The sequence below is a fragment of the Conger conger genome, chromosome 16, assembly GCF_963514075.1.
Source record: "Conger conger chromosome 16, fConCon1.1, whole genome shotgun sequence".
Taxonomy (NCBI): domain Eukaryota; kingdom Metazoa; phylum Chordata; class Actinopteri; order Anguilliformes; family Congridae; genus Conger; species Conger conger.
This window is the reverse complement of record NC_083775.1, coordinates 7685198-7754811: the sequence shown is the minus strand read 5'-3', so window position 1 is coordinate 7754811 and position 69614 is coordinate 7685198. Positions and strand designations below refer to the sequence as shown.

Genomic DNA, 69614 nt, shown 5'->3' with positions numbered 1-69614 from the left:
GGGAGCTGCTCGTTCAGAGAGCTGCTCGTTCAGGGAGCTGCTCGTTCAGAGAGCTGCTCATTCAAAAACATGCTCTTTCAAAAACCTGCTCGTTTGACAACCTGCTCGTTCAGAGAGCTGCTAATTCAGGGAGCTGCTCGTTCAGGGAGCTGCTCGCTCAAAAAGCTGCTCATTCAGAGAGCTGCTCGTTCAATAACCTGCTCGTTCAGAACCACCGCTTCCTCCTCACCACTCCAGCCGTTACACTGCAGGACGAACACAGTGTGTATAACTGGACTCTCACGATCTGTACACCACCGCCCAAAGTGTCGGCATTACACGGTGAGCAAAGCTTCACTTCAACATTGATTTGGGCTCGTAGACACTTATGAACCATCGTATGAATGAGGGAAATAATTTATATACTGTAGCGCCTTTTGTGTCATCTGCGCACAAGGATGCACGCATCAGCAGAAGTGGGCGGGTGGTTTATTTGGCCGGCCAATCCTGGGGTCGAGTGTGGGGCCAGGTTGAGAGAGCCGATTTTAACGTGTTCCCTCTGCTTGATATCCGCCATCCGCCGTTCTGGCTTTCGCGGCCAGTCAGTCAGGACCCCGGTTTAATGTTACCGCCCCTCCTCCTGCACAGTGCCCCTGTTCTGAGGTGGAGAGTTTTGTGGAGTTTTGTGGAGTTTTGTGGAGTTTTGTGGAGTTTTGTGTTTTGTGTAAACGCGGCGTTGCTCTGCGGGAGGGGGCGGAGCTTGTGAATCTCATGCCCCGCCTCCTCTGTTTCCGGCAGCAACTGCGCTTGCACCACCAGGCGATGACCGCGGACGGGACGGCCAATCAGATGAGCCTCTACACCTCCCCCTCGCTCCCCAACATCAGCCTGGGCCTGCCCGCCAACGCACACGTCTCTGTGAGTCCCGCACCGCGTCATACACACACACACACACACCGCATCATACTCACACACACCGCGTCATGCACACACACACCGCGTCATACACACACACACCGCGTCATACACACACACACCGCGTCATACACACACACACCGCATCATACACACACACACACCGCGTCATACACACACACACCGCGTCATACACACACACACCGCCTCATACACCTGTCACACACAGCTGTAACACACACACACACCGCCTCACACACCTGTAACACACACACACACCTGTCCCATACACACACACCGCCTCACAGACCGCCTCACACACCGCTTCACACACCTGTCACACACACACACACCGCCTCACACACCTGTCACACACAGCTCTAACACACACACACCGCCTCACACACACACACACCGCCTCAAACACCGGTCACACACCGCTTCACACACCTGTCACACCTGTAACACACACACACACCGCCTCACACACCTGTAACACACACACACCACCTCACACACCTGTAACACCTGTAACACACACACACCGCCTCACACAAACACACCTGTCCCATACACACCACACACACACACAGCTGTAACACACACACACCGCCTCACACACACACACACACAGACACACAGCTGTAACACACACACACCGCGTCATACACCTGTCACACTCAACTGTAACACACACACATTCCTGCCCCACACACACTCCTGTCCCACACACCTGCAACACACACACCCTGCCTCACACACCTGTAACACACACACTCCTGTCTCACACACACGCTTCTGTCCCACACACCTGTAACACACACATCTGTCCCACACACCTGTGACAAACACACACACATCGTTGTGTATCTGTGTGTGTGTGCGTGTTTGTGCACATATCCATGTGTGCGCATATTATATCTAACCCAGCATGAGTGCTGTGTAGACGCACCCCTGATAGTGTCCCCGTTGGTGCCCCCCCTCGCCCCCCCCGCCCCCCCAGGCTCCTCAGAAGCTGTCTGCGCAGCAGGAGGCGGAGCTCCAGGCCATCCAGACGATGCGGCAGGGCGGGGCCCTGACGGGGAAGTTCGTGAGCACCTCCTCCCTGCCCGCCTGCCTCCCCCCGGGCCTGGGCCTGGACGCCGAGGCCCCGCCCACCGCCAACAGCCACAGCCCCTCCTCCCTGCTGCAGCACGTCCTGCTCCTGGAGCAGGCCCGGCAACAGAGCGCGCTGCTCGCAGGTACCCAAAACCTCACACCGCCCGCACCCCAACACCTAACGCCCAACACCCCCAACACACCCCAACACCTAACGCCCGGCAACAGAGCGCGCTGCTCGCAGGTACCCAACACCCCCAACACCCCAACACCCCCAACACACCAACACACCCCAACACCTAACGCCCGGCAACATAGCGCGCTGCTCGCAGGTACCCAACACCCCCAACACCCCAACACCTAACGCCCAACACACCCCAACACCTAACTCCCGGCAACAGAGCCCGCTGCTCGCAGGTACCCAACACCCCCAACACCTAACACCCAACACCCCAACACTTAACGCCCGGCAACAGAGCGCGCTGCTCGCAGGTACCCAACACCCCCAACACCTAACGCCCAACACCCCCCAACACCTAACGCCCAACACCCCCCAACACCTAACGCCCAACACCCCCAACACCTAACGCCCAACACCCCCAACACCTAACACCCAACACACCCCAACACCTAACGCCCAACACACCCCAACACACCCCAACACCTAACGCCCAACACCCCAAACACACCCCAACACCTAACGCCCAACACCCCCAAAACACCCAAACACCTAACGCCCAACACCCCCAACACACCCCAACACCTAACGCCCAACACCCCCAACACACCCCAACACCTAACGCCCAACACCCCCAACACACGCCAACACCTAACGCCCAACACACCGACACACCCCAACACCTAACGCCCAACACACCGACACACCCCAACACCTAACGCCCAACACACCCCAACACCTAACGCCCGGCAACAGAGCACAATGCTCGCAGGTGCCCAACACACCCCAACACCTAACCCCCAACACACCCCAACACCTAACGCCCAACACCCCAACACCTAACGCCCCCAACAGAGCACAATGCTCGCAGGTGCCCAACACACCCCACTACCTAACCCCCAACACACCCCAACAGACCCAACACCTAACGCCCCCAACAGAGCACGCTGCTCGCAGGTACCCAGCACCTCACGCCCCCCGCACCCCAACTGCTAACGGCAGCGTTGACATCGTCCGTGCGGGCCTGTGTCCTAACCCGCGCCCTGTCTCCTCCGCCCACAGTGCCCATATACGGGCAGTCGCCCCTGGTGACGGGCGAGCGGGGCTCCTCCTCCATGCGGGCGGTGAATAAGCTGCCCCGGCACCGCCCCCTCAGCCGCACGCAGTCCGCCCCCCTGCCCCAGACGCCCCAGGCCCTGCAGCACCTCGTCATGCAGCAGCAGCACCAGCACTTCCTGGAGAAGCAGAAGCACTACCAGCAGCACATGCAGCTCAACAAGGTAGGGGGCGCCGCTGAGACACCGTGCTACACTCCACTGTTACACTGTGTTACACTACACTACACTACACTACACTGTATTACACTGTGTTACACTGTGTTACACTACACTACACTACACTGTATTACACTACACTACACTGTGTTACACTGTATTGCACTGTGTTACACTACACTACACTACACTGTATTACACTGTGTTACACTACACTACACTGCACTGTGTTACACTGTGTTACACTACACTACACTACACTGCAGTACACTACACTACATTACACTACATTACCCAACATTACACTATTACACTACATTACATTCCATTACCCTACATTACCCTACATTACACTGTATTACACTATATTTCACTACACTACATTACACTGTATTACACTACACTAACATTATATATGCCATTATACTACATTGCACTACATTACATGACACTCAATTACAATACACGGCATTGCGCTACGCTACAGTGTTACATTGCATTATATTACACAACGTTACGTGATATGACATTACGGCCGGCTCGGTGCGTCAGCGTTGCACAGAAGCGGCAGTCACCCCTGCACTTCAGCCTTTTACGGCGCTGGAGTCGCGGCGGAGCTTTTCCGTCCTGTCCAAGAGCCCCTCGTCAAAGCGGTCTCAACCGCCTTTCAGCAGCAGCCGATTAACGCCCCATAAACGTCGACCGAGTCGGGTTTCCGCCAAAACATTCAGCTTTCCGCCAGAACAGTGCGTCACGGAGGCCGGCGCTGGAATGCGGAGCAGAACCCGGAGGAGTCGTCGGGTTTATTTAATCGGCGGACACGTTTACAACGTCTTATAAACACAGACGCTCAGATACATCACGCGCTGACACACAAACGTGTGTGAATGAGCCAGTTTTACTGTACTTATGGGGACCGCGCTGTCTGCACTGCCCCCACTGGTACCTGCACCTCCAACTTATCATCTGCGTCACGCAAAAAAAAATACCTCGTCTACTTCTCGTCGTTTCATAATTCATTTCTTTTTTGTTTTTTGTTTTTTGCATTGAAAGTTCTCTTCCAGCAGTCTGTGCTGTATCTATGTCACAACTCAGCAAATAATAGAGCTGGTTCAAACCCCCATGTGACTAAACTATAACGTCGCGTTAGCAAATTGAAAGTTTTTAAGTTTTTCGTTTTTTTTTTTTTATGTCAACATAACGGCGATCTTACATCCCGCCCCGCCCCGCCCCCGTCCCGTTCCCCCCCCGCCCCCGTCCCGTTCCCCCCCCTCCCTCCCAGATGCTGTCGATGGGGAGCGAGCTGCCCCGCCCGCCCCCCACCCACCCGGAGGAGACGGAGGAGGAGCTGACGGAGACGGCCGAGATGCAGGAGGAGCGGGGGGAGGCGCCGGAGCGCAAGGGGGAGGGGCTTCTCATCGAGCGCCTGCAGGAGGGCTTCCGGGAGGCCGCGCCCCCCCCGGAGCGGCCCGTCCCGCCCAAGGGCGGCAGCACCGAGAGCGAGGTGGAGGAGGAGGAGGAGGAGGACGAGGCCATCGAGCTGAGGGAGTGCGATGAAGACGCCGGGCTCTACGGGCAGGTGAGTGTTTCAGACGAACCTTTACTTACACAAGGTAGGCTGTGTAACCTTTACTTACACAGGGTAGGCTGTGTAACCTTTACTTACACAAGGTAGGCTGTGTAACCTTTACTTACACAGGGTAGGCTGTGTAACCTTTACTTACACAAGGTAGGCTGTGTAACCTTTACTTACACAGGGTAGACTGTGTAACCTTTACTTACACAGGGTAGACTGTGTAATCTTTACTTACACAGGGTAGCCTGTGTTATCTTTACTTACACAGGGTAGACTGTGTTATCTTTACTTACACAGGGTAGACTGTGTAACCTTTACTTACACAGGGTAGACTGTGTAACCTTTACTTACACAGGGTAGACTGTGTAATCTTTACTTACACAGGGTAGACTGTGTAACCTTTACTTACACAGGGTAGACTGTGTTATCTTTACTTACACTGGGTAGACTGTGTAGCCTTTACTTACACAGGGTAGACTGTGTAACCTTTACTTACACAGGGTAGACTGTGTTATCTTTACTTACACAGGGTAGACTGTGTAACCTTTACTTATACAGGGTAGACTGTGTAACCTTTACTTACACTGGGTAGACTGTGTAGCCTTTACTTACACAGGGTAGACTGTGTAACCTTTACTTACACAGGGTAGGCTGTAACCTTTACTTATACAGGGTAGACTGTGTAACCTTTACTTACACAGGGTAGACTGTGTAACCTTTACTTACACAGGGTAGACTGTGTAACCTTTACTTACACAGGGTAGGCTGTGGAATCTTTACTTACACAGGGTAGACTGTGTAATCTTTACTTACACAGGGTAGACTGTGTTATCTTTACTTACACAGGGTAGACTGTAACCTTTATTTACACAGGGTAGGCTGTGTAACCTTTACTTACACAGGGTAGACTGTGGAATCTTTACTTAAGTTTGGTGGTTAAGGTGCATGACTGGGACCCGCAAGGTCGGTGGTTCAATCCCCGGTGTAGCCACAATAAGATCCACACAGCCGTTGGGCCCTTGAGCAAGGCCTTTAACCCTGCATTGCTCCAGGGGAGGATTGTCTCCTGCTTAGTCTAATCAACTGTACGTCACTCTGGATGGACCCATAATGCCCATTTAAAGCCATGCCCTGCAAAAACTCATACCTCAGGGCGATCTAGAGTCTCAGATTAACCTGCTGCATGCATGACTGTTTTTTGGACTGTGGGAGGGAACTGGAGTTACCCGGAGGAAGTGATCGTGCTGTCCACTGCCCCGCTACGCCGCCAGTGTGCACCTTGTTTACCCTCAGTGGGTATTCCCAAAACTCGGTTACTATGGAAACGGTCTCCTGACAGAAATGTAATGCAAATACTGTATATTGCTGTTAAATATATTCTCGTTGTATTGCAAGACTTGACTATATTGTACACGCACACAGACAAATTATTACCGTGTTCAGTGCAGTTCATAATACATACACTGAAATATGAAATGATTTTTTGTCCTCCGATTGACAGTATACGCAGGGTTTTCAGATTTTGGATAGGGATGGTGCCGTCCTGTCTGTGAGAGGGTCTGCCGCCAAACTGCTGAGGAGGGTGGCGGGGACCCTCGCAGTGGAGCGGTCACGGAGGCTGGCGGGGGGTGACGGTATCGAGGCGGCCCAAGGAAAGCAGCCGTGTCAGTTGTCGTAGCTTGATTCATATGCAGGGACAAAATGAATTCTTTAAAAATGCTTTCCTTCGGTGAGTCATCATGTTAGTCAGTAAGACATGTTGGCGTTATATGCCATTTTTTAAATTTAGGTATTATTATTTTGTATGATTGTTTTTCTGCTTGGAGAGCTAGCTGAGGAAAATGGCAGCCTTGCTTTCATTTCACTGACCCCTAAAATGGCCGCCGTCCTAATGACCACCACTGGAGGCTGGAGCCTATCCCAGCATGCAGTGGGCAAAAGGAGTATAGTCTGGGCAGGTTGGAAATCTATCACTGGGCCCGAACAGCATTCACTCACACACTCACACCTCAGGGCGATCTGGAGTCTTTGATTAACCTGTTGCATGCATGAAGAAACCAGAGTACCTGGAGGAAACCCACACAGACACGGGGAGAACATGCAGAGGCCCTCGGTCAGTGTCAGATGCCCCTGAACATTTTACTAATGAAACTAGTTTAATTGCCCCTCTGTCTGCTCCTGCTGTTGCTCTTGACTAAGGCACTGGCCTCAGTACTGGAGCTGGTCCCGGGGCCCTGCCCTGGGGGCCTCAGTACTGGAGCTGGTCCCGGGGCCCTGCCCTGGGGGCCTCAGTACTGGAGCTGGTCCCAGGGCCCTGCCCTGCCCTGGGGGCCTCAGTACTGGAGCTGGTCCCGGGGCCCTGCCCTGGGGGCCTCAGTACTGGAGCTGGTCCCAGGGCCCTGCCCTGCCCTGGGGGCCTCAGTACTGGAGCTGGTCCCAGGGCCCTGCCCTGGGGGCCTCAGTAGTGGAGCTGGTCCCGGGGCCCTGCGTGTGCTGGAATGGACCCACGGTGCTGCTGGGTGTTGTGCGTGATGACCTCATGGGCAGCTTGGCTGCAGTGCGGGGACTGAGGAGTTTCAGAGGCGGGCTGGGTGACACCGCTCAGGCACAGTGGCCCAAACCCAGGTCCCACACGCTCCCGGTCCGGGCCGGCGCCGCCGCTGAGGGTGAACGGCCTGGTGCAGTGAGCGCTCCTCTGCTGAGAGTCTCTGCTGCGCTTTCATCAATGAGAGAGAGGGAGAGAGGGAGCGGGAGAGAGGGAGAGGGAGAGAGAGGGAGCGGGAGAGAGGGAGCGCCCCTCCCACACCCGAGAATCATTCAGAAAAAGCCGCCTGAAGACGCGTCTGATTAAATTCAGACCACGTCTCCCTCTATCTCTCTCTCAGCCTCATTTCTCATTCCCCGCCGCCTCTCACTCTGCCTCACACACACAGAGAAACACGCGCGCACACACACACACACACACACACACACACACACACTCTCTCTCGCACACACTCTCTCACACACACACACACACACACACACACACGCACCCTCACACACTCACGCACACACACACACACACTCACACACACGCAAAAGCACACACTCTCTCACACACACTCACACAGACACCCACAGAGGAGCACGCACACACACACACACACACACACACACGCACCCTCACACACTCACGCACACACACACCCTCCCTCCCTCCTCCCAGCCTGTTCGCAGTGTGTAGCTGTGAATGGACTCATCTCTGAATCATCCCAGTGATGAGTCACACTCGCCCACTCCCCCCTCCCCCCCCCTCTCTTCCACTGCTCATTCAGGCTCAGCCCACCGGGGTAAAAAGGTCTGTGATGTTTGTGATAATGGCGGCTGGTTCGAGGGGGGGGGGGAGGGGGGCATCATTGAGCATTCCAGTCAGGAGCGGAAGTGCCCCCCCTGCCCCCCCCCGGCTTGGTTGTGCTCGTCTGCCACGCTGCAGGAATACAGATGGGCTGTTTCTCCGCCGTGAATGGAGCCGCTCCTGATAGGCTGAGAGCCATGCGCAGGGAACGCACTCGCCCCCCCCCCCCCCCCCCCCCCCAAACGCCCCCCCGTCTCCAAACACGCACACCTCCCTCTCCCTCTCTCCTCCTCTCGAACACGATCTCCTCCCTTCCCCCCCCTCCCCTCCAACCCCCCCCTGTCTCCAAACACGCACACCTCCCTCTCCCCTCCTCCCAAACACAAGCTCCTCTCCCCCCTCCCCCTTCCCTCCTCCCAAACACAATCTCCTCTCCCAAACCCCCCCTCCCCTCCTCCCAAACACAATCTCCTCTCCCAAACCCCCCCTCCCCTCCTCCCAAACACAATCTCCTCTCCCAAACCCCCCCTCCCCTCCTCCCAAACACAATCTCCTCTCTCATCCTCTCCTCTCCCCGGCCCTTTCCCGTCGCTAAACACGCTCGCCTGTCTCACCCTCTCCCCCGGGCCAGGGTGCCAAGCAACCGTCGCCCAGCGAGAAGGCGCAGGGAGGCACACGCCGTCGTGTTGACCCCCGCGGCTGAAAAAGATTCTGCCGCATGTTTTTGTTCCACTCCTCTCCCCCCCCCCTCCTCCTGCCCCCCCCCCTCGCCACTCACTGTCTAGCCCCCCTGACCCAGCCCCCCTGATCCAGCCCCCCCCAACCCAACCCCCCCGATCCAGCCCCCCTGATCCAGCCCCCCCCAACCCAACCCCCCTGATCCAGCCCCCCTGACCCAGCCCCCCTGACCCAGCCCCCCTGACCCAACCCCCCTGATCCGCCCCCCTCTCCCCAGCCCCCCTGACCCAGCCCCCCTGACCCAGCCCCCCTGACCCAGCCCCCCTGGTCCAGCCCCCCCTGACCCAGCCCCCCTGATCCAGCCCCCCTGACCCAGCCCCCCTGATCCAGCCCCCCTGACCCAGCCCCCCTGACCCAGCCCCCCTGGTCCAGCCCCCCCTGACCCAGCCCCCCTGACCCAGCCCCCCTGACCCAGCCCCCCTGACCCAGCCCCCCTGACCCAGCCCCCCTGACCCAGCCCCCCTGACCCAGCCCCCCTGACCCAGCCCCCCCTGACCCAGCCCCCCTGACCCAGCCCCCCTGACCCAGCCCCCCTGATCCAGCCCCCCTGACCCAGCCCCCCTGACCCAGCCCCCCTGGTCCAGCCCCCCCTGACCCAGCCCCCCTGACCCAGCCCCCCTGACCCAGCCCCCCTGACCCAGCCCCCCTGACCCAGCCCCCCTGACCCAGCCCCCCTGACCCAGCCCCCCTGACCCAACCCCCCTGACCCAACCCCCCTGACCCAGCCCCCCTGACCCAGCCCCCCTGACCCAGCCCCCCTGGTCCAGCCCCCCTCTCCCCAGCTCCGCGCGTAGAGCGCCCGTTCTGTGAGCCGTCGGTCCGTTACCCAGAATGCCGCTGTTCCCGGGTGTGAGGGAGGCCTGTGTTTAGTCTGTCACGTCTCGCCCACACTTCTTCATCCCACCGTTGCCTTTTTTTTTTTTTTTAAAAACATCTTTTCCACAAACATTTACTCTTATTCCATATAATCTGAACACGGCCGTTTGTTTTCTGAGAACTTCCAGCCACAAGTGATCGATGATTATTAGCACTGTAGCAATGGTGCAGCTCACAGTCTCGTACTTTTCTTTTTATTGTTTCATTAATGAAGGACTGACCACGGATGGTTTCTCAAACTTTTGTGTGGTTTAATAAAATAGTTTGTTCAAGATACAGTGTGGGGGAGCGTAGCTTTTCCATGTGCTTTTCACACCGACTGGTGCGGTTTACGCTGACCCTGTAGCACTGCTGCTGTGCCCTGGACTGGGAGACCAGCGGGTCGTTCTCAGTCTCAGGACCTCTGTCAGTCCACAGCCAGTCTCCGTAGAGAGTGAACCGCGCTGAGGGGTGTTCCCCGGTCTTCTCTCCCCACAGTTCTCCGACCAGCCTCACCTGCAGCAGCTCAACGTGTTCCAGGCCTCCCTGTCCATCACCGGCATGCCCCACAGACCCCTGGGAAGGGCTCAGTCCTCCCCCGCCACGGCCAGCCTCAAGGGCGCCCCCGCTGTCGAACTACCCGTCAAGCACCTCTTCACAACAGGTCAGGCACTAACCGCGTGAATGAAGTTTCGCAAAACAATATTCATTATAGACGATAACCGTTATCGTAGCGGTTGAAATATGGCCCTTATTTGATTAATTCTGTGTGTGATTGAGGGGTCAATTAATGGTAATTTCCTTTCATTGCTGGACATGGTGATTACTTCTGATCATTGGAGACGTGGAATGTGATCAATAAAAGCAGTAGGGGAAGGGGTACTGCGTCCGGAGTGTATCTCCTTCCAGAACCTTCTTTCATTTCGTTTTGTTTTCCTGTCTACGTTTACGTCTACATTTCCGGTGCTTTAATGACCGCAGCGTGCGGTTGAAATGACGGTGATTTGGGGTGTCTCGGTGGCGCAGCCTGCAGAGCACTGACCGCATGCTCAACCGCCGCGACGTCAACGGTTCGAATCCGACCGTCTGACAATTTGTCCCGTGTCTTTCCCTCTCTCTCGCCCCCATTCTCCCTGTCTCTATTTACTGTCCAATAAAGCTGAAAAAGGCCTAGAAAATATCTTTAAAAAAATTAATGACGGTGACTTGAGAATAGCAGCGGGACGTTGTTTGTGGAACGGGCGTAATTGGGCCGATAAGGAGCCGCTCGTTTTGGTAATCATCCGCCGTGACGCTCTCGGTCGAGCTGCGAGATCCCTGGGAGGTAAACGGGGATCGGAAGGGTTTTTTTTGGAGCAGGCCGATCACGGGGTGGGGGTGGTGTACACCTTCAGGAGATGCCCAGGGTCATTTTGGGTTTTTTAAGTACAAGCAGGATGTGGTTAGAGGACATTTTCTGTCAAACGTTTATCAGAAAGACTTTCAGACATTATCTGATCGTGTTGAAGTTTTGTGGTCTGTACCGTATTTCTTAGCTTACAGTCTATGTGCGTTGCTGGAATTTCTGATTAATGTGACATTTTATGGGGGGAAAAAACTGTATGTAATAAGCTGTATGTTTGAAATAGAGCACCAGGTTCAGTTGTGGGCATACCCGCCGTTCAATAAGTCCGCGAGCTTTGAGTGGATGGCTCCTTTTTAACTGAATTCATGTGGTGGCCCAGATTAGTTCAACAGGTGTTCTTTTCTATGGCCTGGATTCAATCAATATTTCTCTTTTATTTGGATTCATGCTTAGATTCTTTTCTTCACCGCTGCCATTGGGTAAATTTGATGGCAGCCTACATTAAGGATGTAACGTTGACTGAGCCCAGTGTAATTTTCTCCCAGAATGCTTCTGTGGGTTTTGCAGGGCTTTGTGGGTAGGCTCATTTGGGCTGGAGCATTCTCTTGATTGGCCAATGAGCAGGGAGGGGCATTCTCCTCATTGACCAATCAGCAGGCAGGGTCCTGCTCTCGATTGTCCTATGAGCAGGCAGGGCCGTTCTCTCGATTGGCCAATGAGCAGGCAGGGGCAGTCTCTCGATTGGCCAATGAGCAAGCAGGGGCAGTCTCTCGATTGGCCAATGAGCAGGCAGGGTCGTTCTCTCGATTGGCCAATGAGCAGGCAGGGTCGTTCTCTCGACTGGCCAATGATCAGTCTCTGTTGCGCCGTCCTGAACCCCGCTGACGGGCGTGTGTGCTCCCCGCAGGGCTGGTGTACGACACCTTCATGCTGAAGCACCAGTGCATGTGTGGAAACACACACATCCACCCCGAGCACGCCGGCCGCATCCAGAGTGTGTGGTCCCGCCTGCAGGAGACCGGGCTGCTGGGCCGCTGCGAGGTAGGGCTCCCCCTGCTGGCCTGGAGGACCGCTGGCAATCACACTTTACATTACACTACACTACATTACACTACATTACACTACACTACACTACATTACACTACACTACACTACACTACAATACAATGCATTACACTACGTCACATTTATTTAGCAGATGCTTTTATTCAAAGTGACAGACAATGACTGCGTACCGAAGGTCATTAGAACAGCTGCCGCACGCAGGTTCGATAAGAGTGTGTGTCAGTTATCCATAGCCATGGACATCGTCTAGTCCACACAGTAAGCGTAGGATGAGTCAGTCCAAGTCATAACTCGTCATGAGGTATGATTATGAGAGATAAGTTAGAGCTACAACGTCAAGATAACGATAAGAAGTGCAACAGGAATGTGCTAGAAGATCAGATAGCAGTGGCACAGGAAGGCTGAAGGCACTGACGCCCTCTGACCCCCGCGTGTGTTTGTGTGCAGAGGATTCGGGGCAGGAAGGCGACACTAGATGAGATCCAGACGGTCCACTCAGAACATCACACCCTCCTGTACGGAACCAGCCCCCTCAACCGGCAGAAACTCGACAGCAAGAAGCTCTTAGGTACCGAGAGTGTGTGTGAGTGTGTGTGCAAGTGTGTGTGTGTGCGCGCTTGTGTGTGAGCATGTGTGTGTGTGAGTGTGTTTGTGCATGCGTGCATGTGGCCTTTTGTGTCTGTGTGTATGTGTGTGTGTGTGCGCACTTTTATGTGCGTGTGTGTGTGTGTGTGTCTGTGTGAGAGTGTGTGTGTGTGTATGTGTGAGAGTGTGTTTGTGTGTATGTGAGAGAGTGTGTGTGTCTGTGTGAGAGTGTATGTTTGTGTGTGTGTGTGAGAGTGTGTGTTTGTGTGTGTATATGTGTGTGTGTGTGTGTGTGTATGTGTGAGAGTGTGTGTTTGTGTGTGTGTGTATGTGTGAGAGTGTGTGTTTGTGTGTGTGTGTGAGAGTGTGTGTACGTGTGAGAGTGTGTGTTTGTGTGTGTGTGAGAGTATGTGTTTGGGTGTGTATGTGTGAGAGTGTGTGTTTGTGTGTGTGTATGTGTGAGAGTGTATGTTTGTGTGTGTGTGTGTGTGAGAGTGTGTGTTTGTGTGTGTGTGTATGTGTGAGAGTGTATGTTTGTGTGTGTGTGTGTGTGTGTGTGTGTGTGTGTGTGTGTGTATGTGTGAGAGTGTGTGTTTGTGTGTGTGTGTATGTGTGAGAGTGTGTGTTTGTGTGTGTGTATGTGTGAGAGTGTGTTTGTGTGTGTGTATATGTGAGAGTGTGTGTTTGTGTGTGTATATGTGAGAGAGTGTGTGTTTGTGTGTATGTGTGAGTGTGTGTGTGTGTGTATGTGTGAGTGTGTGTGTGTGTGTATGTGTGAGAGTGTGTGTTTGTGTGTGTGTATGTGTGAGAGTGTGTGTTTGTGTGTGTATATGTGAGAGAGTGTGTGTTTGTGTGTATGTGTGAGAGTGTGTGTGTGTACGTGTGTTTGTGTGTGTGTGTATGTGTGAGAGTGTGTGTGTGTGCCTCTCTGTCTCTGTGTGTAAGTCTGTCTATGCCTGTGCTGGTGCAGCAGGTCTGTGCTTGGCTTGAGCGCAGTCCCAGAGAGGATCAGAGCTCTGTGTTTAAGACGCGGGGCCCGGGGCCCGGGTACAGGCAGTGGCTCCTGCAGCATCACCTGCTCTGACAGCCAGGTGTATTTTTAGTCCCGCGGAGGCGAGGCCCCTGACGCAGTCCTCCTCCGCTTCTGAATCATCGCGGGGTTCCTCTCCGCAAGGAGGACGCAGGGCGATGCTCAGCCAATCAGCTCTCCTGAAGGAGAACTCACAGCCCTTTTCAGCCAATCAACTCTCCTGAAGGAGAACTCACAGCCCTTTTCAGCCAATCAACTCTCCTGAAGGAGAACTCACAGCCCTTTTCAGCCAATCAACTCTCCTGAAGGAGAACTCACAGCCCTTTTCAGCCAATCAACTCTCCTGAAGGAGAACTCACAGCCGTTTCCGCCAATCAACTCTCCTGAAGGAGTACTCACAGCCCTTTTCAGCCAATCAGCTCTCCTGAAGGAGAACTCAGGGCGCTGCTCAGCCAATCAAGTCTCCTGAAGGAGAACTCACTTCACTGTTCAGCCAACCAACTCTCCTGAAGGAGAACTCACAGCCCTTTTCAGCCAATCAACTCTCCTGAAGGAGAACTCACGGCACTGCTCAGCCAATCAACTCTCCTGAAGGAGAACTCACGGCACTGCTCAGCCAATCCGAAATGTCCTTCCTCCCCCCCCCGCACCCAAGGACGGTCAGCGACCGGTCCCATCCTCCTCAGTGCATCTTAACACTCAGTGCTGCCTGAAGATGGCCGCCTGCTACTTACAGGACTTCACTTAAGCGTTTTATCGAACGCGTAATTAACATCGTCCCCGGGGAGGCCGGCGGTGGATCAGAAACCTTCAAATGTCCGCCGCGGTGAACGTATAGAAGGATCCAGCGCTGGTCACAAGGGTGGGCATAAACAACACAACAGTTGAGAGAACACTTCTGCTCTGAAATGATGTTGATTTATTGGGTGTAGAAAGCACAAGGCGGAAAGGAGGCTACTGCACTCCTGTCTGTGTGCTAGCGGTGTGTTTCAATACTGCATTCCTGTCTGTGTGCTAGCGGTGTGTTTCAATACTGCATTCCTGTCTGTGTGCTAGCGGTGTGTTTCAATACTGCATTTCTGTCTCTGTGCTAGCGGTGTGTTTCAATACTGCATTCCTGTCTGTGTGCTAGCGGTGTGTGTCAATACTGCATTCCTGTCTGTGTCCTAGTGGTGTGTGTCAATACTGCATTCCTGTCTGTGTGCTAGCGGTGTGTTTCAATACTGCATTCCTGTCTGTGTGTGAGCAGTGTGTGTCAATACTGCATTCCTGTCTGTGTGCTAGCAGTGTGTTTCAATACTGCATTCCTGTCTGTGTCCTAGTGGTGTGTGTCAATACTGCATTCCTGTCTGTGTGCTAGCGGTGTGTGTCAATACTGCATTCCTGTCTGTGTGGGAGCAGTGTGTGTCAAGAACACACTCTTCCTGACGCAGAACTGGTGTTTTAAGGAAACTGGCCGTGTTTACATAATTCACACCGGAGGCACCATCACACACGTCAGTAGTAATGCGCAGTGGCTGAGCTGGTTTTAGGAGTGTTGTGAAGTGACGTTTTTTCGTTCGTAACTTCTCTCAGCCGTTTGTCATCATTCACGGCCGTTGCAGGTCGAGGTGTGTTGCGTGCATACGATAGCCTGCTTCCTCGTGCATTAGCCAGGTTTTGACTTTGTGTGAGAAAATCCTTGAGGTCTGTCGCAACACCCCCTGCTGACGCTGAGAAACTTCCTCAAATCATTATTCTGTCTCCCCCCCACCCGGCCGAAACATTACTGCTCTTATCCAGAGCAATGTAGAACAAAGCGCCTCACCATAACCTGGGATAAGTGCGCTGAGAGACCGGAGAGGGAAGAGCAGTTGCAAGTGCTAGGAATGACCACAGAGACAAGAACTTGGGCCTTGTGGATTAATCTGATGACAAAAAAAAAAAAAAAAAATTCAAATCATTCTAATGATCCCCCCCCCCCCCACCCCTCAGTGTTTTAAAATGGTGTTATTGTTTGTGTGGGGAATTACTGGGTCAGCATGAAGAGGGGGGGGAGAGGCGAATGCCAGGAGACAGGTGGCGAGGGAGAGGGGGGGGTGTCGGGGGGGGGGGGGGGGAGGTCGTCAGAGCACAGCAGCCGGTGGCAGATTACTCCCGACCCCTGACCTCACGGCCTCTCCTCCGTGTGATTGGTCTCTTTCAGGTCCAATCAGCCAGAAGATGTACGCGCTGCTCCCCTGTGGTGGGATCGGGGTGAGTGACTCATCCGTCTGACCCGTACTTAGCGCTCCGCTGCTAACCGTTAATCCCGCCTGCCCGCTCAGTCGCCTCCAGAACATCCAAACAACGGATGTAGGAGTGCCCCGCGCTCCACCACCGCAACTTCACTCGGTTTTAATCGGGATACTGTTATTCATACTGCCATTATTAGCATCGCCATTGTTGTCTTTATGACATTAGCGAAGCTAATGCTCGCGGAACTGTTTTTGTTCCCTCAGCATTATAACGACAATGCCTTCAATGTATTTTCCCAACCGTGTTACAGCTCGATTTCCAACGACAGGGCTGAAAAGAGTGGGTAGAAATGAAGCAATGTGCCAGGTTAGCTTAACACGTCAGTGGGGGCGGGGAAACTGGGATGTGGCTCGAGAACGCTGCGGCTGAAGGTGCTCGCCGTCGCCCCCTGCAGGTGGACAGCGACACGGTGTGGAACGAGATGCACTCCTCCGGTGCCGTGCGAATGGCGGTGGGCTGCGTCATCGAGCTGGCCTTCAAGGTCGCGGCCGGGGAGCTCAAGGTGAGGAACCCCCCCACCCCCCCGCCACGTCTGAGTGTCCATTTCCCCTTTCAGTCTCAACCTCATACCTTTTCAACCAATCAAAACACTACTATGCCAGGGTTTTAAGCCCCTGTTAAAACCCTACTACATTTTTCGAAAACCCCCTTCGGGGTGGAGCCACTTCATATTCGGTTTGGGACTGAGCGGGTTAAGGGGTCGCGCTGTCCGCTCTCTCCAGAGCCAAGGTGATGTGCACAGTCCGTGGAAGTGGGTTCCATTTTGGGGTCGCGTTAGTTTCTGTGTTTCTGTCCGCTTCCGTAACGCTGCTCTCCTTGAGGAGTTAAGAGAGTGGATCTGGTGAATGCAGTGAGCTTTGCTCAGCCTTTATGTACAGCTACCGCCAATTAGACGATTAACGACTGACTGACGTACAATAAGTGAAAGACATTGGAACTCCAGAACACAGGTCAGATAAGGTGCAGTTATCCATTGTAGTCTACATCAAATCAGTCAGTAAAGTAATGGCAAGTCATAAATAGAAGCGAGGCATGACTGCAGTATGTTACAGTATAAGGATATACAGTATGCTAAAGAGCTACACCACAAGGTGAAGACACAAGTGTAATCTTTTGCTCTCCTTTCTTCCCGGACAGAACGGTTTCGCAGTTGTGCGACCTCCGGGCCATCATGCAGAGGAGTCCACTGCCATGTAAGTACACCTGAGGGTCCACCTGGGGTCAATTGTAGGTCCATTCCCGTGTGCATACACCTGGGGGTACCCCTTGGGTCTATTCTAGCTCCATTCTCATGTACGTACACCTGGGGGTACACCTGGGGTCTATTCTAGGTCCATTGCCATGTGCGTACACCTGGGGATACATCTGGGGTCAATTCTAGGTCCATTCCTGAGTGGATACACCTGGAGAAATCTGGCCATGTTCAGGGTAGCAAGACTGGAGGCAACTTATCGGTTTTATTCACTTAGTTCAAGTCAATTTAGTTATGACTATTTATATAAAAACAGTGAAACACAGATACCGTAACACCACCAATGTGGTTTGCTCAAGGATTGCTAAAAGTGCATTAAACTCAGTCAAATAAGTGCGATACAGAGAGCCACAGTTTTCACCCAAGAAATGAACAATTAATAGTTTTGTTTAGTGTAACAGCATGATTCATAACAGAAGGACTCTCAAACCGCAGGGGGTTTCACAGTCATAATTAATCTTAAGTTTGAACAGTTCTTCTCCGGAAACCATGTAGATACTGTACTACTGTACTGTACATATACCTATCTGAACATGGGGATGGACTGCTGTCTGTACCTCGACCCGTACCTACACTTACTGCCACTGTTTGTGTACTTACTGCCACTGTTTGTGTACTTACTACCAATGTTTGTGTACTTACCATCAGTGCTTGTGCACTTACCACCAATGTGTTTACCGCTATTGTTTGTGTACTTACCGCTGGTGTTTGTGTACTTATCGCTATTGTTTCTGTACTTACCGCCAGTGTTTGTGTACTTACTGCCACTGTTTGTGTACTTACTACCAATGTTTGTGTACTTACCATCAGTGCTTGTGCACTTACCACCAATGTGTTTACCGCTATTGTTTGTGTACTTACCGCTGGTGTTTGTGTACTTACCGCTATTGTTTGTGTACTTACCGCTTTTGTTTGTGTTTGTGTACTTACCGCTTTTGTTTGTGTACTTACCGCTATTGTTTGTGTACTTACCGCCGGTGCGTGTGTGCGTTTGCAGGGGCTTCTGCTTCTTCAACTCAGTGGCGATCACAGCCAAGCTGCTCCAGCAGAAGCTGAACGTGGGGAAGATCCTGATCGTTGATTGGGTGAGTGCCTGCTTCGTACCCCAGCCCCACCCCTCTGCTCCCACGGGCTGCGGTGGCTCTGACCTCACACTTTTCCTCCCTCCACCCCCCTCCTCAGGACATTCACCACGGCAACGGCTCCCAGCAGGCCTTCTACAACGACCCCAACGTGCTCTACATCTCCCTGCATCGCTATGACGACGGAAACTTCTTCCCTGGCAGCGGGGCCCCGGAAGAGGTAGGCATGCCCCTTCCGTCTGTCTGCCTGTCTTGTCTATCTGTCTGTCTGTCTGTCTGCCCTGTCTGTCTATCTGCCTGCCTGCCCTGTCTGCCTACCCTGTCTGTCTGTCTGTCTGTCTGCCCATCCTTGCCTGACCTGGGTCCGATATGTAATTGTTTTGGATTTAAATACATATGGGAGCTCAATTTATCTTGCCTGGTGCAACTGAGCCAGCCAAGAGGACCATTAGGATTAGCTCAGTAATTCGTAGAAACGTAGGGTATTTCAATCCAACAAACAATTACATAATTGACCCAGATCTGCTCCTTTGGCAACTGTCTGTCTGTTCTGTTCTTTGTGTGAAATTTCTAGAGCTAAGTTATAATTTATCGGTGAACCAGTTACCAAAATTCACAGTGGATTTTAGGAAGATGGGGAAACACGTCAGTCTGACATTACAGTCCGTCACAAACTGAGATAATGTAAAATAATGTGGTAAAATAATGTTGCATGCATCAGGCGGATGTACAGCAAGTTAGGTGTGCGTGTGTGAATTGCATCTGTCTGTGAGAAGAGGATTCATTCAGAAAGAAAGGTTTGCTCAATATTTTCCAAAAACACTGGGCGGCTGAGTGAAGCGTTGTCGCCCATTCATAGTTCCATTGAATCGTGTTCATTTTTTTTTTTCTTTCGATGACTCATCTGCCCGACCAATCACAGCTGTTGTCAGAGATGCAGGGCCGCGCACGCAGTGGCTCCACACTGCCCCCCTGTGGTCACATAGTGGACAGGCCTGAAATTATGAAATATTTGTGCATCCGCAGAAGGCCAATGGTTTTCTGTCCTTTCAGGCAGGTACATTTAAATCAAACCCTCTGGGCTGGATATTCCCCCTGTCTGTATTCTCATGGCTTAGGTGTTTTGCTGGGACCTGTTTTTACTTATTAGCCCTTTTACGGTGTAAGATCACAAATATGTGATTAGAATGTTCTTCAGTGCAAGCGATGGAGTTCTAGAACACTGACTTGAATTATTATTATTATTATTATTATTTTTTAAACAGCTCCTACTATATTGAACAATAGCTACTGTACCTAAGGGCTAACTGCAGTGTAGTGTTGACAGTGAGCGGCCTGCTCTGTGTGTGCAGGTGGGCGCGGGCCCAGGCGTGGGTTTCAACGTGAACATCGCCTGGACAGGGGGCGTGGAGCCTCCCATGGGGGACGTGGAGTACCTGACCGCCTTCAGGTACCTGGGGCAGGGCGGGGCAAACGCAGACTGTGACCTGTGACCTGTGACCTGTGACCTCTGGCCGTGGGCCAGGTTTGAGCTAACGTAGCGTAACGTCGGTGCGTGTCCTCTCGCAGGACGGTGGTGATGCCCATCGCAAACGAGTTCTCCCCGGACGTGGTGCTGGTGTCGGCCGGGTTCGACGCTGTGGAGGGCCACCAGTCCCCTCTGGGCGGATATTCTGTCACGGCCAAGTGTGAGTCCGCTATACGACGTGATTCTGTATGTAATTTGTCACCAGAACGAACACACACCACTCACAATGACTCTGTATAATAGGGGTCTGTAGAGAACCTGTTACATTACATTACATTACTGGCATTTGGCAGACGCTCTTATCCAGAGCGACGTACAGCACAGTGCAAAGTGCACACCCATAACCAGGGATACGTGTGCTGAAGCAGTTAAAGCAGTATGTGCTAAAGCAGTCTGTATACATGACTCATATTCCTAACTCATAGTCTTATAGTGTCCAGTAGCATTGCTTTCATGTTTATCCCTTGAACACCGCTTCCCTCTGCTGGCACACCGTGGAACTGCAGCCCAGTGAACAGCTCCAATGCGTTTGAGCCAATGTGGAAGGAATAAGCACTCCCAACACATCATCTCAGCATAGTATATTTACTGCCATTATTAGAGCTTAGATGTTTAATGCACAGTAAAATGTCCAGTGTTCATTTCACTCTTAACAAGAGTACATATAAGTCCAATAGGGAGTAGATTTTACACTGAATATTTCACTGTGTGATTTGTTCGAGCCCTTCTTATCGTCTTCTGCTTCGTCTGAATTCTTTTCAAGGCGTTTGATCATATAATTAAGTTATGTGACAATCAGTGTGAATGGCAGGGTGGCCTGTAGTGGTTAAGGTGCATGACTGGGACCCGCAAGGTCGGTGGTTCTAATACCGGTTGTAGCCACAATAAGATCTGCACAGCCGTTGGGCCCTTGAGCAAGGACCTTAACCCTGCATTGCTCCAGGGGAGGATTGTCTCCTGCTTAGTCTGATCAACTGTACGTCGCTCTGGATAAGAGCGTCTGCCAAATGCCAATAATGTAATGTAATGTAGTGTAGTGTAGTGTAGTGTAGTGTAATGTAATGTAATGTAATGTAATGTAGTGTAGTGTAGTGTAGTGTAGTGTAATGTAATGTAGTGTACTGTAGTGTAGTGTAGTGTAGTGTAGTGTAATGTAGTGTACTGTAGTGTACTGTAGTGTAGTGTAGTGTAGTGTAATGTAGTGTACTGTAGTGTAGTGTAGTGTAGTGTAGTGTAATGTAGTGTACTGTAGTGTAATGTAGTGTAGTGTAATGTAATGTAATGTAAATGTAAAAATGCTAAACTGACTTGCCCGTGTTGCGGCCCCAGGTTTCGGTCACCTGACCCAGCAGCTGATGACGTTAGCGGGCGGTCGCGTGGTCCTGGCGCTGGAGGGAGGTCACGACCTTACCGCCATCTGCGACGCCTCGGAGTCCTGTGTTTCCGCCCTCCTGGGAGAAGAGGTGCGCTTCCCGAATCCGCCCACTCCGTAGCCCTTCTTTGATTGGTCAAAGCGTGTTCAGCTCAACTTTAATTGGTCAAAGCGTGTTCAGCTTCTCTTTGATTGGTCAAAGAAGGTTTAGCTCCACTTTGATTGGTCAAAGCATCTTTAGCTTCGCTTTCATTGGTCAAAGCGTGTTTAGCTACACTTTGATTGATCATAGCGTATTTTGCGCCATTTTGATTGGTCAAAGTGCGTTTGCTCTGAAAGCTCAACACCTGATTTACAGTAGGAGCCAATTTCCCTTTCGACTTTCCTAATGTCCTCGCCCTCCCCAGCTGGACCCCCTCCCTGAGGCCGTGCTGAAGCAGAGGCCCTGCCCCAAAGCCGTGGCATCCCTGGAGAGGGTCATCGAGATCCAGAGTGAGTTCATCCGTACTGTACAACCATACAGCTCCTCAGCGTGGCAGTGCTGTGGTCTGGGGTCAGTTCTGCCATTTACCCCAGAGAAGAGATGACAGGGATATGGACAGGAGAAAACTGATCCTAGATCAGTGGTCTCACACCAGAATACTTTATGAATATCCTGCCTTGTGGTATTCAACACTGAATTTGCAGTAAAGCCTTGTTCATTTCACATGACCAGTATAAAACGCACTGAGAGTATAGATCAGGGGTCGGCAACCCTGGTCCTGGAGAGCCGCAGGGTGTGCTGGCTTTCGTTGTTACTTGGCATTAATTGATCAGTGAAAGCCGTTGATTACACAGTTAACTCACCTCACCTGGTTTCTCGGGTCTGAATCGGTTGCTTATTTCAAGGTGGAGACGAAGGCCAGCAGCACACCCTGCGGCTCTCCAGGACCGGGGGTCGCCGACCCCCTGGTATAGATGATGAGTGTTTTGCTGTTTTTGCAGGTGCGCACTGGAGCTGCGTGGAGCAGCTGACCCGCACGGTGGGCCAGTCGCTAACGGAGGCGCGGCACCGGGACAAGGAGGAGGCTGACACCGTGACCGCCATGGCCTCCCTGACCGTGGACAACGAGCAGGGCGTCGCCATGGAGCCCGTCGTCGCCATGGCGTCCGTCGCCGCGGACAACGAGCCGGGCGTCGCCATGGAGCCCGTCGTCGCCATGGCGTCCGTCGTCGCCATGGCGTCCGTCGCCGCGCACGACGAGCCGGGCGTCGTCATGGAGGCCAGAAGGTGGGGCGCGCCGCACGACACCCGCAGTTCACCCCGCCCCCGTCACTACGGCAACACGACTGTCGATTTTGGCACTTCTAGAGAGGAGCGAATCTTAATTGCTTCTGCTTTCTTTCTACACCTTTCGTAAATCCCTTTGGCTAAAGACATCAGCGACCTGAATTGTGAGGTGCAATCTTTTTTTTTTTTTGGCTGAGTTCACACTCTGCTGCATTGCACCCTGGGAAATGTTGTGAAAAGTAACAATACTATGCAAATTTAAATCTTCATCACTGGTTTATGTCTGTATTCACATTTTGATGAGGTCTTGCCCCTTTTACAAGAACAGCAATTTAAGCAGTTTAAGCTGATTCTTCTTTCTTTGCAAACCCAGCTTTGGGGAGTTCAGAAAGAAATCACTACAAATGGAGTTTGTGAACGTGTGTAACGTGTACCGTGTAACAGTGTAACGTGTGTGGCACAGAATTTCCGCAGATTGTGTGGCTCTGGACATGAACAGGGCCCGTGAAACCCCTGTAAAAAAATATTCGGTCGCGAATCGTTTTTCACCGTCCCGTGTTGTTACCCATGATTCCACTGGTAGGAGGGGTCTCTTTCGGAGGGACTGGACGTGATTGGACTGCTTTTGTGCTTGCAGGGCGACGGAGGAGCCAATGGAGGAGGAGCCAGTGCTGTAGGGGGGGTTTGGCCGCTGATTTTCGGTGAACCTTTTGCTTCCGTGCCATTTGGCGAGCCATCCGACCGCCCCCCCCCCTGCCCCCCTCTGCCTCCCCACTGAAGCCCCGCCTTTCTCTGCCTGACGGACACGAGGCAGACCCGCCCACCGCCCACCCGAGGGGAGGGAGGAGACGGGCGGAGCAGACTGACCAGGCGGGCGGAGCCCGCGGAGGGGGCGGGGCGAGAGGAAGGAGGCGGGACCTTCGTTGCCGTTCGGGTTTTTGGGAAGGGCGACCGAGGCTGATGACCCGGTTGCCACGGCGACAGCCACAGTGACAGTGGCTGTTCCTTTTTACAGTGGAACGGTCTTCTCCTTGGACACTGTCGCGCGTTTGGCTTTTTTTTGTGTGCGTTTGAAGTCAAACGACAGCGAACGAGAACGCGTCAGCGCCCCACTGCATCCCTCGAAAGAGAGACTAAGAAACTAAAAGCTGTTTTCAGGGAGCTGAAAACGATGACCTCGTCACCCGTCGTGAAGTGCGTCTCTAATTTTCCCGTTCTGTTCATTTCTGTGTTCGCCGGTGTAACCGTTCGTCCGTTCAGAAGCACACAAGCATATATGTAAAGAGTATGTGTACGTGTATTGGCTTATATGTGTGCTTTTTTGTGTGTGTTCGACACATACAAGGGGCCCTGGACCGGCCATGGGAGGATCCGCATTTACTCTTCGGTCCAGTAAATGCTTACAGGCAAAAAGGGTTCTGTATCCCAGTACACAAACAATCACATTTTCGAAATATAAGAGAAACAGTAACGCAATAAAAGCACTCATTCGTATTTGTATTTAAGTAGTGATGCGACAAACAGGAGTTTAATGTGTACAGCTGTGTAATAAAGGGTGTGATGCAGAGGGAGTGCACCCCAGATGGGCTGGAGGCCCTGCACGGCGAGTGGGGCCTGGGGCTGCCGTGTGTATATATGGATTTATATACTGTATATTTGAGCGTGACTCAGCTCCTGCGGTTGAGTGTGGAGGCGGACGGAGGCTGTTGCTCGGGTTATGCTGGTCTTCAGGGGGGGGGGGGGGTCCTGTTTCATTGGTTCGGAGCCCCCGCTGCTGAAGGTAGCTTTTTTTTTTTTGGAAGACCCAGCTTCCCTCTGTCCTAGTGGTCCGATCGGGTCGGTGTTTTTTCGGGGCGTGGTTTTGCGCCCCCCCCCCCCTCCCCCCTCATTCGCACTCTCTTGCCCAAACCATCGCCACCATTGTACAGGCAGCCACCCGTGAGGCTTAGGAAGCTGTGGACTTTAGGAGTTGAGGGATTGGGTTGATTTTTTTCCCTCTACGGTTTTTTGCCCCGGTAGAAAACCGGCGGTTTTTGGAGGGAGACTGGAGTAGGCGTGATGCGGGCGTGAAGAACTTGGTGCCTTTTCTGCAAAAAAAAAAGAAGAAAAAAAAAAGGAGAAAAACGTTTTGAAAACGATAAGCGAATTCACCCACGTGTGTCGCTTCCATTTTCATGGAAACATGCCTTAATTTCCTCAAAAATAATGCGCCATTTTGGCTCCTGCAAGAGAATTGTGTTTCTTTTCCTCTCCTCTCCTTTGCCCTCCATCTCTCTTTTCCTCTCTTCTCTCCTTCTCTGTTCCTGTCACCAGTGGACGACGTTAAGCACCAGGTCATTTTCGGAGAATTCACACCCCTGGTGGAGAGAGCGTGTAACTGCAAGGGACTTTTGCGATATGGTGACCAACTCATTTCAGAATTCATGTGTAAATAATCTGTTCACGTTTCTCATTCACAAATGATGCTGTCTGACAATTTTTGGGTGGGAGGGGGCCACCATTGTTGTTTTTTTTGTTTTTTTTGTGTTTTAGAGGGGGGCAACATACTTTTGTTATAGACAGTATTAACCCTACGGTGTAGACTTTTCATGTTAACGTATTATTTAAATGTAAGAAAGCATATACACAAATGTATTTTAACTTTTAATTGACGGTTGTCTATTTGTATGAGAAGGCAGGATGTGCTTTTTCAAGGGCAAACAGGATTTTTATGTCTTTCTCAACAAAATGAACTTGGTAGTCATGTTGATGATGTACATTTTTATACAGAAATACTGTTCACTACACTAACTGAAGATGTACCCTACACAACCCTCTAACAAAGTGGTAGACCAGATCACGGTTATTTAATCATTTCCATTCATCTGTTTATCCAATCCATGGGGCATAATGACCTTCTGTTTCACGCTTGTGTTTGTCACGGCTTCTCATTTCAGCATTATCTGTGTGCAATTTAGAACATACAGTCTGACCACAACAGCAAAAAATGTGGCTACGCTGTTTCCTGTGTCCCCTTCACAACGTGAATTGTATACCTCTTGTTCCCCAAACATTTCTGTATTTTACAGTGTGTGACGTAATGTTCAGCTTTGTACAGAAGAACAGTGAGCTTTTCAACATCTTTACGAATCTCTTTTTGCTTTTTGCAAACATACTTACAACTGAAACTGTTTCAAAGGACTGCGTAGGAGTATTGGACAGGTGTACCATAGAATTTACATTTTAAATTATGTGTACCAACTCTCTGAAAATTCACATTTAAATTGTCCAGATTTCAAAGAACCTAAATACGAAATTGGTGCCAAAGCCATGTATATAGCCACCCTTTCTTTCCGTGCATTGATCTAAAATTTGAGTTACTCAAATGTTGATTTTGAATACAGAACATAGGGTTGCTGCTGGTTCCCACGAAAATATCCAACGTTTCCTTGGCAGGAGGATGTGTCTGATGTGATTTTACTAACCGAGACCATTTTAGAAAGCCCAAATGAAGCTTTCCTCTCGGGACAGATTTCAGCAGTTTGTACAAGTCTTTCTGTTCCCCCTATATTTCTGTGTGTCTGGATTTGTTTTGGTAATAATTGAGCACTTTGATTTGACTTATAATAGTGACCACTGATATGATATCCACGACTAGATTTTACCAGGGAGGAAAAAAACCTTTTAAAACTAAGAAACGGCTGTTGGATTAATGATTTTTTTTTTCCTGGGCACACATTTTGAAACTCAAATTACCTGAAAATGATAACGCAACAAAAATAGATGGGCATTGCAGTTTTTCACAGATACCAAGAGTTTGTGTATAATATCAACTGTTCACCATTGAAAATAGCTTTACTTTTGTGCCCATCCTATTTTACTATTCAGTAAATATGTATATTTATTGATATTTCATATATTGTGTATACCGGTATTAGTGATTGATAATGCTTAAAACTGGGGGGAAAAAAACATTGTATATTTTTGACTTGGAAAGAGAGATTTGTTTCATACATTGTCCTACCACCGCATTGGTGTTGGAATATCCATACTGTGCGGCTGGATTTTGAATATGTGACCATCTTACACCATATTTTGAATACATACATTTTTGGTCATATTAAAATGCAGATGTTTGAAATTATCAAAGCACATTCCTCTAAAGTCTTGTGTTCCTTCAAATGCTTTCCTGTCGCAATTACAAATGTGTACGCTACTATACACATGTATATAAATGCATTTATATGTACACATGTGCAATACACACTATTTTAGCAATCTATTACTGTGAATATTATTGATGAAGATCACTGTCCTTTTTATTTCTCCCTGTTCTGTTGTTTTTATGGTTGCATTGTGCACAGCGCCACTTGGTGGTGTAGTGACACAATTGCAGCCAGGATCTTAAAGGGAATGTCTTGTTTATTGTATTTTATTTCAGGGTGTGTGTACATTTTAAAACCCTTTTTTATTCTTCTCATTGTAATGTTGTGACTTAATTCTTTTTTTAAGTGGCCCTGTAGTTTCATTTGTCTGAAACTCAATAAAGTGAATCACTGCTACAATACAGAGATAAACAATGTCACGTTGCTTCTTCAGACTTATTTTGTGTGAGTCTACTTGTTGACAGCTTCAGAAATCTGCAGCGCTGTCAAGTCGAATTGAATACGTTTATAATATGCAGCATCATCCTGAATATAGTGTGTGGAATATGTGTATACAGTGTACGTGTGTGTGTGTGTGAGAAATTCTATTGCAGATTTAAACACCAATAGAAGACAGGCGTACAGCAATGTGGTTAAATAGTTTGTTTCAGTTGTGTTTGGCCTATGTAAAAAAAAAAAAGTTAGAATCACATTTACCTGTTTGTTGTTACCTGTAGAGACCAGTTATCAGTGGAATTCTTATTGTGCGTTTGACCTTTTATAGCGGGAACAATATGCACCGTGTCCGTAACCTGATATCACCTGCATGTATGAATGAGATCTGAATGACGACAACTGTTCTGTTAAATTCCAAATGAAAAAAACCAACAACAAAAACAAAATGTCCGTCCCGTATGCTCCAGAGAGCTCTGACGTTCATGCAGAGACGGAGACGGAGACGGAGCTGGAGGTGGAGGAGGTGATCCTCCTCTGTTCAAAGGATTCAGGGCTGCGTTTACACAGCAGCTGCACTCACACCGCAGTCCTGGCCGACTGGAGGACAACAGCGGACCAGGAGGCCTCGTGTCATCACAGTTTTCAGTTCGTCCATTTTCTATTGATTTTATTTAGTTTATTGACTTGTCTGGGTGACTGTTGAACTGAGACTAGGTGCTTTTGGGCTTTGTGTTAGTGAGTCCGTTTGGCTGTCGGGTGTCTGGGACACGGTGGAACTGGTCCCCTTTAACGTCCCCACCTGGGTTTTGTGTGGGGGGAACAGGCGTTAAATTTTATCACAGCGAAACGCTTCCCGCCGTGACCCTTGCTGATAAGATACTTTGGACTCGTTATGCACCCTGATTACTCAACACATTTAGATGGGATTCTATATATAACACCATTCTCTGGTTGCATACAGATAAGAGACGCACAGCGTGTTCTGGGTGAATTGCAGTCTTTACCTGTGAGAGGTGTCATTGGAAGAGACTTGCCATTTTCTGGCAGGTCTGTTGTGTGTTTCAAGGTCAAGTGGGTTCAGTTTGTTTTGGCATAAATAAATGACTCAGCAGTTCAACAGCTGTTATTACAGGAACAATTTGAACAAAAAAAAAAAAAACTTTTAAGCCAAGTGCAGGTGTAGCCAACACAGGAGAGGCGTTTATGTGCATGGGTTTTTGTGGGTTACCACTGTTTCTGATTCTGTATTTAAAGTACTTATTTCACATGTATCCGAACCCTATCAGCCCTATGTAAAATTCTAAGTATATTAAGAGGGGCTAATTTTTTTAGGATTATGTTTTCCCCTCTGATAACACCATAATATTAATTCACATAAGCATGCGGCTCACTGACGCTAATAAATGTCACACAAACTGGTACTTTCAGCAGTGAGTTATAAGTAAGTTTATGAGTGTGTTCCGAATAAAAAACAGAAGGCCCCTAATGGAATCAGAAAGGGATCTTTGCTAGAGATTTTCGTCACTGAAATGAAAACTCTGCCAAAGTACTTGTAATATCCCAAAATCGTGTGTCGTAAAATGAAACGCAGCAATAATCTTGAGAATACTCCACAGAACTGTGTGGTTTCCACAGAAGACCTCTCAGTGGAAGTGGAAGTCCGTGGACACGCCCCATTCTTGTCCCAGTGACGTTACCGCGTATGTTTACGTAAGGCTGGCGCTCCGGGTTCCTGGCGGAGAAGATGGCGGCTCCTGGACCGGGGGAGTATTTCAGCGTCGGGAGCCATGTCTCCTGCCTCACCTGCTTGGGGCAGCGTCTGCAAGGCGAGGTCGTGGCTTTTGACTACCAGTCCAAGATGTTGACTTTGAGTATCCTTTCTATGTTTCAGCATCGCGCTGAATCAGTAATGTCTTTGGCTGTGGGGGGCCTGGGGGGGTAACTGCCTACTTTTGCTAAATAGTGATCCTCGCAAGCGTAACGGGAGACTGCCAGCCAGTGTCCCCATCCTGCATGCTAACCACGCTAGCTGGGTGGATTTGGTCGATTCGCTTGAACCTAACATTGATGTGGCTTTACGGTGTCGTTTTGAAGTTACTAGCACGTTATATGAATGATCCGTTTTGGGCATATACCCCACTGACTAGCGAGGTGCTACTGCACAGCTAGCTGTAACGTTAGCTCATGTGACTTGTAGTAGTACTTGGAGAACTAATGTTAGCTTATATGGCTACTTTGCTATCCGGCTACTGTGGCCACTTGGCAGTTTATTCCTGGGCAGGGAAAATCACTATCTTGCAAGTCCGAATGGGGCGTTGTGGCTTCAATTTGTACGACTGTCTGGAATGCAGCTAATGTACGTTAACGTTAACACGCAGCAAAGCGGATTCTGAGTGAATGAGAGCCCCGGTATGTGTACAGATTTTAGGTAGTCTAATGTTATAGCCTGCAAGGTAGCTCCCGCTAGCTAACGTTAATAGCTGGAAACAGAAATGGGTGGGTAGCAGGCTGTTCCCTTAGCACTTCTGTTTGTTGGATAACTTGCGAATTGCCCATCATCGTGTTTGGTTTAATGTGGAAATGTCTGATTTCCCCCGCTTGACTTCTGTGAGCTAACGTTAATTTGGCTAATTGGATTACGAAATGCCGCTGGTTTGATAGCTGGCTATTGATAGCGAGTTGACGTTGACTGTAGCCACGCGTTAATTTGCTATGTAGTTAGCTAGCTGAATGCAAATCTGTTTGGGCTGGGTGAAATTCTTTTTAAAATTCAGGCCTGGTCAGATTTAACTGGCGGTGCCTGGATGATTGTGGTCCAAGTTTCTCCAAACGAATGCTAATGTATGGATCAGTGTAAGGTGTATTTGTTCAAACGTTAACTTGGTTAGCTGACGTTAGCTAGTCGAATTTCCCCCCAGCTGTGTTGTATTTTACACGGCGAAGGATCCTGTTCACGATGGAAATAATGGGTTCGATTAACATAGGACATCCATAAGTGTTCGCTAAATATGTGAAGTATCATTGAACTAGCCAACCACTGATTAGTTTGCCAGCAACATTTCTAAACGAATTGGCTATGAGAACTACCGGAGGTAGTTAACATTAGTCACTTCTGTTACTGCAGAATACGTGCTTGGCATAGTAACTTGGTGACAGACTTACGATCCCGTGTCCGCTCTGGCTATTTGACAGTTTCGGTATGACAGTTTGACATGTATTTGCAGTGGGTGCTGGGAAATCACCATGTTGGAGGAAGTGTGTCAATGAAGGACAAGGTTAGCTACTAAAAAGTGTTCTCCGTGAATGACGCTGAGACTATTCGCTGATTATGGGACATTTAGCTATGCCAGCGTCAACTTGTTGCTTGGCGTTTTGGAAACCCGAGGTGTCTTGGCTTACATTCCCTGTTTCCAGGAATGTTTGATGGGGTGGTTTTGTTCCCAGAATTAATTTATTTTGGTTTGATGCAATAGATTTGCCGAATGTATTCATAAGTCTATGTTTTCAACTGGACTTTAACTTGTTTTGTTCAGATTATAAGCCCTGTACCAGTAAATATGTATGATTTAGTGTTGACTACTTTGTACGAACAAAAGCTGGCTGTGAGTAGGCTAAGTCACTAGTCTGTAGTTTATCGTCATACTGTAGCACAGTTATACGCGGGTGGTTCGGCAAAGCCAAATTTGTTATCGGAGTTACAAATAATTCTCACTCTGCTGCCCGCTTTGTCGGCCTCTTAATTGGCCGTGTAGCCGTGGTGACTAACGGCGTGTCTTGAACAGGGATGTGAGCTGTGGATCCCTGTACCCCCTCGTGGGGCATTCATTTCCTCTCGAGGGAAGGCAAGTCTGTTCCGTGTCACGCCACGGAATCCACCTGTGCGCACTGAGGAGGGGGGCATCCCACTGTGCACTGGGATTGGTGAAGGCTACTCTCTGAAGCAGTAATGGTTGTTGGAAACCTGTGAAGTTGTGACACATCCCCCCCCCCCCCCACACACACACACGTTTTGTAATGCGCTCTGTCATTGTTATAAAATGTATAATTCCTGGTTTAGTTTCAGTCACCAGGTCAGCATTTCAGTCATTGGGCCGTTCCTGATTTCATCTCCTAGTCTGTAACTGAATTTACAAAAATGTAAATTTTTGTACAAATGTTTAAGAATCATTTGTCACTTTTTTTTTTTCTTCGGCACATTTTAGAGATTGAGGCGTGTGAATACAGGGCCTTTACCCTGCATGCCATGCACAATATCTCACAATAGGGTAGACGATCATTCAGGACATTATGCATATCAAATTAAGAACCGTTAACATCACGGTAAACTTCAGACCAAACACGCAGCACTGGTCCTCAGGACAGAATCTGTGTTTGAAAAAAAAAACAGAATCCGGATGTTTTGTTTCAGGGCATGTTCTCACTCTGGGATTTCACTATGAAGATTGGGCCCCCTGAAAGTATATTGCTTTGGCCCCCTACTGGAAGTTTTGTTGGCCCCTAGTATAGTCACCACCTTTGACCCACCGAGTGATGGTCCAGTTCTAAAGTCTCACACTTTGTGTGATATATGTTCAGACTTGTCATACTGCGTTTGTGTGCAACCTTGGTTTCTCCCGTGAACTTAGGTCCCACACTTCTTGTACTGTTTGCGTGTGACTTTGCTTTCTCTTGTGAACAAAAACTCACTGAGCACTTATTAATTTGATTATCTAATCAGTCAATCGTGTGGCAGCAGTGCGATGCATAAAATCACATAGCTTCAGTTCATGTTCACATCAACCATGAAAAAATGTGATCGAAGTGATTTTCGACCGTGGAATGATTGTTGGTGCCGGACAGGGTAGTTTGAGTTTCTCAGAAACGGCTGATTTCCTGGGATTTTCACAGTCTCACAAGAGTTTGCAGAGAATGTTGCAGAAAACAAAAAAAAAACATCCAGGGAGCAGCAGTTCTGTGGGCAAAAACTGCTTTTCAAGTCAGGGGACAAGGCTCAGACTGGTGGAAGCTGACAGGAAGCTCGTGCTATTTATGTGTGACCTTGGTTAAAAACAAACGGAAGTGAAGTAATTTTGTGTTTTGTTTTTTTTTTTTGTGTTTTTGGCCTGTAGTCTTCACTTCGTTCCCCATGCGGACGCAGCGTTCCTGGGTGAAATCCAGCTCGTGCGATTCCTGGAAAGCTCCATTTTAATGTCTCTGGAGTGGCGTTTCGCTCGGAGAAGGGAAGGGGGGGGATTTAAGGGAAGTTTTCCTACAGAGCCGAGTGGCCGCATTCCTGCCCGGCCTGCGTACCGCTTCCGCGGAGTCCCGACCGCGGCGTGCGCACCCTATCGCTTGCACAATCTCAACGCTGACTGCGGCTGCTCGGTTCTGTGTGGAAATCCACAGTGTCGAATGCACTGCCAGCTCACAGCACGGTGCAAAGAACATTAAAGTAATGTACAGTAATGAGAACCGAATGCTATGAAATGAATGCAAAGTTCGCTCTCGGTTATATCGTTTACCCTGAAATAACGATCGTCTGTACTGTGGCCTGTTCTCTGCTAGTTTCAACCGTTTTCCCAAATGCACTTTGCAGCTGCTGGTTTAAAAAAATGTCCCTCACCCTGGAGTACAGTCAATCAAAGTCTTGTTTAATAACATAGTGATTACTATACTTCACGTAATATTCTGTTTGACTTTGGGACGGACGTGCTCTGGAAAATGCTGAATTTCCCCGGATCGTGCTTGTTGGAATGCTCCCTGCTGTCTGTGATTACTTGGACAGCAGTGACCCCTGCCTGGGCCTCACTGAGTGTGTACTCTCTCCTGTGAGCTGGGCTGTGCGCTCACTCAGGTGCAACAGGAGTGATCCCCAGGTCATCGCAATGGCAAAATATTGGCGCCCGCTGTTGGTATCGGTTTAGAGGTCACGTTCACGGGTACAGTCAAGGTCATGTCCGTGAGAGTGTGAGAGTGTCCCGTTGGTATGGGTTTAGATGTCAGTCAAGGTCACGGGTACACTCAAGGTCGTGAGAAAAGTAGTTTTTGTTTTTGTTGCTAAACAGTTAGAAAATGGTTCGCTTTAATTTATCAGGAATCGCACGCTTGCAAGTAGAGCAGTTTGCAGACTGCTCATTGGGCGCATTAGTGTTCGGCGGTAATATCTACCCTCTTCCCCGGGATCAGTAAAACCTCTGAGCCAGTTGGCCGAACGGAAAAAGTTTGTTGCCTTGGCGCTGGGAGGAGGCAGAAGGTGGCGGATGGCATCACGCCGATCCCGTTGGGTGTGTCTGATAATGAGCGGGGAGTTTTGCAGGATGATGTCACTTCCTGTGGCGGCGTGGCTGGCTCGGGACCTCTTCGCTCGGCGAGCCGGTCGTGTCTGTGGTCTCCGTGGCGGAGTCTCTCTCTCTCCCGGTCTCTCCGGTCACGTCAGCGTTGCGCTCCCTGCGAGGTTTCGCACGTTAAACTTCTACCTCCCGCCTTGAAGCCAGAAAGTTTTTTTTTTTTTTTAGCTCGATGCCCCGGTGGAATGCTTCCTCTAGGAAAAGGATTTTTTTTTCTTTTTTGTCTGTGCGTGTGTTGGTATTTCTTCCTTCCAAGCGCGCTGTGTTGCAATACTTTCAGCCAGTTGGCCACAAATAACCCCTGAATGGTTTCCTTGGCTACAGACGAGCATGTTCCCAGGGCTTTGAGGTCAGCCGACGCAGAACTGGAACTGTGAGCGGCACAATAGCCGGCCTCCTCTCTCCACTCCGAGGGGAAGTTCAGGAGACTGTTAACCTCTGATTGCACCTACACAATGTCCTCGGCTTCCAGGGACGGCGGCACAAAGCCCCCCTGCGGCTGGGAACATGAGAGAGAGCTTTCTGAACCGCTGCAGAACAGGCGGGCTGCGGCCAACTGCCGGCCCCAGCCCCCGAGTCTGTGTTCAGCTCCTCTCAGCCTGTGTTCAGCTCCTCTCAGCCTGTGTTCAGCTCCTCTCAGCCTGTGTTCAGCTCCTCTCAGCCTGTGTTCAGCCCCTCTGAGCCTGTGTTCAGCCCCTCTGAGCCTGTGTTCAGCCCCCTCAGCCTGTGTTCAGCCCCTCTCAGCCTGTGTTCAGCCCCTCTGAGCCTGTGTTCAGCCCCCTCAGCCTGTGTTCAGCCCCTCTCAGCCTGTGTTCAGCCCCTCTCAGCCTGTGTTCAGCCCCTCTCAGCCTGTGTTCAGCCCCTCTCAGCCTGTGTTCAGCCCCTCTCAGCCTGTGTTCAGCCCCTCTCAGCCTGTGTTCAGCCCCTCTCAGCCTGCGTTCAGCCTGCGTTCAGCCCCTCTGCTGAGCCTGTGTTCAGCCCCACGTCTCTGTGAACGGCTACGGTGTGTGTGTGTGTGTGTGTGTGTGTGTGTGTGTGTGTGTGTGTGTGTGTGTGTGTGTGTGTGTGTGTGTGTGTGTGTGTGTGTGTGTGTGTGTGTCCACACGCCGTTTACTACAGTGTAAATATTTAATCGGTTGTTATCGGGTGCGTAAACCAGGCGAGGTTTGTGAAGTGTGTAAAGGAATTCTTCAAAGGGAAATGCATTCCTCCTCTTTGGTGGAAGTCCCCGAACCTCAGTATGAGACCACCTGCTCTAACCTTCCCACACGCTCACGTTCCACACGGATAATCAGGGCTTCTGTCCTGTGGATAATGCAGCTGCACTGTTTCCTGTGTTTTAGCCTGCTGCATGATGGGCTAGTCCCCTGGCCACAAACGCACACCACACACACACACACACACTCATGAACTCACGCACGTGCACGTGCGCACACACACAGGTTTGGCTGCATTTTTTCCCTGGTCTGTTGCTTGCCTTGACCGCCCCCCCCCTCCCTCAGAATGCGCCCCCTCCAGTGGGAAGCCCAACCTTCACGACGTCATCCTGATTAATTTAGCCTACGTTTCAGAGGTGGATATAATTAACGACCGCACTGAAACTCCGCCTCCTCTAGCGTCACTGAATGTTAACAAGGTAAGTCCACACCAATCCGCCCCCCCCCCCCCCTTCCTCCCCGCCTGTGGTTTAGTCCAAATCAGAGGTGCAATACCCAGCCTCAGAAAGTAAAAGTCCTCCCCAGTGTTTTGCTCCAACCACATGGAATTTGCTCATTAGTGCAGTTCTTCCGCCAGGAGGTAGAACCAAGTGGTGAAATCAGCTGGGCCGTGTTCACGGTTGGGAGAAAAACGGGGCCGGACTTTTACTTTCTCACCCCAGGATTTTCCACCTCTGCTCCAAATCGGGACCTGAGGTTCGGGAGCCCATTTGGGTGTCCTGATGCCTTGTTAAAGGTGTAAAGACCACAAATGTGGCTTGGAAGTCTGACGTAAACCCAGAGCAAAACCTTTGCCCATATATGGATGTCCAGATCAAAGCGCAATTTCTCTCTGGACAAAATGAATGGGATTTTCATATAACCATCTGTCAGTCTGATTTAAGCTGGTGTTTAATACTTGGACGTTTTTATCCAGACTCATTTCTCTCTCAAGCGGCACTGGGTCCTCTGTATTCTGATTCTGCTTTGCATCCAAAATCATTATTTTGCTTCCAAAAAGCTAACACCAGAGCAAATGTTATATACTTCATATACAACAGTACGAAGTACGATGTTATTGTGTGATGGGTTACTAAACGTAGCTATTTGCTTTTTAAATTTTGACTATACAAATTGACGGAAAAATCATTATTTTTCATATATGAACATCCAAATATCAATTTAGTTTAAAGAATTTTGGAAAACCATTATTTTTCTTCCATAGACCAACAGATTTTTTAAATCCGGAATCGAGGACATGGTAGCGAACCGTAGATATTCAGGAAGGGAACGTAATCACATCTGAGGTGATTACAATAACCTTAACTGAACTGAACGCGGATGTAACAGTCACTACTGGTGATTGACAGTGTTCCAGAACACTAACTCAGAATTTAGGTATTACAAAAAAAAAAACTTTCTGGAAAACCTACACTCTAGAGCAGGGGTCACCAACCTTTTTGAAACTGAGAGCTACTTCATGGGTACTGAGTCATACTAAGGGCTACCAGTTTTTGTCCCGTGCACAATACTGACCTTTGAACTAGAGTAGGTCAGAGTTCACTTAAACTTATCTAAACATGTATAATAAACATATTTTTAAGATATTGTCATTTTTAAATCTACATACATGCCAGTGTGATTAAAAAAAATAAAAAAAATAGCAACAGAATAAAATTAAATTTTAGATGCAGCTCACTAGTGAGTTGTGCTATTTTTAGAACAGGCCTGCGGGCGACTCATGTGGTCCTTGGGGGCGACCTGGTGCCCGTGGGCACCGTGTTGGTGACCCCTGCTTTAGAGGTTCCAACAACTTTAAAAAATGAAGGATTCCTTTATTCCGTGAAGATTCAATTGGAGCTTGACTTTTTTTACCCTGCTGTTCCTAATCTATGCATTTTTGTAGTTTTGGGGAATGGAGCCAAACCGCTAAATTTTTCTTTACCCCTGATACAACCAGCTTAAAAAAAAAAAAATAGTTGTAAACTCTTTTGGGTCAATGCATTGAATTGTGTTGACAATGGGAGCCAGTAGAGATGAACTAACCCCTGATCTACCCCTCTCTCTACCTCTCTCTCTTCCTCCCTACCTCTCTCTCTTCCTCTCTACCTCTCTTCCTCTCATCCTCTACCTCTCTCTCTTCCTCTCTACCTCTCTCTTCCTCTCTACCTCTCTCTCTTCCTCTCTACCTCTCTCTCTTCCTCTCTACCTCTCTCTCTTCCTCTCATCCTCTACCTCTCTCTCTTCCTCTCTACCTCTCTCTTCCTCTCTACCTCTCTCTTCCTCTCTACCTCTCTCTTCCTCTCTACCTCTCTCTCTTCCTCTCTACCTCTCTCTTCCTCTCTCTTCCTCTCTACCTCTCTCTCTTCCTCTCTACCTCTCTCTTCCTCTCTACCTCTCTCTTCCTCTCTACCTCTCTCTTCCTCATCCTCTACCTCTCTCTCTTCCTCTCTACCTCTCTCTTCCTCTCATCCTCTACCTCTCTCTCTTCCTCTACCTCTCTCTCATCCTCTACCTCTCTCTCTTCCTCTCTACCTCTCTCTTCCTCTCTACCTCTCTCTTCCTCTCTACCTCTCTCTCTTCCTCTCTTCCTCTCTTCCTCTCTCTCTACCTCTCTACCTCTCTTCCTCTACCTCTCTCTCTTCCTCTCTTCCTCTCTTCCTCTCTACCTCTCTACCTCTCTCTTCCTCTCTCTTCCTCTCTCTTCCTCTCTCTTCCTCTCTCTTCCTCTCTCTTCCTCTCTCTCTACCTCTCTTCCTCTCTTCCTCTCATCCTCTACCTCTCTCTCCCTCTCTCTCCCTCTCCCCCCCAGCTTGCCAATCGCGCGCGGACGGAGAGAGAGGATAAGCTGTCCCAAGCATATGCAATTAGCGCCGGGGTGTCTGTGGAGGGCCAGCAGCTCTTTCAGACCATACACAAAACGTGAGTGCGTTTCATACCATCTATAATTACCCATATAATGTGTTATTTAGCTGACCCTTTTTTATCCGAAGCTACTTACAGCTTTGGGAACCCCCCCCTTGAGCAATGTGCAGTTAAGGGCCCAACAGCTGTGTGGATCTCATCTTGGCTACACCGGGGCTTGAACCAGCGACCTTCCGGGTCCCAGTCATGTACCTGGGCCAGTAGGCTCCAGGCTGCCCCCTTCTCTGTTGTACGCTGGCTTTGCCTCCTTTGAGCACGTTGTGCAAGTGACCTTTGTGTTGCTTTCGTCCTGTTTTAGTGTAGGGGGGGAATAATAATAGTAATGAATAATAAAAGCTTTATCACACAAAAGGATAGCAGTGTTCCTCCCAGTGTACTGTAAGCTTTAGCGTTAGCGGCCTGTGACGACCCGCCGTCTTCCTCCGCAGCATCAAAGACTGTAAATGGCAGGAGAAGAACATCATCGTGATGGATGACGTCGTCATCTCCCCGCCTTACCAGGTGGAGAACTGCAAAGGCAAAGAGGGAAGCGCTTTAAGTCATGTACGCAAAATAGTGAGTACCCCGGCCCGCCCCCGCCTCCTACACCGTGTGCTCGTGCTCCGTTACCCTAGCAGCCCTCTGGTGTGAACTTGTGTGGTTCTGATGCAGAAGGGCATCGGACTTTGGGGGGGGGGGAAGGAAGGGGGAAGGAGGACAGGAGGACAGGGAGGATCGCTCCAGGCTTCCCTGATCGCCTCGGAGTCACAGCCCGGGGGGGAGAAGGCACAGCGTCTCATTCCAGCCACCAGGGGGCAGGGTTGTAGCTGTTTTTCCCCTCAGCAGCACATGGGAATTGGTCATCATAAACAGGGTACAATTGGCCACCAAATGGGTAGAAAATTGGGCAGAAAATGTGAAATTAATTTTAAACCCCATCCATATTCTGCTGTGGGAATGTCGCTGTGGTAATGTCTGTGCTCCTGTGTGTGGTAATGTGTGTGATAATGTCTCTGGGGGCGACATGGCTCAGGCAGTAAGAGCAGTCGTCTGGCAGTCGGAGGGTTGCCGGTTCGATCCCCCGCCCGGGCTGTGTCGAAGTGTCCCTGAGCAAGACACCTAACCCCCAAATGCTCCTGACGAGCTGGCCGGCGCCTTGCATGGCAGCCAATCGCCGTCGGTGTGCGAGTGTGTGTATGAATGGAGAAGCATCAATTGTACAGCGCTTTGGATAAAGGCGCTATATGAAATGCCTGCCATTTACCGTTTCACCACTCCTGTGGGGGAATGTCGCAGGTGGAGAAACACTTTAGGGACGTGGAGAGCCAGAAGGCACCGCGGCCAGCCGCACAGCAGACGCAGGACTCCGCCCTGTCCTCGTGAGCCCGCGGCGGGGCTGCCTCGGAGGACCCCGGAGGCGGGGCGTGTCCCTGGCCAGACGTGGCTCGCCGCTCCCCCCTGACGAGGCCACGAGGAGGGCCCGGAGCCTCATGGGTCCAGGTGACCGAAAAAGAGGAAAAGAAAAGAAAAGAAAAAAAAAACATAAAAAAAAACAAGAAAATACCATTCATGAAAACACGAGGGAAAAGGTTCAACTCTCAACTCTTTTTTTTTTTTGTACATTTTTTTTTTTTAAGGTCATGTAAGGAGGGGAAAGAGGTGACCATAAAGTTTACTCAACCCAGTTTTCTATGACCTTTGACCCCCCCCCCCAACCCAGCCTTGCTTGAACTTTCAGCCCCCCCCCCCCCCCCCCCGCCACAACATCCTTCTCTCTATTCCATTTCTCCATGAAGAGAGAAATAGAGTAGTCTGAAAACGCTGTTAGTTTTTTAATTTTTTTTTATTTTACCTTCATCCTCTTTGCTGTATCCATGCTCCATTACCGCCCGTATTTTGAATTGAGAACACCACACGCATTCGGAGGACATTTTCTAAAATAAAAGTAACAAAAAGGTTCTGACTCTAATACTGTAATTTTAAAAGTTTTTTGGAAACGCGAAAAGGTTATTTTTTTAGAACACTCAGCGAAAAAGGATGCCAATGTTGTTACGGTGTGCAAGGGAGAAAGATTAGACATCATGAAATTGCACTTTAAAAGGAAAATGACAAGGAATTATTGCTGATATCCTGCGACGACTTCCTACAGGAAGGTGTAAGAAAAGTTGGGGTGGGGGGAGGGCGTGGGAAGTGCACCTTTCTCTGGGGAAAAGTCATTTTTTGACATCTCTTTAGGCATTGTTTTCTTGATTTGTGTAATTTTAATGCTTGAATTTTAATTCTGTCCTTGGTGAAGAAAATGTGTTGGGTTTAATTTGAACCTCTGCCAAAAAGAAAAACTCGCTGCATTGGCAGTGACTGGAGGCGCGAGTAGCGTACTTTCCATTCTCGGTGTGGCTTTGGTTTACACGGAGTAGTATGCCATGCCTACAAGTATGCTGCTTCAGTGTAGTCCAAAGGTAAGGGGGCGAGCGAGCGAGCGGAAACGCGATCGAATGGGTTGGGAACAATGACCGCAGAACCTGGCCGTCTGGTATCTTTTTCCTCTCTTACACAAACGGTCCTTCTTTCTTCATTACGAATTTACCTCTTCTGTGATGGGACCACTTTTTACTGATGTATTAGTAAACACATTTTTAGTGTCGTTTTTATTTTCTGCTCTTAAATGCTTTGTAGTTTCGTTTCATCACCGGTACACCAGGCGGGTGAATTGTTTCCACTCACTCGATGCATTCCTGTTGACACAAAAAAAAAAGAGGCAAAACAACAAATATTCATGTCTGTTCCGGATTGTTCTGGGCAGGTATCCCATTCTGTATAATGGACACTCTGATATCCCTTTTTTTTCTTTTTCTTTTTTTCTTTTTTTTTCTGGCGGAGAAAATGTACTTAACATAAAAAAATATTTATGTTTGAACCTTGTAGCCTAATCGAGGCTTGGCCAGTGGGTTTAAGTTATATGTGACGCTACCACGTTATTCCAGCAGCCGAGGTATGACAACAAGACTGCTGTCGGTTACTTTCCCAATTTCTTTTTTTTTTTTTTTTTAAATAACATGAAAATAAAAAATAAAAAACGAGTACATCGTCTGCATAAAATTATTTTAAATTGGGTACAACAATTGTACTTTAATGATCCATGTGGACTACCGTGTGTACCGTGTTAATTCAACCGTATTCACCCAAGTAGCTGGAGGCTTGTGAATACTCACTGGAGCTTCATTCCGAAGTTTGGTGCTGCAGCGAAGGTAATATTGTCCTCAAATCCACGTTGAAGCAACGAGAAGAATGGCAGACCGTATCATGAAGTTGGGTCAACTTCATTTCAAGTGCGTAAGACTGACCGGGGAAAACTATATCGCACAAAGTGATTTCCCCATCTTCGCTTACTCTTTCTGTTATCCTGTAAAATGGCATTCATGTTATGACCGCTTATTTACGGACTATGGCCGATGTTTATTTACAAACGTGCCTACGGTGTAATGTTTTAAGTTCGCGAACGGTACGGTGTGGCTTCGGCATGTCATGCGACTTGCTTTAGACTGTCCAAGTGGTGTACAAAAAAGTTCAGGTAGTAATACAAACTCGGAACATTTATGGGGTATATTGAGGAAATTCTAATTATCCGGGCGCGTGGAGAAGTGGCCAGAACGAAGGGGATTTACTTCTGGATATCGCATTATTACAGGTTTGATTGCGACCAGGGGCGGCGCGGATGGTGCAGTGGGTAGCACTGCCGCCTCACAGCAAGGAGGTCCTGGGTTCGAATCCCCGTCGGCCGGGGCCTCTCTGTGCGGAGTTTGCGTGTTCTCCCCGTGTCTGCGTGGGTTTCCTCCGGGTACTCCGGTTTCCTCCCACAGTCCAAAGACATGCAGGTTAGGCTGATTGGAGAGTCTAAATTGCCCGTAGGTATGAGCGTGTGAGTGAATGGTGTGTGTGCCCTGCGATGGACTGGCGACCTGTCCAGGGTGAATTCCTGCCTTTCGCCCAATGTATGCTGGGATAGCCTCCTGCGACCCTGTTCAGGATAAGCGGGTTAAGATAATGGATGGATGGATGATTGCGACCACCATACCAGCGAAGTTATCCTGAACGATATCCCGCGAACGATAGCCACTTTTTCCACTTCCCCAGCCCCAAAGCGACGTAGCAGTGGGAAATATAAGCGAAATCGACATTGGGCTCCCGATCTGCTTTCAATCCACCTGTTGGAAATTAGCCTTTGGCTATTCACATTTAATGCACCTTATGTGGCGTTTTCCACTATGAAATGTTGGTGTCAACAATGGTTAAGTTGCCTATAGGCAAAATAGCCTATTGTATGCACCTGGGTAGCCTTTTTTTAAAAACACTTTCTGCTTACCTTTTTTATTTTTTGTTAGAGTGGATCGTTGGGTGGATCATTGCCGTTTAGAACATCGCGGGCATGTTCTCAGACGTATATGCACTTTATTCTGGTGACCATGGCAGTATATTATGGTTATTATATTATATTTCATATTTGCCTGAGTTACATAGACGTCTCCATCGTAGCGCTGTCAATTAAATTAACAGCCTGTCACAAAAAGCAATAACGCGGGTACTGAATAGCATAGAAGTATGCCTGCCACAACACATATCAAACACCAAACCGAAAAATAGCATGCACTAAGGAGTAAAAAACATTTTGAGTGTCCACCGGGCACTTACGATAATCAGAGAATGGGCAGTATAGCCTACTGACCCGATACCTCGGGGGTTTGTGCAGTCTAAGATGATTGAGTGAATAAATAGAATGTCGGCCTAGCCCATCTATATTTGCTACAAGCGTAATGGAACATTTATTTAATGCAGGTCTTAAAACTGCGCTTATGTATCTGATGTGTAAATATATGTCTCATCTAGACCGAATTCCAGATATTCTGCGCATTTTATACGTCCGGCTCCCCTATAAATTCTGACGGCAGACCGGCAGAGGGCGTAATTGATTGTGAAATGTTGCCACGGTATGGGTGTGCGCGAATTAATCCACGCTTACAAATTGCGTCGGTCGTAATAGAGTAGGGCATCTGCTGGTGTTGGGGCGCATGGCAAGGACGGGTTTTAGGGTAATTTCCGATGCTGTCCGTTTGTAAAAATTGAATTAGCGCAACAACTCTGCTTAAATTAACTACATTGGTTGTTTTTTTCTTCTTCTTGCAAACAAAACATGACTCACATTAATTGTTTGCGTGCCATAGACGCTGGACAGCCATTGTAAACCTGTTCAATAATGTATTTTTTTCTCCGAGGAGCTTTTCCATTGTCATAGCGTAGTGGCAAAACAATAGCGCAGACTGTTTAGAAACTGTACCCCTGCCATTTACTTATCAACGTGACATTTAATTTATTATTTAGATCAATGGGGATTCTTGTTTCACCGCCACTTTTCCATTTATTGTTTTGGGCGGGACCTTTCAGTCCTGTCCAGAAGAGTTGGAGGCTGAAGACATCTCTAACATGAAGACACTGAAGTCTTATTTTTCAACTATTTGGTCAACAGCGCGCATTTGGAAACGCACCCCGTTGGCGGTTCTGTAAGGGTAAGTATAGGCTGCGGATTTCTGATGTGTGAATGACAATGTTGAGTCCGTTGACCCGATGTAGCCTAAGCAGGCCAGTTAAAACACACGACGGAATGTATCATCAAACACCCAGTCAGGATTATGTTCATAAAGAACAGTAGGTTATGCCATTTATGTCACACAAATTAAGCGCGTTGTGGGACAGCTGGTTGCCAAGGCGATGACCGTGAAATAATACTTTGTAATACTGTTTGTAGGAGTCAAATATAAAATTGTGTGGAGTGCACTTCGGTTCACTGAGGATTAATCTTTGTGTTAGGCAGAAGACACGTCAATGGACATTATGAACACAACGTCAGATGCACATTTAAAAAATTGGCCAAGTTATCTGATCAAAATATAGCTTACCGGGATCTCTGCAAAGATGCGTTGTATGTACGACCAACTGAAAATGTCAACGCGTCTGTAATCACCTGACGTTAGTAGCAAAGATGCTAAATTTAGTACGAACTGTATAGGCTACAAGTTAAATTAAATGCTTACATTGGCATGTTATATAAAACCCATTATTACTAAATGGCTATTTTAATTCACAATTAATTAATGTGCCTTGCAGCTACAGCACAGTTTAAAAATGGAAAGCTCGCCTTAATTTTGAATAATATTTGTGTGAATTTTCTAATTGTCATTTTTATTCTGTTCTATTAATGTGTGGTGCCTTAGGCCTCTGGCTATTTATGGTTCATGATTTCAGTTTAAAGGAGAAAAGCGGATAAAATACTTTGAGCTGCCTCGCAAAGGTAATTGAGGTTTAGCGTGAGGTTTTTTATTCTATTCCTTTAATTTTTGTTCTGGAAAGATCTTTTGTATAGAAACAACGTGGACACATTGCCATAGAACTGTTTCCGCACAGATCAAGAGAATAAGAAGTGAAGGTCATTGCATTGACAACTAAAATCTGGACCATTTAGTATTGGTCATTGTTATTCATTACTATAAAATGATGCGGGGAGTTGTAAACAGTAGCCTCAATGCCGGATTCCGTCCGGTGTAAATTTAAAAGAAAATAGAAAACCTAGCAGAAGCTAGGAATCTGAGAAAATTAGGTTTTTGGCTCCTTTAGATGAATTAAAACGCAGAGAAACCCGTGAGCGTGTCAGCGGGGCGCGCGCTCAGTTTGCCCAAAGATGTCGCTATTCTAATCTGTGGCTGCACTCATGTTCTGGCTGTTTTTAATGTTATCGTTTTTATGTTGTCTGCGGTCCAGTATCAGCAGGAACTGCGTGCGACTGCGCCCGCATGACCGAGCTGCGTCCGCCGAGAACTGTCGCTTTTTCCCTGATCCCTCTGTTTAGCCTATATAATCCTTTTACATCACTCTTCTCTCACGGGAAATCTCGCTCTCCCTCGCATTAACCTTCCCGGTGTCTCGAAATAGCTGTACTAGGCCAGCGTTTTACAACCTTTTTCCTTCCGTGGCACACTTTCCAAATTTACAGAATTTAATGGCACACCATTCACAAAACTAGCGACCTAAGCTGCTGACCTTATGTGATCTGTCAACAGTCGACCTAATGTTCTTTCCTCGGTGAAGCCATGGGCATTTGAATGACTTTTATTTTGTCTTTTGTGAATGGGATTGGTTCATTTAAAACATTTATTATTATTATTATTATTATTATTATTATTATTATTTTTGGAATTCATTTGGACTTACAAAAAAATAAATACAATCTGAATGTGCAATGTGCTTTTCCGCAGACGTCCAGAGGTCAGACCTTCTCCAGGTGAAGGTGAGCTCCCCATCTTGGGGTGAGACGTGGCGGAGGTCTCCCTGGCAGTTGGTTGCGTTCCCCAAAAGATGCTCAGCGCCCTCGCCCTTCTGCTCCTCAGTCCCCCCCTGGGGGTGGGCTCCGAACAGTGCCCCCCCGACCGCCCCTGCCACGGGTCTTCAGCCTGGGTGGACTGCCATGCCGAAGGCCTCACCCAGGTCCCCCAAGGCCTGCCCCACAGCACCCGGTACCTGGATCTCAGGGACAACAAGCTGGCCAAACTGCCGCACCTATCTTTCAACCATCTGTGGTCCCTCAGGATCCTGGTTCTGTCCAACGCTGGACTCCAGGTCCTACAGAACAAGGTGATACGGGCCGGTGGCCAGACTGGTCTGGACCAGCTATGAGAGCGATGTTTCAAACTAGTTATAATTTTAAATTCTAATCCCAGCACGTTCATGTTGATCCCTTGTTCTGGAGAACCGCATGGTGTGCTGGCTTTTGTTACTCAGCACTTACCTGTAATTAACTGCTCTAATTGACCAATTAACTCACCTCACCCAGTTTCTTGGGTCTGAATTGGTTGCCAGCGAAAACAAAACCCAGCACAACCTGTGGCTCTCCAGGACCAGGAATAATTGGTCTAGCATTTGCAAAAGTTGTAAAATTAAGCAAACCTAATTTTTTCATGTGCAACTTATTTGGAAACAAGAACATTGCATATAAAAAAAAGAGTTGGTTGATTTGTATTTTTACATAGTTTTCAAGTACAGCTGGATATATTCTAAAGCAATGCAGGTTAAGTGCAGTGGTCAAGGTTACAAGGATAGGTGTCCTACCTTGGAATTGAACCTGCAACCTTTCGGGCGCAAGCCCAGTTCTTTAACCCTTTCAGTCCCAAGCCCAATATGAAGTGGCTCCGCCCAAATCTCAAGGGGTTTTGGCTTTGGCTGGAAAATTGAGAACAATTTGTAGGGTTTTAATAGGGGCTCAAAACAATAATACAGCAGTCATTTTGATCGGTTGAAAAGGTATAAGGTCGAGAGCGCCATATGGCACTTTTACGGTAGCTCAGCTTGCGGTCACATCGGGCGCTGACAGCGTTACCCATCGTACAGCGCTGCCGCCCCGAGGTTCTGAACAGCTGCCGTTGCTCCTCCAGGCGTTCTGCCACCTGTACCTCCTGGAGAAGCTGGACCTGAGCGGCAACGAGCTCCGCCGGCTCCCCGCAGACTTCTCCGAGTGCCTGTCCGCTCTGCGGGAGCTCCGGCTGGCCGGGAACGCCCTGGAGCGCCTGGACGCTCCCAGCCTGGACGGCCTGGAGAGCCTGGAGAGGCTGGACCTCGGCGGGAACCGCCTGCGGACCGTGGCCCCGGGGGCCCTGCGGGGCCTCGCCCGCCTGCGGCACCTCCGTCTCCACGGCAACCGGCTGGCCGCCCTGCCGGTCGGCGCGCTGCTGAGCCTGGAGGTGCTGCTGCTGGGCAACAACAGCCTGGCGGAGATCTCCGGCGAGGCCCTGGGGTCCCTGCGCGCGCTGTCCCTCCTGGGCCTGGAGGACAACCGGCTGGAGCGCCTGCCCTTCGCGGCCCTCCTGAGCCTGCGGACGCCGGGCACGCGGCTGCGGCTGGCGGGGAACCCCTGGAGCTGCGACTGCGACCTGCACCACGCCTTCGGCAAGCTGCGCCGCGTGCGGAGGCTCGCCGTGGACGACTACGCCAACGTCACCTGCCGCGGGCCGCCGGCGCTGGCCGGGGCGGCGCTGGCCGAGGTGGACGGCCGGCTGTGCCTGGCCGAGACCGCCACCGTGCTGGTCATCACCGTCACCGTGCTGGTCACCGTGGCGGCCGCCGTCGTCATGGCCGAGCACAACCGCAAGAAGGGCCGGGACTCCGAGTCCGAGGACGACTTTCAGGACAAGTGACCGAACGGTCTGGGGGGGGGTGGGGGGGGGATTCAGGGGGGCTCCCCGGGGATTCAGGGGGGACAGGGTGGGGGGGGCTCCCCGGGGATTCAGGGGGGACAGGGTGACGCCTGGGGGGTTTTCGGGGGACAGGGGAACCTGGGTTTTAGGGGGACGCCTGGGGATTCAGGGGGACCCCTGGGGGTTTTGGGGGACAGGGGTCTCTGGTTCATTTCAGGGGGACAGGGTGACGCCTGGGGGGTTTTCGGGGGACAGGGGAACCTGGGTTTTAGGGGGACGCCTGGGGATTCAGGGGGACCCCTGGGGGTTTTGGGGGACAGGGGTCTCTGGTTCATTTCAGGGGGACAGGGTGACGCCTGGGGGGTTTTCGGGGGACAGGGGAACCTGGGTTTTAGGGGGACGCCTGGGGATTCAGGGGGACCCCTGGGGGTTTTGGGGGACAGGGGTCTCTGGTTCATTTCAGGGGGACAGGGTGACGCCTGGGGGGTTTTCGGGGGACAGGGGAACCTGGGTTTTAGGGGGACGCCTGGGGATTCAGGGGGACCCCTGGGGGTTTTGGGGGACAGGGGTCTCTGGTTCATTTCAGGGGGACAGGGTGACGCCTGGGGGGTTTTCGGGGGACAGGGGAACCTGGGTTTTAGGGGGACGCCTGGGGATTCAGGGGGACCCCTGGGGGTTTTGGGGGACAGGGGTCTCTGGTTCATTTCAGGGGGACAGGGTGACGCCTGGGGGGTTTTCGGGGGACAGGGGAACCTGGGTTTTAGGGGGACGCCTGGGGATTCAGGGGGACCCCTGGGGGTTTTGGGGGACAGGGGTCTCTGGTTCATTTCAGGGGGACAGGGTGACGCCTGGGGATTCAGGGGGACAGGGGCGCTCTGGATATTTCAGGGGGACCCCCGGGGGTTTTGGGGGACAGGGGTCTCTGGTTCATTTCAGGAGGACAGGGGGCCCCTGGGTTTCAGGGGAACAGAGGATTGTGTCCCCAAATCTACATTCAGTCACAGGAAGCCAGGCCCTCACTGCCACTATCTCCAGCTTTCACTGCGACTCTGGACTGAGCCGTTCTGAAGAAGCTTCTCGGCTAGCCAAGCTTTTTGTCGTTTTTATTTTAGGCTGTGAAATGTTGTGTCCTCACTCTGAATTGAAGAGATGAGTGTGTGACTGAATGGTGTGAGTGTACCCTCTGTTTTGGACTGGCAACCTGTCCAAGGTTTATTCCTACCTCTCGCCCAGTGCATGCTGGGATAGGCTCCCACACCTCCCTGTGACCCTGACCAGGAAAAAGCAGGTTAGATGATGGATAAATGGATGGATGGATGGAAGTTCTGTTTTCATGGTGTTGTCAGGCTGTGCAAATGTTTTCCTACATTAAAATGTGATCCAAACATTTTTTACGATGTAGCTTGAAAGTTGTAGCTTTGGGGTTGTTCTAAAATATTGCTGCCACCTTACTGCAATAACGTTTATTGAATAAGGATCCTCCATTACACATCCCAGGAATGGCACATGGCACTTAGCTCTTCCTGTGTAAGTGTACGAATGGATGAGTTTCCAGAAACAATGGTGACTTGGGCCGGTGGACTGTTGAGATCTAACCCAGATAGATATATGCTGGTAAACATACACACGCCATTTGAATTTAGGCCTAGACCTTTCTCTGTTTTCTATGTTTTCTGTTGTTCATAAATGTATATGCACAAATGTATTATTTAAATTCTTAATGCCAACCTGTTGTGCTCATACTTCAGTTTTTAATACAACTAAACACAAATTATTTTCCATCTTCATCGGTCTCAGAAAACAGGAAATTGGTCCGCTTCAATGGTATCAATTATTTTGTGCTCACTGGAATTTTTAGTCTAGAGTTGCTCAGGAATGTTTAAATGCATATATAGCCTACTGTATACATACAGTCCTAATGGGTTTCTCTTAAATTATTAGTGACACAGATTAGCGCAATATTGAGTAATTCTTGCAACTCTGAATGTGGGATTTTCCAAATGAGAGTGGATAAGAATGATTAAAAGCTGGAGTCAAACTTGTAGTTTGCATGCTTTGCTGTAATCTGTCCAACTGGACATTAACGGACTTGCTAACGGGGATTTTGCGCTGTAATATACAAACTAAGATCTTTAGGAACTAAAACATTTCATGAAAAAACATTTGACATTGTCAGTCCCTCATCACACTAAAAAGTAAAGTTAAAACAAATGTGAGTAAAATGTACCATATATGTAGGCTTTGCCTGTATTTATGTTACAACCTATACAGAGGTCGTTATGAGACCACTGCCTAAAAATCATATTTCCGCGTTTGTAATGTTTTAGCCTGTGAAAAAATCGCAGACTAGAAACTTGCGTAGACTATAAAAACGGGGCCAAGCAGGGTGAACCTGCTACCTCAACAAAAAAAACCCAAAAAGAAAACCCTTACTAATCGTATTGCCCCCTCCCCAAGCCGCTTTAACCACGCCTTTGTCGGCGGAGCTAGGGTACTACATGGTAACTCCACACTGGTAATGTACGATGTCCTTATGAACCGGTCGACCTGCGTAACGGGAAACCAAAGAAGAGAGCATGGCAAAAGTCAACACTGGCACCTCCAGCCGTCGAGCCATGATCATAGCCGGTAAACTTCTGTCCCAGCCTACAGCACCGATCCTAAACAAGAGTCGACGGGTGTTCCCGGATTTGCAGCGGCACATGAGCTCTCGGGGCGACGCGGGTCACCGGAGCAAAATCCCGGCTTGTCTGGCCCAGCCGGACGGGCCGGGGTCCCTGGCTGCCGCCGACCGTCATGCGCTGTCAAACCGCACGCTCATTTACCGGGACGTGAAGGCATTTCTCAGCGAAATCGGCGGAGACCCAAGGGAAGCCCGCTACTGGCTAACGCAATTCCAGAAAGCAAATGTATCGCAATCTCCTGCTTTTGCGGTAATTGAGGTAAGTCAGTCCGATTTCACACAGAAACGAACTGCGTTCTGAGGCCGGTGACTGCAAAGTTAGCGTGCTTGCTCGTACGTTATATTTTGTCGTAGGCTATTTATAGTTTAACTGGATTAATTACCGAGCAGTAGCATTCATATTCATATCGGTTCCCCATATATGTGAAAGCTCGCCGTCTAACATGATGGAACTTCAAAAAAAAAAAAAGAAAAAAAAAAAAAACCTCACGGTACCATCGACTGTAAATGATTTTCAGAATTGTCTCGATAATTTGATCAGAAAAAGCTGTCGAGGGTTATTTCTGATGAAATTCTAGGCTATTATAAGGCGCGTATTACCATTTAACATACGACTGAATTTAGCACGACACTATTGAACTTTAACCAAATAGTATTTAACAATTTAAAGGTTTTGCATTTGAGAAGGAATTTTATATTCCGTCCTTAAACCTCTTAACATCATTCATATTCAGGGTGAAAATAAAAGCATTATTGGCACCATAGCTGTAAAACTTCAGAGAAGGTAGTGGTGAGCTAAAATCAGATGATCGATCCACAGCCTCACCTTATTCATTATGAGCTAAAAAGGCACAACCACTCCGATATACTTCAGGAATATGTCCTCTGGTCTGAGCTGTTTGCACACTGGGTCCATACAGAAGATCATTGTTGAAAGAATATACAAAGCAAAAGAAGAAAACACAAATTGTATCAAACGCGTTTAGTGATTAATTTCATTATTATAGCCCAAGTGATGGGCCAGTTTTGCTGACACGGTTTTCAAAGCGTAGTCCATCCATCCATCCATTATCTTAACCCGCTTATCCTGAACAGGGTCGCAGGGGGGCTGGAGCCTATCCCAGCATACATTGGGCGAAAGGCAGGAATACACCCTGGACAGGTCGCCAGTCCATCACAGGGCACACACCTATGGGCAATTTTAGACTCTCCAATCAGCCTAACCTGCATGTCTTTGGACTGTGGGAGGAAACCGGAGTACCCGGAGGAAACCCACGCAGACACGTGGAGAACATGCAAACTCCGCACAGAGAGGCCCCGGCCGACGGGGATTCAAACCCAGGACCTCCTTGCTGTGAGGCGGCAGTGCTACCCACTGCACCATCCATGCCGCCTCAAAGCGTAGTCCTAGTCTTAAATTCAATTCTCAATGGAGATTCCCCATACAAAAAAATAGGGTGGCCTGTAGCATAGTGGTTAAAGTAAATGACTGGGATAGGCAAGGTTGGTGGTTCAAATCCCGGTGTAGCCACAATAAGATCCGCACAGCCGTTGGGCCCTTGAGCAAGGCCCTTAACCCTGCATTGCTCCAGGGGCACATTGTCTCCTGCTTAGTCTAATCAACTGTACGTTGCTCTGGATCAGAGTGTCTGCCCAATGCCATTAATGTAATGTAAAAACCTCAATGTAAGTCTGGCGGGCGAAGCAGCTTGATGTCCCAAAATTGTCCCTTTCCCGTTCCCAGGTGGACCCGTCGGTGTTCGAGAGCAGGGAGATGCTGCAGAGCCTGGGGTTCGGGCTCTCCTTCTTGCAGCGGATGGATATGAAACCCGTGGTGGTGATGGGGCTGGCGCCGGCGGACGAGGCCCTGGACCCCAGGTCCAGTCTGGTCCAGCACTGCCAGGCTCTCAGCGAGGTGCTTCAGAACAACTCGGCCAGTGTCATGCCCTTCTTCAGCTCCGAGGTCCTCCTCCTCGTTCAGGACACGCCGGCGGACTCCAGGTGGGGCTCACCTGAGTCGCCTTACTGCTTACCGTTACATTACATTACATTACGTTACATTACATTACATTACATTACGTTACATTACATTACATTATCTTACATTACATTACATTACATTACATTACATTACATTAAAGGCATTTGGCAGACGCTCTTATCCAGAGCGACGTACAACAAAGTGCATACCCATAACCAGGGATAAGTGCGCTGAAAGACCCTAGAGGGAAGTACAATTTCAACTGCTACCTGCACAACAACGATAAGGACCAGTGCCTATTTGATCATCTTTTTTTAAATCAATCGTAATACCGCAACACGCAAGTGTATGAACAAACCCGTTACCTAGCCAAAGACTGCATACCTAGCCAAACTAAACATCCTGATACACAAGTAAATCACAGAAAGACAACAATTAAGGTTCACAGGGAGGTAGGGAGGGACGGGGAGAGGTGCTGCTTGAAGAGGTGCGTCTTCAGTTTGCGCTTGAAGGTGGGAAGAGATTCTACTGTTCTGACCTCAACGGGGAGTTTGTTCCCCCGCCGTGGAGCCAGAACAGAGCTTACCGTTTTCAAATGACACCCAGTACAGGACAACGTGTGAATGTCACTGAAGTGTCCGTGGTGTTAAATGTATGCTTGTTCAAGTCTTAAGCACCTTTTAAAATGTGGCTGAGAGGGGAAAATGAGCCAAACAGGTTGGGGAAAGCTTTACAGGCAAAGGTTTCGTCTTGCAGCGCAGGGAGGTGTGAAGGGAGATTATACCAGTTTCAGTCAAAATGAAATGTAATTATTTAATTAATTGATTCCATTTAATGTAATATTTGTTGTGAAATGTCCACGCAATGACCATACCTCCCACAGTGGAAAGCATTTCTTTGCAAACCAAAACTGCCAGTTATCCCTGAGTGAAGAGAGAAAGGGGGGGAAACTGCAGTGGGCCTGAGTGACCTGACCATCTCTTTCATCTGACCTGGACAGCAGTAGGCCCTCCGTCTCGGCGGAGGATGGTAGACCTTCCCTCTTGGAGGACGGCAGTAGACCTTCCCTCTTGGAGGACGGCAGTAGACCCTCCATCTTGGAGGACGGCAGTAGACCTTCCCTCTTGGAGGACGGCAGTGGACCCTCCATCTCGGTGGACAGCGGGCTGCTCCAGTGGACCCTGGACTGCGGGGCCATTCCGCTGGTGTGCCCCGTGGGCCGCACCGTGCCCGGCCGATCGGTGGTGCTGGATTCTGTCGACGTCACCGCCGCCATCGCCCAGGTCCTGCGGCCCCTCAAACTCATGTTCCTCAACAGCTGGGGCGGCATCCGGAACCAGGGCCACAAGGTGGGTTTTGGGGGGAGAACCTCAGAATTTCTCTCAGTCTTTCTCTCGTCCTGAAGCATTACATTACATTGCAGTTCTTTAGCTGACGCTTTTATCCAAAGCGACTTACAGTTGATTAGACTAAGCAGGGGACAATCCTCCCTGGAGCAATGCAAGGGCCTCGCTCAAGGGCCCAACGGCTGCACTTATCTTATGGCTACACCACTAACCTTCCAGGTCCCAGTCAAGCACCATAGCCTCTTGGAGAGATGGGACTTTCTGGAAGAAAGAGGCATTAGGGCTGGATTGCTTCAATATTTGTGCTTCACTTTGACGCAAAGTTATCACTGGTGATCAAAATGACCTCATAAAAGGTGTGTTCATAAATGAAGAATGCAACACCTGTCTATTAGTCACCGGAAAGCCCAATGTAGATTGAATCCAGACCTGTGTAATCGGCTGTCCTTTGACCTCTGAACCTTTGCCTAACTGCCAACACCTTGCTTGACCATACCATACCCTTTCCCTAGGTTTTGAAATTCATTTATAATTTTTTCCTTTCAGTACACCCTTGTGGTCTACAGCACTGTAGTCAAGAGCTATAGCTGCCCTTAATGGGGGAATGTAATATAGACTGTGAACATTTACTGGCATTAAGTGCTGCTAAGACATATGATTGTTTTGAAAAAAAAAAATGAAAAAAAGAAAACCGATCAGAGATGTCATGAATTTTGTCTTATGAAAATTAATTTGATACTCAGCTCGGTGACTGAAATTAGATGTTTGGAAAGTGTTGCTGACCATATGGTTATGAATTTAAAGAATCAAAGTTTATTCAAATGAATGAGTTCTTTCATTGGACCCAGGTGCTGGGTCAGGTGACCCTGCCCGCTGACATGCCCATGTTGTCACGGGCGACGTGGCTCGACGCCGCTGAGCTCCAGCGGGTGGTCGCTATCGACCGGGTCCTCCACCAGCTGCCCTGCGAGTCCTCAGCAGTCATCACCTCTGCGAACACGCTGCTGACGGAACTGTTCAGCCACAAGGGTGAGTGAGTGCTCGCTAACACCATCAACATCACCTCTGTGAACACGTTGCTGACACAACTGTTCAGCTACAAGGGTGAGTGAGTGCTCGCTAACACCATCAACATCACCTCTGTGAACACGTTGCTGACACAACTGTTCAGCTACAAGGGTGAGTGAGTGCTGGCTAACACCATCAACATCACCTCTGTGAACACGTTGCTGACACAACTGTTCAGCTCCATGGGTGAGTGAGTGCTGGCTAACACCATCAACATCACCTCTGTGAACACGTTGCTGACGGAACTGTTCAGCCACAAGGGTGAGTGAGTGCTCGCTAACACCATCAACATCACCTCTGTGAACACGTTGCTGACACAACTGTTCAGCTACAAGGGTGAGTGAGTGCTCGCTAACACCATCAACATCACCTCTGTGAACACGTTGCTGACACAACTGTTCAGCTCCATGGGTGAGTGAGTGCTCGCTAACAGCATGTAGCTTAGTGGCGAAGGTGCATGACTGGAACCCAGAAGGTTGATGGATCAAGCCCCAGTGTAGCCACGATAAAATCCATGAAGCTGTTGGGCAAGACCCTTAACCACACATTGCTCCAGTGGGGAATTGTCCCCTGCTTTGTCAACTGTAAGTCGCTTTAGATAACGGCTTCAGCTAAATAACTATAACTAGCTAACGCCATCAACATGACCTCTTCGGACACGCTATTGACAGAGTTGCCGGTTCGATCCCGCCCTGTGTCGAGGTGTCCCTGAGCAAGACACCTAACCCCTGAATGCTCCAGACGAGCATGGTTGGTGCCTTGCATGCCAGCCAATTGCCGTTGGTGTGTGAGCGTGTGTATGAATGGGTGAATGAAAAAAAGCATCAGTTGTACAGCGTTTTGGATAAAGGCCATTTACCATTTGAAAGCAATCAGGAAAGCAGGGGTTGTGGAACGGATCACGGACTGCAGACACAGCTGGCCACTCTGTGCTGCTCACACTCCCACGTGTTTCTTTCATGGGTGGTTTCTTTCATTTTTGAAAATATTTTCAAAAATAGGGAAAAATTGAATTTTTCCAGGGAAAAAAATCCTGATGTTATAAATGAGTTCAATAGAGTAAACTTAATTTGCCCTTAGAACGGGAATTTATATCACGTATGTGTAAGAACTCGGCACTACAAGCACAACCAACAATTAGCACCAACAAAAAGCGACACACAGAATCACATTCTACTCTTTTCAGTGCTATAAGGATAATCACCATGGTAACTGTTTATTTCCGATAGTTCTGAAGTGACCTCATGTCCGTGTCAGATGGGTCTGTGCGTGCACACCAGATATGTGTAATGTAATACAACAGCATACGTGGCTGGATATTTTGAGAAAATACCAGTGTGTTTAAAAATAAACATCCAGGTTAGAAAGGAAGCAATCGCCGATTTCACAATGTTCCGGCATGGCTGAGTGTGCGCACGCTGTCTGCCGGGAAGCTTTGTGTGTGAATTACTGTCGCCTGAATTGTGATGGCACTCCTTTACTTCTTGGTTTGAACAGGTAGAATTTATATGATGTGAATTCCACACTATAATGGACTGCCTTTCCCATATTTTCCGGTGTTCTTCTCTTACATATTGCATATTCTGTATTGGTGACAATTATGTTATTGTTCCTGCAACAGTGATAATTTAGCAAGCAGGAAGGGTGAGGTATGAGATGTGAAGTTAATCTTGCTGCATTCCCGGTTTGATGTTTGTTTTGTGTTATTTTGGTAGGCTCGGGCACCCTGTTCAAAAACGGAGACCCCATTCACAGGCATGTATTCTTCTGTTTCTTCTGGGCGCTGAGAATCTGAAGCTTGTGTTTGACGCTCCCATTGTGGTGGTACTGTACACTCACCGAGCACTTTATTAGGAACACTTTTACTTAATTACACCTACTTATTCATGTGATCTCAGTGACTTTGACCGTGGAATGATCGTTGGTGGCAGACAGGGTGGTTTGAGTATCTCAGAAACTGCTGATCTCCTGGGATTTTCACGCACACTAGTCTCTAGAGTTTGCAAACAATGGTGCAAAAAAAACAAACAAAAAATCCAGTGAGCAGCAGTTCTGCAGACAAAATCACCTTGTTAATGAGAGAAGGAGAATCACCAGACTGGTGACAAGCTGACATGAAGGTGATAGAAACGCAAATAACCACACATTACAACCGTGGTATGCAGGAGAGCACCTCTGAACACAGAACGCATCTAAGTGGATAGGCTACAGCAGTAGAGGTCTAAAATACCTAATAAAGTGCTCACTGAGTGTGTGTGTGTGTGTGTGTTTGTGTATGAGTTAAAATGCTGTCATCGTTACGACCGTTGTCCTCGTAGTCACGGGGGCCTCCTGCGCTCGCTGCCCGTGTCCCTCAGGTACACCAGTCTGGACGACATCGACCTCCATCGCCTCGTCGGCCTGATCAACAAGTCGTTCGGGAAGACGCTGAACGAGGACTACATCGCCTCCCTAAAGGGAAGGCTGCACTCCATCTACCTCTCTGAAGAGTGAGTACGCCTCGGCCATGTTCCGTCTGTCCAAAGCCCTGGAGAAAAACCGTGAGGTCAGTCCACACCGATCATTACGAAAGGACAAAGCCATAGGACCTGTTTTCATGTACTTCCCCTGAATGGGCAAAAACATCTGCTGATGCAGGAGCCACGAACACAAAGTTCAGTCCTGGCAGACACCTACTGTAAATCAGGACAGACAACATTTCGGGAAATATACCTTTTTTGACTTACCCAGATGTTCAATTTTATTTTCATTTCATTTTTGTGCATTCACCCTGGCTCAATTTTCATGTTCACACAACGTGTAAGCTTAGCATAAAGACTTGAAGCCTATAGGTGTCAGGAGCCTACCTGCAAAGTGAAGAAATATACCTTACAGGAACAAGTTTTCAGAGAAGTTAAAACAACCTTCAGAAGGTGTGCGGATCACTGCACTCAAGACGGAAGAGGATACATGTGTGTTCAGCAGTTATAGATCCAACCATCTAACTTATCAGAAACTACGTCTCTTGTTTCAAAAGTGTATTTCAAATACACGATACCATGTGTGAATAAGACAGCTTCAGAGTTGCTGTGAGATCGGGTTGCTTCTCAGTCCAAAATGAGGTTCAGGGGGGACTATACAGTGTTCTGTGTTTGCAGGTGTTATTTTGGTTTGGTATTCTTTAAATGATACCTGGAGTATTTTCTGCTTTGAGAGAAAAAATAGTTTTTTTCCCTTTTTTCCCCAAGCACCAGTCAGAATGGCTTTAATTTGATCAGATTCCTGTTATTCCTAGTTTCATAGACAAACTGAAGCTTAGTCCTGGACTAAATTGTGTTTTCTCTGGAGAATCTCCATTCAAAATTTTATTTGGTCAATTACAAGGCATAAAACTGGCCATGAATGTCTTGCAACCAATTGGTACCACCTAGTTAAGACTAGAGTGCATGGCACTCTCCACCTTATATCTGTCCAACCGATCAAAACGACTACTGTTTTGAGCCCCTGTTAAAAACCCTACAAAATGTTCTCAAACAAAGCCAAACCCCCTTGGGATTTGGGTGGAGCCTCTTCTTATTGGTCTTGGGACTGAGAGGGCGAAGGAAACACAGGGCTGAGGGAACAGCAGCACATTTTACATTTACATTCACATTTTACACACTTTTAATCCAAAGCGACTTACAAGTGCATAGGTTCTTCCACAAGCTAAAGCATCACATCCATAACTAGTAAAATACACATGGGGTGCTGTTCTAAACAAAAAAATACTGTCATTGTAAGTGCAATTTTTTTATTTAAAAAATGTTTATTGTTAAAATTTTTGGGTTAGACAAGAGGGTTATAGGAAAGGGGGGGTGGGGGTAATCAGGAGGGAGGACTAAGGTACAGTTTCAAAAAGTACTGTAAGAATACTTCCCTGGGTATGGGTATGCACTTTGTTGTACGCCGCTCTGGATAAGAGCGTCTGCCAAATGCCAATCATGTAATGTAATGTAATGTAATGTAATACCTAGTGCGTGTGGTGAAAGTGTGGGGTATCCGTGGCAACGCTGCAGGTACAGCGCGGCGGCCCTCATCACGGTGGAGCCGGTGGGCGGCGGGGCCCTGTACCTGGACAAGTTTGTGGTGAGCAGCAGCAGGCAGGGCCAGGGCACCAGCCAGATCCTGTGGGAGAGCATCCGGCACGACCTGGGCAGGCTGTTCTGGAGGTCCCGCGCCACCAATCACATCAACCCCTGGTGAGGCTGTGCCCCGGGCCCTGCTGCGGATCGCAGGGTGGGGCTGTGGGGCTATAGGGCTATGGGGCTGTAGGGCTGTGGGGATGTGGGGCTATAGGGATGTGGGGCTATAGGGCTGTAGGGCTGTGGGGCTATAGGGCTGTAGGGCTGTGGGGCTATAGGGCTGTGGGGCTGTGGGGCTGTAGGGCTATAGGGCTATAGGGCTGTGGGGCTATAGGGCTGTGGGGCTGTAGGGCTGTGGGGCTGTGGGGCTATAGGGCTATAGGGCTATAGGGCTGTGGGGCTGTGGGGCTATAGGGCTATAGGGCTATAGGGCTATAGGGCTGTAGGGCTATAGGGCTGTGGGGCTATAGGGCTATAGGGCTATAGGGCTGTGGGGCTGTGGGGCTATAGGGCTGTGGGGCTGTAGGGCTATAGGGCTGTGGGGCTATAGGGCTGTGGGGCTATAGGGCTGTGGGGCTGTGGGGCTATAGGGCTATAGGGCTATAGGGCTGTGGGGCTATAGGGCTATAGGGCTGTGGGGCTATAGGGCTGTGGGGCTGTAGGGCTGTGGGGCTGTGGGGCTATAGGGCTGTGGGGCTGTGGGGCTATAGGGCTATAGGGCTATAGGGTTGTAGGGCTGTGGGGCTGTGGGGCTATAGGGCTGTGGGGCTGTGGGGCTATAGGGCTATAGGGCTATAGGGCTGTGGGGCTATAGGGCTATAGGGCTGTGGGGCTATAGGGCTGTGGGGCTGTGGGGCTGTAGGGCTATAGGGCTGTGGGGCTATAGGGCTGTGGGGCTGTGGGGCTATAGGGCTATAGGGCTATAGGGCTGTGGGGCTATAGGGCTGTGGGGCTATGGGGCTGTGGGGCTGTAGGGCTATAGGGCTGTGGGGCTATAGGGCTGTGGGGCTGTGGGGCTATAGGGCTGTGGGGCTGTAGGGCTATAGGGCTGTGGGGCTATAGGGCTGTAGGGCTATAGGGCTATAGGGCTATAGGGCTGTGGGGCTGTAGGGCTGTGGGGCTGTGGGGCTATAGGGCTATGGGGCTGTGGGGCTGTGGGGCTATAGGGCTGTAGGGCTGTGGGGCTATAGGGCTATAGGGCTGTGGGGCTGTGGGGCTATAGGGCTGTGGGGCTGTGGGGCTATAGGGCTGTGGGGCTATAGAGCTGTGGGGCTATAGGGCTGTGGGGCTATACGGATATAGGGCTGTGGGGCTACCTCATTTCCATGCTGGGATACATAAAAAAGCACAATAAAATATAAAACATATATAAAATAAGTGCCCTGCGATGGACTGGCGACCTGTCCAGGGTGTATTCCTGCCTTTCGCTCCAATGTATGCAGGGATAGGCTGCAGCCCCCCTGCAACCCTGTTCAGGATAAGCAGGTTAGGATAATGGATGGATGGATGGACTACGCTTTGAAAACCGTGTCAGCAAAACTGGCCCATCACTTGGGCTATAATAATGAAATTAATCACTAAACGCGTTTGATACAATTTGTGTTTTCTTCTTTTGCTTTGTATATTCTTTCAACAATGATCTTCTGTATGGACCCAGTGTGCAAACAGCTCAGACCAGAGGACATATTCCTGCGGATCGCAGGGTGGGGCTATAGGGGCTGTGGGGCTGTAGGGCTGTAGGGCTATGGGGCTGTGGGGCTGTGGGGCTATAGGGCTATAGGGCTATAGGGCTATAGGGCTGTGGGGCTGTGGGGCTATAGGGCTATAGGGCTATAGGGCTATAGGGCTGTGGGGCTGTGGGGCTATAGGGCTATAGGGCTGTAGGGCTGTGGGGCTGTGGGGCTATAGGGCTATAGGGCTATGGGGCTATGGGGCTGTGGGGCTATAGGGCTGTAGGGCTATAGGGCTATGGGGCTATAGGGCTGTGGGGCTATAGGGCTATGGGGCTGTGGGGCTATAGGGCTGTGGGGCTGTGGGGCTGTGGGGCTATAGGGCTGTAGGGCTGTGGGGCTATAGGGCTGTGGGGCTATAGGGCTGTGGGGCTATAGGGCTGTGGGGCTATAGGGCTATAGGGCTGTAGGGCTGTGGGGCTATAGGGCTGTGGGGCTGTGGGGCTATAGGGCTGTGGGGCTGTGGGGCTATAGGGCTATAGAGATATAGGGCTGTGGGGCTACCTCATTTCCATGCTGGGATACATAAAAAAGCACAATTAAAATTAAATTAAATATAAAACATATATAAAATAAGTGCCCTGCGATGGACTGGCGACCTGTCCAGGGTGTATTCCTGCCTTTCGCTCCAATGTATGCTGGGATAGGCTCCAGCCCCCCTGCGACCCTGTTCAGGATAAGCAGGTTAGGATAATGAATGAATGAATGAATATAAAATAAGTAGAGGATGAGAAGAAAAAGATGAATTATTAATTACTTGCCATTTGATGGGGAATTAACGTTCATCTCTCTCTCTGTCTCTCACACACACACACACACACACACTCTTCTCTCTTACACACACACACACACACACACACACACACTATCTCTGTCTCTCACACACATACACTCTCTGTCTCTCTCACACACACACACACACACACACACTCTTCTCTCTTACACACACACACACACACACACACTATCTCTGTCTTTCATACACTCTCTGTCTCTCTCACACACACACACACACACACACACACTATCTCTGTCTCTCACACACATACACTCTCTCTCTGTCTCTCACACATACACACACACACTCTTCTCTCTTACACACACACACACACACACACACTATCTCTGTCTCTCACACACACACACACTCTTCTCTCTTACACACACACACACACACACACATACTATCTCTGTCTCTCACACACATACACTCTCTGTCTCTCACACACACACACACACACACACACACACACACATACTATCTCTGTCTCTCACACACATACACTCTCTGTCTCTCACACACACACACACACACACACACACAGACTCTCCCTCCCTCCCTCCCTCCCTCTCCCTCTATAGCACGATCATTGTCATTATTATTCGTGTGACTCCTCTGGTTCTCAGGTACTTCAAACACTGCGACGGAAGCTTCGTTAACGGCAGCTGGATCGTCTTCTGGTTTGGGCTGTCCGACATCCGCGAGTCTTACGCGCTGGTGGAGTACGCCAAGCGCGTGCCCGACTCCTTCCTGGCGACGGCGCTGTCGGAGGAGGACCCCCCCAGTCCTGCCCCCCGTGGTCCTGAGCCCCACGCTCACTGAGATCTCACCGGAGCCGCGTGGCCTCGCCGTTCGAGAAGAGGAGCCCGGAGCGCACATTCTAACACTGCCGCGTAGTTTTAAACCCGATTTGTCTTAAGCAGTGCCTTTACAGCAACCGTTCTTACAAGAACGCCTGTTGTCCTCGTTTTATTTATTTTTTTTATCTCGTATTTTCAAGGCATTACCGAATGCATTTCTGTTACTTAAGCTAGCCAACGTGAAATGCTATCTCTTAAAAAAAGCTAGCTCAGTGCCGAGGTCAGTGGTCTTCATTCGTGGTTCTGGAGAGCTGCAGGGCGTGCTGGTTCTTGTTCTTGTACTTAATTGATCGATGAAGGCACTTGATTACACAGTTGACTCGCCTCACCTGGTTTTTCGGATTCTGAATTGGCTGCTGCTATTTTGGCGACAAAACGAACAAAAAACCCAGCACACCCTACCCTCTCCTGGACCAGGAGTGAAGACCATTGACTTCGGTACCTGAACTTTCACATTCCTTTCCTGAAACCCGAATGCAAAACTTTTGTCAGTTTTTGAAAGCAGACATTTTAAGACTGGACCTCTGCATGGCACCATTACACGAGTGCGTGGGTCTTCAACACTTTTGGGTGAGTTTATAAGTGGGCCACCTAACCCAACAGCAGCCCTTGCGCGAATGTGTGCCATGAAACTGGATCCCAGTTTTTGACATTGACAGAGGTTTGTCTTAAAATTTTATGTACACTATAACCGCAGTAAAGAATTTAAAAAGGGTGGGATATGGAAGCAGCAGATATATGAAACTTCACCGGTGAACTGGTATGGTAGTAAAATCTGCTTACTGTTTGTGAGCCAATTACAGGGGCATTAATGCAAGTATTTTTACACACGTCTGGCTTGAAATGTCAGTGTGGGATATAGATTACACATTTTCAGGTGTCATTTTTTAGGCAGTTTTTTTATTTTTCCTCGAGTCCAGAATACTTTTGGATGTTCTCACAAATGTCTTTACCTATCTGAGTTACTTTTATGCTGAAAGTATAGCAGCGTACACTCCGGGACTTGGACGAGCTCGTGAAATGTATGACCTCAGATACTTTAAACAATCAATATTGATTGTACAAGAGGTGCTATTGAAATGAAGAGCAGGTGAATTTGTTTACAACTGCCGTACAACCGTAGCAACTGCCAGTCAAAAAAAGGCTTGCTGCCAGTGTGGGTGGGGCTCTAACGCAGAGACGCTGAGGCGTCTCAGGGTCGGTTATGTCCAAACCGAATGTGACTGGGGGGTCAGCGTTTGGGGGGGGGGGGGGGTGTGCTGTTGGCTTCATGGAGGGGGGGCTAAGTAAACCAGAGTCCAATGACCACAGTTTTCCTCTGGTGGGTGTCACGTTAGTTAAGAGTTCTATGGATTGGCATTACATTGGTTCCTGCTAAGAGCTACCAGTAGTCATCACTGAGAGAATGGCCTCTGCCCACCCCACTAGCGCTAGCTCTCCTGTAGTGCTTTGGGACCCAGCGGGGTGGACAGTAGTCGCTGACCTGTGGGGGCAGGTTTGGCAGGAGCGCACACACGGTACCTGAAGGGCTTCCCACACGATCTCAGGTGTAACCCCTCACCACCAGGGTTACAGGTTACGGCAGTAACTGGAGAGGCGCGATTGGCAATTGGAAATTTGGGGAGAAAAACGGAGCGTGGGAAGTGTGTTTGTGTGTGTGTGTGTGTGTGTGTGTGTGTGTGTGTGTGTGCTGGGTAGGCTCCTAAGAGCGAGTGCTTCTAACATATGTAAATTGCCACAAAACTTGAATTGCTGCATTAGGGGTGTATTGTTGTGCTGATTGACGTGTATTTTCTCTGTACTGAGTGGGAGTGTACATGTGATATAATTTATTAATACCGAGAGGGTGAATAAGGGTCTCCTTTCTTCACGAACGGATTATTGGATTGTGGTGCTGTGGTTTTCTATATAAGCTTAGTGCATAGGGGCGACATTGGCTCAGGTGGTAAGAGCAGTCGTCTGGCAGTTGGAGGGTTGCCGGTTTGATCCCGCCCTGGGTGTGTCGAAGTGTCCCTGAGCAAGACACCTAACCCCTAAATGCTCCTGACGAGCTGGTTGGTGCCTTGCATGGCAACCAATCACTATTGGTGTGTGAGTGTGTGTATGAATGGGTGAATGAAAAGTATCAATTGTTCAACATTTTGGATAAAGGTGCTACATAAATGCCAACCATTTACCATACCATTTACCATACTAATGTACTGTAATTTCACTTACTGTATTAAGGAGACTTTTCTCAGTTTCAAGTGATTCAACGGGTACTACGCATTATTCCCTGAAACTATACACCATTTTGTGTGTATAAAAACTGTGTTAAAGGGGAGATGACTGCTCGGAGATTATCAAAGCTTATTTAAAGTCATTTAATTGTCTGTTAGTGAGTCTCCACAAAATGGGTTTTGAAAACAGTACTGTATTTATTTTCAGTGGTACTAATGGGTTGTTTAACATTTTTAAAAGAAGAACTGTTATTCAAGGTGAAATATTTTCCCCAATATCAGTCATTTTTATTTATTTGGTGGTGTGGATGGTTCTGTATTTAACTTTGCCTGTTTGGTTCTCAGTTCCATTTCTGGAAATATTTAAAGTTTTTTTTATTTTTTTTTATGCTTAATAAACAGCTGTTATCAACCATATCTGCCTGTCCTTTGCATTTGTGGCCATCATGTTGAAGGCTGAGAAACTCAAATTGCGTGGATGGACTGACAATGGTCCATAAATTACTTGAGCCATTACACTAGTCACCACCACTAGGTGGCAGAAAGTAATTTACTCAACAAAGGTCTTTCCACACTGAATAGTGTGACTGAAATTGTGATATGCAGTGTTTTGTTTTCCGCATTAGTAGAAAAGAGCAAATTTGAGATTATTTTTTCCAAAAAATGAAATGTTACAGGGTAATGTTTGTATTTCATTAAATAATGTAAACTATTAAGTCACAGACCACTTTCAAGATAAAAGGGCTGTCTGGGATCACCTGGAGAGCCGGAAGCAAGTGAGACAGCCAAAGTCTGCAGGAGAACTGTGGCATGTTCTCCCATATGTTCGGAATAGTTTGCCATCGTTCTTTCTTATAGAAGCGGAGATGTTTTTTTAATGTACTTACTTGCAATGTAGCGCTATAAGCACAACATGAAGCACTCCCCTCTCTACGAGCACCTGGCGGTCGAGCTGCACGTTCACGCCTGTTTTCCGTTCTGGTTCCTCAGTGGTGGAATGACTTGCCTACCACTGCCAGGACAGCAGAATCCCTCCCCCTATTCCGACGCAGACTCAAAACCCACCTTTTCAAACTCTACCTAGTCCTCCCTCCTGATTTCCCCCGCCCCTCCTTTCTGTTATCCCTATCCTTGTCTAACCCCCCCCCCCCCCCCCAAAAAAAATAAAAATAATAATAATGATATTGCACTTATGATGACGACTATGTTTAGAACAGAATTCCATGTGTATTTTCCTAGTTCTGGATGTGATGCTTTGACTTATGGTAGAACCTATGCACTTGTAAATCGCTTTGGATTAAAGGCGTCTGCCAAATGACAAAAATGTAAAATGTAAATGTAATGAACAGGGGAATTGTATTATTCCTGGCATGCATAGCTATTTCTGACATAACGTGGTTTAAGAGGGCAAATAATCCCTCGACATCAAGAGCACATAATTAAAACAGAATTACAAAATTAACAGCTTGTTGAAGTTCTGGGATTGCAATTGTATTTGGAACGAAAACCAGCAATACACAGGGGTGGCCCAGATCTGAGTTTAGGAACCTACTTTAGGTGTTACTCCTAGACTGGACATTACATTGTCGCGACCACAAACCAGGCCAGTAGCCTACAAAAACGGGTTCTGGTCGAAAACACAGCGTCTGGCACCCCTTGGGGCGAAATGCTAAATGGATGTAATGCAGCGCAGTGCTACCGCCGTATTTAGCCATTATCGTTGGTGTTTGTGTAATCGGCGAGTGTCCTCCTACAACACCGTGATCGCTGACGCTTCCCGTTGAACCGGGGTCCACTCCGGCGTTCTCGAGTCTGTCCTCGCTATTTAGCGGCTAATCGCTGATCCGCGTTCGGGAGCGAGTGACGCGCGGCGGCGCACAGAGACGGCGCCTGTTGCCAGGCTCTTCGGTGGCACTCTGCGGTCGCCCGGGGTTAAGCGGGCAGTGACTGGAACTCGGTTCGTAATCCCAGAGACCTGGACGGCGGCCCAGGATCTGAAATGGGATTAATACAGCCGATGACGCAAACCATGCCAGATTGCCTTTGGGCAAGTGTGCCAGCGGAATGAAGTGCTTAATTTTAGAAGGGGCCTAAAATCTACTAATTTGTGACGTTTACTGCAGAATAGACGTCCCCAACACTGCCACTCCGGAAGAGTGTTTTTGATCTGTAGGACAGGTGTGGGTGTTTCTTCATCATGACGAATATTTTTCCGTCATTAACTGTATAAATCTTCCTTGGCCTACCAGTCAGTTCTTAAACCCAGAGATGTGGATGGTGGCCCACAATATGCAATGGGATTAATAGACGATGCAATCGATATCTTTCTATATCTGTCTTTCTCTGTCTGTTTCTTTCTCTCACACTACATTTCCCTCTCTATCGCTCTATCGGTTCTGAACAGTTGATTTTTGTTAGCCTAATGTTTGGCCTCTGTCCCTGTTTTTCAGCCCCATAATGGCTTGCTTGACTGTCATTGGCACAACTCTGGTCCTCATGTTGACAAACACCAATAACATACTCCAGATTTGATTGCCAGATTCTAGGCAATCAAAAGCCTAGAATCAAGACTGGATACTGAAAGTTTTTTTAAAAAAATGTTTATACCTGCACTAAGGAAGTGATTAAATACACCCGTCTAATCAGAATCAGGCGTGAAGTCAACTGTCCAATTACTTTTGGTCCCCTAAAATGGAGGGACTGTGTAAAAAGGGATGCAATTCCTACGCAGATCACCCTGTATGGCTGTAAATACCCTCAGGTTAAAGGCGACGGTCTGTATTCTAACCTCATTAGTACTTACGGACAGCACTGTATAACGTTGTAGATATGTTCCACTGACGTTCTGTATGTTCTACCTCGTCTGTCACTCCTGCTGTTTGGCCCGACTGCCCCTTGAGAACCCAAATCCGTCCCTCTGTTCTCTCTCGCTCTCTTCTTACACTCGTCTTTTTCCTCCTCCTCCTCCTCCTCCTCCTCCTCCTCCTGTTTCGGGGCGAGAGGGCAGGACATAGGAGTCTGACAAGGAGCTCTCGAAGACGGAGCTCGATCGGATGATGGTAAAACTGAAGATCGGGAAGGAACCGGTCAGCAGTTACCATGACAACATCGTCTTTTTTTTTTTTTGCACTCACAGCAAAAAATGTTCCCTGTAGCACCAGGTACAACTGCTTTCACATTGAAAAGGCTATCCTTGGCAATGAATATATGAAGGAAAACCGTGTGAACTTTCCCTGTGTCCTGATTTGAGTGCCTATGATATGATATTGTAAGTTTATGATGCCAGTGGCCAGCTGTTGTTTCTTGAAATTAAATGATTGCAAGGTTTATTATGGAAAAGTGTGTATGTCAATCATCTTGGAGAAACCTTGGTCCTTCTGGGCCAAGAGCGTCCTTTAATGAAGTCCATCCTACTCTATAAAACACTAGAAATCAGAAAATAATTATATGTACATATTTTTACCTTTGGAAATACCATTCTAATACATATCCATCATGCACTGCCAATCTCTGTCTTTGCGCACATTTGCCAAATTCACACTCCTTTACCATGCCTAACAGGTAAAGGACCACGTCTTCACGGTTCTAACAGGTAAAGGATCACGTCCTCACGGTTCTAACAGGTAAAGGACCACGTCCTCACGGTTCTAACAGGTAAAGGATCACGTCCTCACGGTTCTAACAGGTAAAGGAGCACGTCTTCACGGTTCTAACAGGTAAAGGAGCACGTCCTCACGGGTAAACATCTGAAATACATTTTCAAATTGTGTTGAAGAACCGTGACAACAAACTTATGTTTTTTTTTTTACTTTTTAACTGAACGGAAAGCATTTTATAATGTCACATAAAGAATGATCGGACTGCTCAAATTTAGACCAGTCAATCTATGTCAAGTCAAAGTATATTTGGAGTTTTAATACACCACCATATTACAATTATTTGTGTCCAACCATTAAACTGATTGAGCCGACTGCAATTATTGCATTATATTATAGACTGTATACGTGAATTATGCTTGTCAATTTACTGACAGCATTAACACCGACTGTTTCCATGATACACTAGTCAATTCCAGATATTTATGCAGTAATTTGCCTGCTCTTCCAAACCGCCAGGTGGCAGTGTAAGAACACTTTAAAAGCGGACATGCGTACCTTCGCATCATTTGGTCTGCATGCAGCGCACACGAGGAAGATAATAATGGCAGCGTCCAGTCTCAATACGATACGAGTGCGTTTGTATTTCGATTACCCCCCGCCTGGGGTATCGGATTGCCGCATGTGTTGGGTACTTGTTGACCTAAACAAATGTCGAGTCGTGGCGGATCTAGCCAGTGTCATCAAGGAGAAGTTTGATTTCAGTCGTAGGACGATTTTGAACTTGTTCATGGATGACTGTTTCTTGCCTCCTACGGAGAGCGTTTACGTAGTGCGCGACAATGACAGCATCAGGTAAATAACGTTGCATGTTCTTTTGCGTTTCAATAGTATTGCTACCTATGATGTTAGCTTTGATACCCACACGGTCGTTTAATTGCATGCGCGGTTTATTTGATAGCTTACTAACTTATGGGGTTGTATTCAAGGCTTCGTTTACGTCCAGGTTGAGCATGACGTTACTTGCTGAATAACTAAGTTAAGTCACTTGCGTAACGATCTCGGCAACTTTATGTGGGTTTCAGCCGTATATCGGCTTGATCTCAGTTCGTCTCGTAGTTCACCTTAAATTGAACGTTGTCAGGTCGGCATAGTCGAATTGTTTTGCAGTAAAAGTTATTTGTTATAACTAGGTAGCTAGCTGTCACAATTAAAGCTGAAGTAAGCTTAATTCCTTCTCTCTTGTGTTCAGTTGCATTTATATTAAATGTCTATTGTATTGCATATATGCAAACTAATAAACCATTATTCATGGTGATGTGTATTGATAATAAAGGAAAGAAAATACGCAAAACTAATGCAAGGAATTGTATCTCATCACGTGTTGTTGTTTGACAGGGTGAAGGTGGAAAATCAGCAACAGGAGAACGGCTTCGCAGTCAACCGGAAATCCGAGGACCTGTCGCGGAAGGCAAATAAGAGAGTCCGAGAAGAGGATGATGAGAATGAGGCGGTCAAAATAAAGAAGAAAAAGAAACCTCAGTTGGAGAGTCAAGAGGTGGACCTCCAACCGGTCAGAGATGGGGAGAAGAAGAAAAAGAAAAAAAAGAAGTTGAAAGAGAAGAATCTGTCCGTCAAACCTGCGTCTCCGGTGAAGCGAACCACCCCTGTGAAAGAGGTGGCCGTTTCTAAATCCGGCGCAGCGAAATCCGCCAAGAAGCCCGCTGCTCCCACAACCTCTGCGCCGAGCAAGGCGGCCAAGCAGAAAGCGTCGTCCTCATCGGATACCAGCGGCAGCAGCGAGGAGCGGCCTCTCACGAAGAAGTCGCAACTCGTTGTTATGACGAATTTCTTCAGCAGGCCCCGTGGGGGTGTCCCCGCCGCTGCGAAGGCTGGTGTCACGGCCGCTCCCTCTTCCTCGTCGGGGTCTTCCTCAGACTCCGCTCCCGGTCCCGCTGCGACCAAACTCGTCCCCAAAAAGCCCGCCCCGCCCAAACCCAGCCCCACAAAGCCCGCCCCGCCCAAAATGGACTTCCAAGCTACACTGGCGAAGGCGTCGCTGTCCAAACCCGCCCCTACGGGGGCGGTCGTGAGGACGGGGGCAAACTCGCGAGGGTTCCGCGGCTCCAGTTCGGACTCGAGTAGCGACAGCGAGCCTGTCCTGGCCAATAAGAGACCAGGCCTGGGGTGCCAAGTGCCGCCATTAGCAACGGGGCCCAGTGACATCCTTCCAGCGGCCGGTGTTACTGGCA

General features: G+C 48.9%; 5 protein-coding genes across 9 annotated transcripts in view; all 5 read left to right on the top strand.

The window, feature by feature from the left end:
* Window positions 1-27315, top strand: part of LOC133114400 (histone deacetylase 5-like) — a 58604-nt gene extending 31289 nt beyond the window's left edge. The window contains exons 8-25 of the mRNA XM_061223738.1: window positions 778-897; window positions 1898-2135; window positions 3233-3450; window positions 4727-5023; window positions 10449-10614; window positions 12203-12336; window positions 12808-12928; window positions 16161-16210; window positions 16647-16754; window positions 17390-17445; window positions 18502-18589; window positions 18687-18806; window positions 19939-20036; window positions 20156-20274; window positions 21444-21577; window positions 21894-21978; window positions 22471-22756; window positions 23394-27315. Of these exons, the coding sequence (XP_061079722.1) occupies window positions 778-897; window positions 1898-2135; window positions 3233-3450; window positions 4727-5023; window positions 10449-10614; window positions 12203-12336; window positions 12808-12928; window positions 16161-16210; window positions 16647-16754; window positions 17390-17445; window positions 18502-18589; window positions 18687-18806; window positions 19939-20036; window positions 20156-20274; window positions 21444-21577; window positions 21894-21978; window positions 22471-22756; window positions 23394-23433 (2478 nt within the window). The 3' untranslated portion in view covers window positions 23434-27315. The remainder of the gene's footprint in view (window positions 1-777; window positions 898-1897; window positions 2136-3232; window positions 3451-4726; window positions 5024-10448; window positions 10615-12202; window positions 12337-12807; window positions 12929-16160; window positions 16211-16646; window positions 16755-17389; window positions 17446-18501; window positions 18590-18686; window positions 18807-19938; window positions 20037-20155; window positions 20275-21443; window positions 21578-21893; window positions 21979-22470; window positions 22757-23393) is intronic.
* A 502-nt stretch (window positions 27316-27817) lies between these two features.
* On the top strand, window positions 27818-40842 carry LOC133115231 (protein LSM12 homolog A-like). Of its 5 annotated transcripts, none has more exons than XM_061225038.1 (6): window positions 27818-27981; window positions 29052-29207; window positions 35165-35298; window positions 37671-37780; window positions 38212-38338; window positions 39059-40842. In XM_061225038.1, the coding sequence occupies exons 2-6, from the start codon at window positions 29081-29083 to the stop codon at window positions 39143-39145; spliced, it is 585 nt and encodes a 194-aa protein (XP_061081022.1). In that variant the 5' UTR covers window positions 27818-27981; window positions 29052-29080; the 3' UTR covers window positions 39146-40842. The 5 variants fall into 5 exon arrangements, with proteins under 5 accessions (XP_061081022.1, XP_061081021.1, XP_061081020.1 ...); XM_061225037.1 differs by having other exon boundaries at window positions 28975-29207; XM_061225036.1 differs by having other exon boundaries at window positions 28972-29207.
* A 4324-nt stretch (window positions 40843-45166) lies between these two features.
* Window positions 45167-46998, top strand: si:ch211-237i5.4 (chondroadherin-like protein). Its single transcript, XM_061224753.1, has 2 exons — window positions 45167-45442; window positions 46240-46998. The coding sequence occupies exons 1-2, from the start codon at window positions 45167-45169 to the stop codon at window positions 46996-46998; spliced, it is 1035 nt and encodes a 344-aa protein (XP_061080737.1).
* Window positions 46999-49559: 2561 nt separating this feature from the next.
* nags (N-acetylglutamate synthase) lies at window positions 49560-62751 on the top strand. The gene is made up of 8 exons (XM_061224824.1): window positions 49560-49940; window positions 51426-51682; window positions 52663-53011; window positions 53857-54037; window positions 55792-55831; window positions 56434-56565; window positions 58111-58293; window positions 61314-62751. Exons 1-8 carry the CDS (start codon window positions 49575-49577, stop codon window positions 61507-61509), a joined length of 1704 nt encoding a protein of 567 aa, XP_061080808.1. The 5' UTR covers window positions 49560-49574; the 3' UTR covers window positions 61510-62751.
* Window positions 62752-67945: 5194 nt separating this feature from the next.
* Window positions 67946-69614, top strand: part of coil (coilin p80) — a 6253-nt gene continuing 4584 nt past the window's right edge. The window contains exons 1-2 of the mRNA XM_061224752.1: window positions 67946-68217; window positions 68761-69614. The exon at window positions 68761-69614 is cut by the window's right edge and continues 218 nt beyond it. Coding sequence (XP_061080736.1) covers window positions 67967-68217; window positions 68761-69614 — 1105 coding nt within the window. The 5' untranslated portion in view covers window positions 67946-67966. The remainder of the gene's footprint in view (window positions 68218-68760) is intronic.

Excerpts from the sequence above, each read along its gene's own strand:
- LOC133115231 (XM_061225038.1), top strand. The coding sequence starts at position 29,081 with ATGGCGGCTCCTGGACCGGGGGAGTATTTCAGCGTCGGGAGCCATGTC. Across the intron at positions 35,299-37,670 it reads CGTCACTGAATGTTAACAAG|CTTGCCAATCGCGCGCGGAC; the intron begins GTAAGTCCACAC and ends TCTCCCCCCCAG. Across the intron at positions 38,339-39,058 it reads TAAGTCATGTACGCAAAATA|GTGGAGAAACACTTTAGGGA; the intron begins GTGAGTACCCCG and ends GGAATGTCGCAG.
- nags (XM_061224824.1), top strand. The coding sequence starts at position 49,575 with ATGGCAAAAGTCAACACTGGCACCTCCAGCCGTCGAGCCATGATCATA. Across the intron at positions 49,941-51,425 it reads CTGCTTTTGCGGTAATTGAG|GTGGACCCGTCGGTGTTCGA; the intron begins GTAAGTCAGTCC and ends TCCCGTTCCCAG. Across the intron at positions 51,683-52,662 it reads GACACGCCGGCGGACTCCAG|CAGTAGGCCCTCCGTCTCGG; the intron begins GTGGGGCTCACC and ends TGACCTGGACAG.
- si:ch211-237i5.4 (XM_061224753.1), top strand. The coding sequence starts at position 45,167 with ATGCTCAGCGCCCTCGCCCTTCTGCTCCTCAGTCCCCCCCTGGGGGTG. Across the intron at positions 45,443-46,239 it reads TCCAGGTCCTACAGAACAAG|GCGTTCTGCCACCTGTACCT; the intron begins GTGATACGGGCC and ends TTGCTCCTCCAG.